This window comes from Saccoglossus kowalevskii, chromosome 9 (genome assembly GCF_978046115.1).
Source record: "Saccoglossus kowalevskii chromosome 9, keSacKowa6.1, whole genome shotgun sequence".
In the NCBI taxonomy this organism is placed as follows: Eukaryota; Metazoa; Hemichordata; class Enteropneusta; family Harrimaniidae; genus Saccoglossus; species Saccoglossus kowalevskii.
The window spans coordinates 17,312,602-17,373,631 of record NC_140649.1 but is presented as its reverse complement, the minus strand read 5'-3'; the positions used below and the strand labels follow the sequence as shown (position 1 = coordinate 17,373,631).

Here is a 61,030-nt window from a genome sequence, read left to right as displayed (position 1 = left end):
TCAAAATAAACAGAGGTTACTTTTTGACATTTTTAATTGTCCATGGGTTCTTTTTTGACATTTTCGGGAATCAAAGGTGTCGTATTTTTGCTGTGGTGATGTAATGTGTGATATGTAGTAATGATAGGAATGTTATTTTGTTGTAAATTCGTTTCATGGAATTGTTTTTTTTTTTTAGAAATGTGTAACAAAGGGTGGGTTTTTGAAGAATGTGTTATCCCGGTCTGTGATTTTCACCAAAAGTTGGTGCCTCGCATATCCGTATATAAATAATACAAGTGGCTCCCGGGTGGACATTGGCCTACAGTAAGAACGTAGCAAGCGATAGCTCACCTGTAGAAAAAATCAGTCATTTGGATGAATAATTATATGTTGATCTCAACTTGAAGTTCGCGCTACTGTTTAGATCTTGAACTTTTATTATATACTGTGAATATTTTACGTTTCACTTGATTAATATAAGTAATGACTACTCGCGTGGCTGCCAAGTTTAAATAAAATAAACAGACTGAATGACTGAGTCCTACACTACGAGGTACTACAACTAATAAATCACCAATTTCGAGAAACTTGCTCATTTACAACCGAGTACTAATATATAATGTGGTCCGGGTATATAATAATAAAGATCATCCCAACTGAAGTCTACAGCTCCCTTTATGCATTGCTTATGTAAGTGAAATGAACCACGGGAATACCTGCGTTAGTAACATAATGTCCTGGCATAATGTAAGAGCGATGGATTGAGTTCTACATACAATTAATAGTACAGGTGTTCATGGAGACAAATTCACATTAATTATTTTCATAGAAGATTTGTTTAAAACCATCTCATATTATATTTTTAATGAACGCTCATAATTCACACTGAATAAAAATTGGTGTTACGTTAGATACAACCTTCATGTGTTCAAATGTCTGCTAAGTAAATCCTTTTTTGAAGATTTCAATGAATACTGTGAAAATATTAAAAGAGTGTCGCATTTTCTTTTTCAAAAATGTAGAGCATACATGGCGAATATGAAGGTCACAGCGATTTTGCATAACTTTTATTTTCTTTTAAATGTCTAGATTTTTTCAATTTCACCAGAATATGTTGTTCGTTTTTACATTCAAACCTTGTAAATTGAACTGACGAGGTATTTAGGCAATGTATGAAAATGTGAAGAAATATGACAAGCTCTCTCCGGGTATTACTCACCTGATCGATTATTTTGATGTCAGAATTGTATATATACATACATACATACATACATACATACATACATACATACAAAATATACCGGTACACAATTTGCATTGATTTTTGTAAATGGTCATCTTCTGTGTCCAATGTTTTGATGTCCATTGAAATTTCAATCAAATGATCGGTAAGCATATAAAAATGTTTATTTAATGCTTGACTGTGTGATTTATTGTTTAAAATACATTGAAATATGCAAACTTATTCAACATAACAATGCCGGTTGTTATATTAATTTTGACCATTGTTTTAAGCAACTATATTCAGTGTATGATAGGACGTTAGCATTTTCTTAGAATAATTAAATATAGAACTATATTAAGTACGAAGCGTTTTTGACTAGTATGTGCCAAAAAACCTTAAATTTCTTAAAATTGTTCATTCAATCATATGTCGTTGGTTTATGCAATGAGATACCAGTAGTTGGGGGTAATAATTGTTTCCTACCGGGTTGGATGGGGGAACACGAGACTTAAGAACTAAGTATATTTTACACGCGTTGTGTACGTCGTTATAAGTCCCATATTGAACACTGAGGACGACCACCGCCCATCAACTACCCACTAATTCAACTTTTTTGAATGTTATTATGTGTTTTTCTTTATTATTACCCTTATTTTGTTTTTTATGGGGGCAATCTATTCACACGTGTGGGGGGGGGGGGCTAATGTATGATGGGGGCTAATGCTTACCCGCTGATAGGGAATATTTATAAAGCAATCTAATTACCTTCCCTCTGAACTCTCCGAAGACAGTGTTGTATTTAGTAGATAATTATCCGCTCTTAGACTAACAACAATAGAGGACCTAACATGGGAGGTAAAATATTTAATGATGACGTCAATAACGGCCTGACTATTTAAAGTTCGGGGTACACGTGTTGCCTCATTGTTTAAATATAGAATTGATAATTTCTGGTCTTGCACTGAGCATTCTTCTAAATTGTCATAGCAAATACTTTAATTTCAAGTATTTGCTATGACAATTTAAATGAATGTATTCCTTAGCTGCATCGTAAACTCAGTGTTGTGTTGTCTAAGTCGTGTTTATAAAATATATTTCTGTATTTTTTTGTCTTGACCGCTAAAGCACGATCACACAATTGAAGATTTGGGATTAATGAAATAAATTTTAAAAAAATAAATGAATACAAATGCAACTGTTATTTTAGTATTCAAATGGTATTAATTTATAACCCGTATTCATTATAACACGTGTGGCGGGACTTTTAGTTTGGTCTTAGTACACAAAGACTATGGTTTATCTCCATTGTTAAACACCGTAAAGTTAATAATTCAGGATACTAGTATTATACAATGAATTCATTCGGTTTTCTAGGTACGCGCTGGTACACAGGAACCGTGTATCGGTACCAAGAAGAGTCAGACACCACATGCAGTCCACAACGTAACACTTGATAAGAAGTTTAAACACCATGACTATTTATAGTGGAAGGCGACAAATGTGTAATTATGCCGAAATAAAAAAAAAAATAGTCACGTGACTTTTACAGTGATCTGAAATAACGGAAGGTGTTTTTCAAAATCGAAATATTAGCCGTCATATAAAAATAAAAATATTCATATAAAAATAAAAACCACAATACTACTGTACAATACCACTTTACCAAATCAACCTATCAAAGAAATTAGTAATGTGATAACCACAATCAACTGAATATAAGACTCTTCCTAAATAAGTTTTAATATTTATTTTGCCGACGATGGCGCTGTTGACGACGGAGAGTTTACAATTATTGTTTTCATTCGCCAGACATAAGTACACTTACCCATTTGTTCTGTATTGCGAAAAATATTTGTTGTTCGAATATTTTTTTTTTTTCAATTAATGGGCGACGGCATAGCTTGATACATGTCAGGCTTTCCGTTGTTTTAATACAAACGAATATTCTTTTAACTGCATCATTCGTACACAACTCTTGACATGGGCAGGAGTTAAACAGGTACCGGTGCACACGTTCTAAGCTATAATCATGGAGGTATAAACAGTCCCTCTATGTGGTAATACAGTGACCCAGGTATGAATGTCACTGGCGGATACAGGAACTCGGTAAGGAGGGGGCTCATATTAACGTGGTCTTTGTGGGCTGTCAATTGATTTGTCTTTTTTTTGCGGCTAACCGTCATTATTTGTTAAATTATTTTCCTACAAATTTAATTCGAATATAATTTCCAAATAAAATATAAGTCAAACCTGCCAAGTTTCAGTTTATTTATACGATGTCCGTATACGATTGAAACGCGCTCGGTTTAGCTAGAAATCTAGCACGGAACTAATATACTAATAGTTGGGTTACTCAAATAGTAAGCCAGCGACAGAAATATAAAACAATCAACCGAACAATAATATCTCGCACGAGCATTCGCGTGTTCGCTTTATAAGACAGAGGTCACGATTAGTGGAAAACAATATAGGGCATTGACACGCGCAGTGGCAGATCGAATACTATACTGTGTGACTCATTCCCGTTCTCGTGTATTGCGAGACAACAACCAGTCGTCCCCGGAATGTGCCGTTATTGGCACACGGTGAATCGTTTGCTGCAGTCAGCGTTCTCGTAGACACTCCCAACGCGGTTGAATAACAACGTAATTACGCATTGGTGACTGGTACATGCAGCAGGGGCTCTCAGTGTTTGGCACAATTCGAGTTTATCCAGTTATTTATTTGTGAATACGTCTTTTGTGTCGCGTCTCGTCATCGAGTCTGAAGAGAAGCGAGATGTGAATCTTGCGTTCAGCGAGTATCCATGGTCACGTTGTGAGTAGCTGAGTGCATCGTAGACGTATAATCCATTCATGAAAGGTCAAGCAGAGTTAACGAATGTATATTATAAAAGCATAAACTCAAATGAGTGACAGTGCATTTCATTGGGTCGATGACAGACTCTGAATTCTTTTGATTTGGATTCTTATCCAAACCTCAAGTAGACTGTTGTAAACAACATGGCGGAATATTCTGTTACCGTGATTGGAGAAAACGCCCTAGCATGTTTTGCTATAATTGTCTACATATTCGTGATGCTTGCCCATTTGATATCAATAATATTCTGGTAAGTAAATCTTCTCTGTTAGCGACATTACTATAAAATAAAACAGCTTATAATATTTAGAGAGGTTCGGTTGTATCATCACTGTCTCATCATACATGGAGAACTGACCTTGGTGTACAATAGTGGTTTCACACATATTGAATTTTGGCATTGGGATACCATTTACACATTTGTGCGTGTTACAGTCGGGGAAGGGTTATCAGTACATTAGGATAGTATACAATGTTTGATTTTTAACTTGTGCAATACACACTTGGTAAGTCCAATAGGACACAAAAATACAGTAACTTTAACAATAACAAATAAAAATAAATCTAAGATTTAGAAAATAAAATTTGACAATATGCTGTTAATAAATTATCATCACTAAAGGAATATCTATGCATATTAAAGGGAGATGGGGGATGGAGGCAGGCAGGGTCAGGGTGAATTATTGTTAGAATAATACCAGCAACTATTGAAAACAGTGGCGTAGATACTAGTCTACATTGGTGATGGGTATTGGTTGGTATCTCGCACAATTATGCATCACCACAGTGTGTGTGGTCTTCAGTTTACATAGATATATATAAACCACTTTATACTTGCTTTTAAACCAAAGGAGCCATAATTTATAAATGTGTGTAACCAGAGGTGAACAAATACCTCTATGGTTTATCATACAATACAACGATGTGGATTAGTGCTGTATTTTGATTGGTGCATATTGTTCTATTTTTAGTTTTTACCCCTCATTCTCTTGGATATCACAGTGGCTGCTACACATGTATATTAATCAAATGAGTGATTCATATCTCGGTTTCAAAGCACAGAGTACATGTAAAACTGTATGAGATCAACCATGGTTTGTAAAACCTACTCAAAGCAGTCTGTCCCAGTACAGTCCTAAGACTCGTAATGCTGTGAGCATGCTTGCAATAATTGAATTGTTGCTTGAATACATTAACATTTCATAATTGTATTGTCATGGTAGTTGATTGTAATATGCCTGACCTGATTGCTGCCAATTGGCCAATCTAAATAACACAGTCACACTATTTACACAGTAATACCCAATTGCTTGTGGGCTGGGTGAAAGAATTTGTTTTTTTACTAGTATTTTATTCACATGTACATGTACATGTACCTGACAACACATTTTTTTTGTATGCAGTCATCTTGCATTTATTTATTTTTCTGTCAACATACAATTTTTTTCCCACAAAATCTTCCATCCCACACCTCAATAACAGGGAACCATTTACCTGTATGTAAATCAAATCTGTTTTATGCGCTAGTCGTTACAAACCCTGACCCTCCCCACCTTTAGGTATGTGAGAACAAGAAAAATCACCAGACTTGCTAGATATATTATGTCCCACCCCCTTGGGTAATACAAAAAATGTCTTATCGCCCTAAGCTATCCCTTCACTATTGTCCCCAGGTTGTTATCCCAAAGTCTGATATTTCATGAGAAAATGCCCAACCCTTTCAAGCTTCGCTGAACATCGCTATCCCAAGACAAGCCCCAAAGCAGGGTCACATACTCAGAGATGATAGGTGTTTGGGTTTCATTGACTTCATTGCATTACAAGCTTGTGATTTTTTTTCAACATGAAAAACTGTTATAGATTGTTAAGTGTACCTACAAGTTCACAATGCTCTTGGTCACCATCATTTACATAATTCAAAAACTATAGTCAATAGCTGCTCTACATGTACACAAGTCTGCATCTGGTTAACAAGATATTAACTCATTGAATGCTGACACTGCCAAAATGCCTGTATATATAGATTCAGGGAAAGGTACAATAAAAATATATGTTGTCGTATTCGTCCCAGATGTAAATTGTTTTCTAGTGGTTTACAATAACTCATGAATTGTTTTGAATTGTCTTCCAATTATTATCAAACATTTGATTGGGGTATGTCACACATGTATATTTCAGGTGTTAGATCAAAGGTCATGTTGGCCGTGATTTACAATTTTTTTTTATCACATTGATCAGTGTTTCCCCTCAAAATCACATGTACCGGTATTTATTCAAGTCACATTTTTCAGGTCAGACATTTTCTTTTTGAATAATCAAATAAAAATAAAATAGGGTAACCATTCATCTCAATTCTCTATCGTCCATGAGTATGTCTTCAAAAGCACATCATAATATGTAGATTTATCTGAATATAAATGCAACTACTCAAATTTATCTTTCTGTGTTATTTGTATGCAGTTTAAACTATATTACATAACTTTATAATGGGTGGACAAATTTGATTTTTTGCAAATATTTTATTCAAATACTGTAAAAGGATTAATTGTTCACTGGGTTTTAATTTTGCTTATTTCACTGACTGGAAAATGCGCTAAATTAAAACCCAGTGAATATGTAAAATTTAGCATAGAACACATTATCTAAATGATAAAACCGTGAATTTAAAACTCACTGAATATGCCTGAAATGGTAAATTAGCGAAATTTAAACCTAGTGAAAATTAATAGTCATTTCACAGTATATGGTGACTTTCATGAAGACATGAGCATTTTTTATAGGAATTTTCAAAACATTTACCCTGGAAATCCAAATAATTCACTTTAATTTGCTATACCAAGATAACATCAGCATCATTCTTTTTGACATTATTGTTAGTTTTATTGTATTAATTATGCGTGCATCTGGATAACGTAGTAATAATTCATGATAATCAGAATTACACATCTTATAATAACATACTATTTTTTCCCTATGCATTTATGCCACAGAACTACATGTATATTTTCAGATCTTTTCTCTGTCGGAACTAGGATTACACTAGAAGTTGTTACCATATGTTTTGATGTCGGTTTTGTGAACAACATCATATAATAAAACCATATTGTAAAAAATCATAGAAATCTGAATATCCGTTCTAATACCCGCGAATGACCTTAAATGCATAGAAATGTAAATGTAGATCATTGTGAATAAATTATTTCATGTGTTAAACACTCTTTCAAACACAGAGACTATGACATTCATGTCTTGTTTGCGCATCTTCATGTATTCGATAAAAACTTTTACTCAGTAAATTATCAAGAATTGTAGTGCTTTTCAATTCTCATTGGTCATTCAATGGTTTCCCAGTTCGCCATTTCCATCTATTGTCCTTTGCACAACATGTGGGTGTGAATAGTGGCATTATATATACATTAAATACAGTAGATCTATTTCTGATCAACATTTTGGCATATATTTTTCCCATCATATTATAATGTTGTTTGAAGACTTTTATCTAGTTCATTATATTAACTATTTTCATTGTTTTGTTTTTTAAGACCTATTACGAAACCTGTAGTTGAACTTATGAAATTATGGTATCATGATCTGTACTTACAGACAAGTGACAACCAATTCGGAGTTTAAAAAAGTCATTTTACAGTGTATATTTTTAGCTAACAGTCCTGAGTCTCGTCTTTATGCTGTTTAGATGCCTCAAAGCTCTTTGATTGTATGAATCAATGGACGTACATGTAGTTATGCAAATTACTCTCAAGAGGTGTGCCTAAATTTATTGTGTGTTGTTATACACACCAACAGTTTAATGTCAGATGGGCTTATTTTCTGTCTGAAAGCTTTCATGCACTAAACTTTGCGAGTCAGAGTGGTATTTTGTCACCCCGTCTTTTTACAGTGTATGTTCATGACCTTAGAAACCGGGGTCATACATGTATGTCTGGAAGATTTCTGGATCATTTGATGTTCGCTGACGACTTGGTGTAGTATTAGCTGTGTTCCTATGTATATTTAGACAAGATTAAAGTTTAATTTCTCAATGAAAAATTATATTTAAGATTATTAATTAATGGTTTACATAGCTGGTAATGGTAATTCCAATATTAGACGTCGTATGAAATCATTTTATGCTAAGCTTAAGATACTAAGATTTTTGGATTGCTATTCTATGAATTGTTCACACATGTGGTGTATTTTCAAAGAAACACATGAGTGATGTACATGCAGATAAAATAATGCATTCTGTATTCTGGTCTTGGTCATAACATAAGCATATTCCAAACCCTTGTGTTGAATGACTTTTTCTTTCAGCAACCTTGTCTGTTGATTTAACCTTTTCACCACCAGACTTTCTTGCCCAAATTTTTCTGTACTTATCTCATATTCTTCAATATTTCTAGACATGAACCAACACAAAATTTGAGTCAATTTTTTCTCAAAAAAATTTTGCTATTTTTGTCCCAATCTTCTGAAGGATTGTTCAGACTATAAACAGGACTATTTTGTGAATTTGTAGTGAAAAGTGGGAACTGGTTGTGAAAAGGATAATGAGAATTAGCCAGTACAGGCAATTTTGATTCATAAAATTGTTTAAACCTATAGAGTCTGACAATCAATGCAATTATTAATCACTTACATGTGTTTCTATTAGAGCAAATACTCTATCACAAAACACTACTGACATGCACATGGTATTTAAATTAAAAATAATGAAATACCAAAGAATGGAATCTTAGGTGTTGTTTCAGTGTATACAATTTACTGCAGAATACTTTATTTTTGCTTGGAATTTATTTTCGCTATTTTCGCTGAAGGGATGATTCCGTGAAAATAAAATCCAGCGAATATACATTTTTTCCTATATTTTACATTAATCTCATCAAAAATCAGTGACAATAAATTCCAAGCAAAACGCCCAAAAAGCCTTTTCAGCGAAAATAAATTCCAGCAAAAATAAAGTATTCCACAGTATCACATTCTTATACACCAGGACGGAAAACATGGTAAAACCTTTTTCAAGTAAATATTAAATGAAATACTCGAACAGAATTCATTAGTTCAACAATCCATGTGTATACAGTGTATACAAGTACTGCACAAAAATATGTGTCAGTATCATGTGATCGATGGCCTCTCCCACCAATTGCTGACATCACATTCCACAAATAGTCCTGGTATTACAGAGTTAGTCATTGGAAAGACTTATGTATTAGAATTTACATTTTGTGATTTGTCATACTAGTAAATGTTATCCTTACATCCAAGACTGCAAACATACAAACTCTGTACCATATTTGTTTTATTTGAAGCATATGCATGACAGAGGTGTGTCTATATGGTCCAAAATAAGTCTATTTCAATGATCGAGAATTCGCTAAATATTTTTAACGTTTGATTTGTGTTTACTTTTTTTAAAGATAATCGTCTTATAAAGCAAATGCGGTTTATAGTTACTCAACAACCAACTTGTGCATCTAGACATGAATACATTTTGAAGGGCATCACTTTAAAAAAATTAAAAATTCTAGATGTGAACACCTATATGCAAGGGACAGAGACATGCATTTAAATTCCAGAAAAGGCCTTCTTGTCACCTTGAATCATTTAATAGCATTATCAAATGAAACAGAATCCGATACATAAAATTATAAACTGCCTGATATTATATTTCAAAACGTGATATGTTCAGGGACATTCAACAAGAGAATTTAAGGCAGAAACCAAGAAAAGCATGAAATCACTTGTGTGGCTTTCAAAACTATATTGGACAATGATATTAAACTAAAAGTCTCAAGACATTCGGGTGTAATTTATAAAAATATCAAAATAATATGTCTTGACTAAATGGTTTTATGGCTTGTATTTCTTGGACTGAATGTTGTGTTTCCATCATCATGATGGTGGGTTACAAATTATATGGAAACTTATGAATCTCCAAAAAGTCTTAAAACAAGACAAAATTACAAGTATTATTGTGACAGGCAATAAAGAACTTATCAGTGTTACAAAATTAATGAAAACGTCTTGAGACATTCCATTTGACTGATGAAGAAACTAGATATGACGAGTTTGAAGTGATGCAAAAGACAAATTGTAAATGAGTCTACTTGTTATACTTAATGATGTGCTGTACAGGGCTTAATAAGTTTTTTTATTCCTCTGATATCTGAATGCGCTGAATTAAATTCCAGTGAATTTTCACATTTAATCACAGAATGCAATTTTACCTTCACAAATCAGTGACTTTACAATCGTTTTCACTAAACATTGGACGATCAGATTGTGGTAAATGTTGATACATCAGAGCAAGTACCTAATGAAATTGCCACTGATTTTATCACTACTAATCAAAACATTATAACTGTAGCCTAAACATTTTTGATACAATGTATACCTGACTGAGTCTTCGAGGCGCCATTCTGTCTTTTTCTACTCAATTATAATGTTACGTTTGTGTGTGTGTCCCGGTAGTGTGTCCAGACACCCAGAGCATCTAACGCGGGAAAGTCGGGAGTACATGTAATTTGGTAACAAAATGCAGTCTCATAAACGAGGATTCGACACACAATTTAGTGTACGACAGAAAATTGTTGAACTTTACTTAAATGGGCTGTCATGTAGACAAATTGCACAACAAACTGGCGTGTCAAAAAGTACTGCGAATAATATATACACTAAACTTATTACTAGCGGTGATGTTTCAGCTGGGAAGCACGGACGAAAACATGGTAACAGAACATGCTTGACTGGCAATATTTTACAGCATATTGAATTTTATAAACGTCGACAGCCTAGTATTTATCTGCGTGAAATTCGGTCAAAGTTACGCCAAGATAATGTGTGCCTCGATGTCCCCAGTTCATCCACGGTTTACCGGGGACTTGTTCACCACCTAAACATGACGAGGAAAAAGTTAAAATCTGTTGCTGCAGAGTCAACGACTGACATTAACGAACAACGAATGCTTGATTTTATCGACACCATTTCTGATTTTAGACCAGAACAGCTGCACTGGTTTGACGAGGCGTCTGTCATTCGTACTACTGGAAACCGGCGTTACGGGCATGCAGAAATTGGTAAACCGGCGATAGAAATACAGCGGTTTGCGTCTAATGTTAATTACACAATAAACCTGCTTACAAGTATATTTGGTGTCGAATATTCTGATATCATTGTTGGACCTTCCAATGCTATGGAAATGATGAATTTTTTTTTTGAAGCAGTCAATGTAGAAGACCACGTTGGAAATCGTTGTTTGGCACCAGGAGATTGTGTAATCATGGATAATTGTGGTTTTCATCACGCCAGGATTGTCGAACCTAATTTGGAACATTTATTACAACAGCAAGGAGTGCGCCTAATTTTTCAACCACCATACAATCCCGAGTATAATATCTGTGAACAATGTTTTCGGTCTATAAAATTGTATTTGCGGGGAAACCAGGAATTTTCGTATAGATTTACTGAGTTTGCTATAGCAGACGCCATTGGTCACATCACCCCTGGGGCATGTCAAATTTTTGCTAGAGAAAGTGGTTACGTGTGATTTGCTTCCCGCCAAAAACTGGTCAATACGAACTGAAATGGAAGTCAACTTGTACCAGTATTAAGACAATATATATTCACTTGTTATTTTTTTATTTTGTTTTATAATCATCTTTATTAATAAATAAAATAAGATGACAATAAAAACTACAATAATGCTGAACAACATGTAGTATTTATTTTGAAAAGTTAACATTAACATGGGAAACTGAACGGCCGATAAAGCAGTTTTAACAATTTAAGTTTCGTTTACAAATATTTAAATATTTGACCTAAATTTGGAAAATCCTTTGCTTTGATTGTACTGAAGTATAGCTAGATTATAACCACTTCATGGTACATGGAAAACCATACAATGAAAACACTTTAAATTTGAGAAGTATCTTGTAATGTTCGTAATGTCATAACCATGTGGAAAATAAAATCAGTCATGGTACTATTATTCTGGTAAAAAACACAAACAACATTTTTACAAATCCGCAGATTTAGATGCGATATTCGCCAAATCTAGTAAAGTTAGGCAAGACTGGTTTGTTTCGCCGACAATCACACCCTCTGGGTTCTCCTTTTCCTTGGCTGTAGGTGCCAATTCTGGAAATTCCACTTGGTTTTCCATTTCAATTTTGGGTTGAGGCGTAGTCAATGCTGCTGCTGGTATGGGTAATGGTAAACTTGGACTTGTTTCCGCGGGTCTTGCCATTACTGTACTAACTGGTGTAACGGGAACTTGCGTTGTTGGCAGGCATTCACTAAATATAGGTGCTGGCATTGTCATCACATTGCTAGTAGGTGGTCGCATAAACGCCCAAGGGTTGATAAATGGAGTAGGATTTCCGTACCATGGCATCATATTTTGCGGAATAACCATTCCTGGGTTGGGCTGTGCTGGAACATACGGAGTATAAACTTGATTTGCCTGGTGTGGAATTGTAACTACGGCTGTCGGCGACGGAGATGAAATAGCATGTTTCAATGGCGAGGTTTCCTTGGATTGTTTTATTGTGCGTGTTGTTATTTCATGCTCGTCTTTCACGTCGTCGTCATCGGGTTTAAATTCAGAAACCTTTCGTTTTCCCATTTCCAATAATTTAGGTAGATCAACTGCATCTTGAAGATTTCCTGGTGGCAATTTACCATCCAAGGCGACTTTAAGGAGACGAACATCTTTTAATAACTTGCTGCGTCCCTCTAACCCAACGTACTTTTGTGGGAAGAGTCGTTGCAAGCGTGGTTTTAGAACACTGGCAAACTGGGTTGTATTTTTAGCTATGAAAGACTTCACAGACTGTAATTCCCCTTCTAATGCTTTCATCTTGTCTTTCACGTTCTTTATTTCTTTGTCTTTCTGTGAAATTGAGAAGAAATAAAATAAGAAAATGGAGAAAATAAACTACTAAAATTTACTAACCCCATTTGAAGTGCGAACAAAAGAAATGTTTGCTACGAATTAAAATTATTTTGTGGTGGTGTTTTATTATTAGCCATCACCACTGTACATAAAGTAGGCGTGAAAAATACGAATTAAATCATTCGATAAATATTTCGTAGCTTACTTGACGTAATGCTTCTGAATGTTACCGGTGTTTATCTAATCGACCACAATACATATAACCAGCACATGGTTCATAACAACACTCGCGACGGTTTCTGTTCCCACTTTCCTTGTGTCTTTTATGGTGACATAAATTGCATGTAGCGTCAATAGCTTGGATTCCTGGTAGTGCAAGTGTGGCTAAAGGTGGTGGCGGAGTCTTCAAATCTGTCCACTCACGTTCAAGTACAAACTTGCTTTGTGATAATATTTCTAACTGGTCCTCCAATTCTTTTTGACTGTCAGACATAGTAGGAGCCTGTGACGGTTTTTGGCGTGGCGTTTCACTTTCAACATTGGTAGATGTTTCGTCTCTTTTGTAGTCCAATCGACGTCTCTTGCCAGTACTTGAATTAGAAGCCCCTAAATTACTGTGAGTCATGGCCGAAGATGACTTAACCGCCGGGGAAGTGCCGTCGACAACGTACAATTGTTCACGCATTGTACCACCTTTTAAGCGAATTGTGTCCACTATCACATCACGGTATCGTTCGGTTGGTGGTAAATCAACTCGCTGTCCATCTTCGTCCATGATTTGCAGACGAATAGCCTGCATTCGCCTTAAAAAAGCAATCTGTTCACATAGATAGTCAACAAAATTTTGATATGACATGCACATAAACTCGTCTTCTTTAACATAGATGGGAACAATTCTGTCCTCCATGTAATAAGTAAAATGTAGCTTGAAAAGATATTCAGCCATTGTCCAAAGAGCGTTGTAATAAATCAGCAATGCTGGTCAGGATTCACACTGTTCACTCTAAAAAAACGACTCGGAAATGTCTTGCGCAAACAATAAAAGACAGAATGGCGCCTCGGAGACTCAGACATGTATACATTGTATCAAAAATGTTTAGGCTACAGTTATAATGTTTTGATTAGTAGTGATAAAATCAGTGGCAATTTCATTAGGTACTTGCTCTGATGTATCAACATTTACCACAATCTGATCGTCCAATGTTTAGTGAAAACGATTGTAAAAACTGGTGAATACCCCTACATATATCAAATCTGCTAAAATTAAACCCAGTTAATATTTCCCATCTACAGTATCATAATGGTTTGCACTCCAACTTGTCATTGAAACTATGACACAAAATACAGTCAAGAACAATGTCAAAACTTATGTCTCGTTTATTAATATACAACTTGTTGAGTCCTACCCATTAAAACATGTGTACATGTACTAAGCAAGGGAAACGTTAGTAAACAGTGGTTGTCTTTAAAACACGAAATCCCAATTCATGCATAATAATGTTTAAACATGTTTAAGAAGCCACACCCCTTGTTCTTCAAATTCTTTATAAATGTTTTCTTGTTTCATTGGTGATTTGCAGTCCAGTCACATATCATTTGTGAGAAAAATGTGTATCTCATACAAAGTTTAATTAAACATATGACAAGTTGACAACTGACTAAATAATTATGAAATTATAAACATTTTTGAAACATTGCTGTTACTGCCCTTGCAGTGCTGTATATTTGTATCATGACTCTGTGTTGGAAGTATGAAATATTCTATCATGGTTTTAATAGTTTTAAAATGACAGTCTTGTTGTACAATAGTAAACAAAAAATGAAACCAGTCGGCCATTTTCAATCATGTCAATGGCCATGTGCCCCCTTACCCTGGGGAGCAGATCCTCTGGCAACCATAAAATTCTGATTGACCAGGGATCACATGTGGCCACAGTCTTCAACTATGACCTGTCTGATAGTAATTTTAACTTAGAATTATAAAAAACCGCTGAATTGCAAGGCTCCCTCTTGCAGTTTTTTTTGTTCGAAAAAACCTTATATCATACATATATGGTTCTGGAAAAACATTGTTAAAACAAAATGGTCACCGGTTGTTCATTTTGAATCAGATCTAAAAAACAAAATTACATACATCAAGGTTATATTATGTCCAATGTATGTACCAAGTTTAAAACAAAATCTGATTCATTTCCAGAATAGCAAAAACATTTGCTTTTGATAAACTTTTAGTGCTGAAATGGCTGTCATTCGACTAGACTTAAATCAGATTTCAAAATGCATGTACATTTAAATTCATACATATGTATTCAAACAGATATGGTGTATGTATGGAGTTTACATCATGGATTAGCCATGGACGGATTTTCTCTCTCTCTGGACGTAATAAACTCAATAAGCCTTCTTTATTGAGGATGCCAGGTGGCCAAGGTTGATTAGGTTTCGTACGCGAGTGTTTGTTCGAGTCACGTACACAGTACATGTTTACTTTGATTTACGCTTATGTAAATGACAGTGATGTGTCCAGGGTTATAAGAAGTCATACAAATGCAATTGCTGGTTTGCATGCACTCATCAGAAAAGGGCTTCTAATAGAGCAAATGTGATAATTTGTTTAATTATATTGTGTTCATTATATTAACAAGTTTTTTGTTTTTTTGTTTAGTCAAATACATTGCAATAAGAATCCGGACCCATTATCAAGAGAAAAAGCTCCTGGAATAAGTATATTAAAACCATTAGTTGGTATTGATCCAAATCTAGCAGATAATTTAGAATCATTTTTTAAAACAAACTATCCCAGGGTAAGTATATTATTAGTATTTGTGGGCTTCTGTGTCATTTAGTATTTTTTTGAAGTAAGTCATCACATCTGCCATTAATTTTCAACCTTGTTCATGGCCAGTATTGTATCACATCAAGATCACTAACATAAGAGTCTGCTCTGCTCATATATACAGATGCCCTGAATTTAAGCTTTGGCAATAAATTGTACTACCGGTATAAGGATATTGTCTTAAAAAGTTTGAGGGTCACTGGTCTATTTTTTTGTGAAAAAGCTGTTCACATGGCCATTGAGATTGGGGAATGGATGGGTAGATTGAGGTAGGCAGGTGTTGGGCATGGGGATTGAAATGAGATTGGGGAATGGATGGGTAGATTGAGGTAGACAGGTGTTAGGTATGGAGATTGAAATGAGATTGGAGAATGGATGGGTAGATTGAGGTAGACAGGTGTTAGGTATGGAGATTGAAATGAGATTGGGGAATGGATGGGTGAACTGAGGTAGACAGGTGTTAGGTATGGGGATTGAAATGAGATTGGGGAATGGATGGGTGAACTGAGGTAGACAGGTGTTAGGTATGGGGATTGAAATGAGTTTGGGGAATGGATGGGTGAACTGAGGTAGACAGGTGTTAGGTATGGGGATTGAAATGAGATTGGGGAATGGATGGGTGAACTGAGGTAGACAGGTGTTGGGCATGGGGACTGAAATGAAATTGGCAATTGTGGTTCTAATGATAAATTATTCAAATTATTCCTTCCAGTATGAATTATTAATATGTGTACATGATGAGTTAGATCCTGCAGTTAGCGTGGTTAGACCATTGATGGAAAAATATCCGAATGTAGATTGCCAGTTACTAATTGGTAAGTACCATCCTTATGTAAGTATGAACACTGTATTGTCTCACTTTATTGCAAACATATTCATAGTAGTATAAATGTCACCAGGAGTTCCATAGTAGTATCAATGTCTCCAGGAGTTCCATAGTTGGATCAATGTCACCAGGAGTTCCATAGTAGTATCAATGTCACCAGGAGTTCCATAGTAGTATCAATGTCACCAGGAGTTCCATAGTAGTATCAATGTCACCAAGAGTTCCATAGTAGTATCAATGTCACCAGGAGTTCCATAGTAGTATCAATGTCACCAGGAGTTCCATAGTTGGATCAATGTCACCAGGAGTTCCATAGTCTATCAATGTCACCAGGAGTTCCATAGTCTATCAATGTCTCCAGGAGTTTCATGGTAGATCAATGTCTCCAGGAGTTCCATGGTAGATCAATGTCACCAGAAGTTCCATAGTAGTATCAATGTCACCAGGAGTTCCATATTTGGATCAATGTCACCAGGAGTTCCATAGTAGTATCAATGTCACCAGGAGTTCCATAGTAGTATCAATGTCACCAGGAGTTCCATGGTAGATCAATGTCACCAGGAGTTCCATGGTAGATCAATGTCACCAGGAGTTCCATAGTAGTATCAATGTCACCAGGAGTTCCATAGTCTATCAATGTCATCAGGAGTTCCATTGTCTATCAATGTCACCAGGAGTTCCATTGTCTATCAATGTCACCAGGAGTTCCATAGTCTATCAATCTCACCAGGAGTTCCATAGTCTATCAATCTCACCAGGAGTTCCATAGTCTATCAGTGTCACCAGGAGTTCCATAGTAGTATCAATGTCACCAGGAGTTCCATAGTAGTATCAATGTCTCCAGGAGTTCCATAGTAGTATCAATGTCACCAGGAATTCCATAGAAAAATACCATTGAAAGAATTAAGTCAATTGTCTATCATTATTGGCATATTGGAATCTTATTTGTCCATATTGTATTTGCATATTACTGTGTATTTATAAATAAAGCCAACATTAAAAAGTTCATTCATCACGAAATCACTTTATAAACATGAGTTCTATTATCATTATTTAGCTGTACTATCATAATAGATATCAATTAATTCACAGTAGTACAAATTTGTGTTCAAGTGCATGAATTAAATGCATAGAAATGATAATTATTCTTTTCTTAGCAAATTAAAAGAATATTTTTAGACTAATTGAAAATAAGTAATATTTTTCTGTTGATTAAATATGTTTTATTGGGGGGGGGGGGAGGATTAAAATTGATAAAAAAAAAAACCTGTGAATTGATTGAGTTTTTATGTTTCCAACAATACATATTACCAGTGCCGACCAAGTATTGAATTTAAAAACTTAGTGACTCACAACCTGTCAACCAACAAAATACCCAGTGGTTCCAAGCAAAATCAACAGCGTCATATTCTAACTGCAAAAAGTGTGGAAGTGAAAGATTTAGTTATTCTCTTGTTGAAAATGTCATGAACACAGACAATGGAATTTTGATCACATTCCAAATTGAATTTGACTTTTCTGTTTTATTTTATGCACAAAAAACAGCAACACATCATTAGTGTTGAAATGAGGCACCTAGCAAGTTTCTGTGATACAATCTTTACGATTGGCTTTTCAGAAAATGACACATTTAATAGTCAAATACACCTTCACTATCATTGGTCAATTTGTGAAATTTACCTTGTATAATGAAATCAAACTACCGGGTATTATTAGGTTGATATGATCTATACATTTATATCTCTGTATCGCGTAACATCATACATTGTCTTTGTTTGTATGCCATTATGTTAAAAAATTAATACTTGGCTGGTGTTGGTAATATGTAGTTCCACACAAAGCATTTCGTCAGTCATGTTATGTAATCTGTTTTTTATAGTCCTCTTACAGGGAGTATGGTTAAAAAACTCCAAAATTTCGACCATTTCTAAATAATTATTTTTGAAAAACGATCGGGTTGTTAGAATACAAAATAACAATAAATTTTCGGCCAGTCAAATTTTTTAGAGTGGAAATACAACAAATATAAAAGTTGGGTTATAAACAGTTGCAGAAATAGAATAGTTATAGAAAGTCATGTCTTTAAACAAATTTGAGTAAAAATAAGTGAGCAACTACTGGTGAGGTAAAAATTTTGGAGGTCAACAAACCACCCAAATTTCCAGAGTAGGCGAAATTTTAGAGTTTTTACGGTATATATATAACAAAACATTTCCTGAATTTACTGAGATTTTGTGTTATGCGTGAACTCAAACATCAAAACAGGACAAACAAAAGTCATAGCGTTGTCATGATGTCAAAACATTGCATGAGATTCAACAAACGTGGAAGACATTTGATGATGAGGGTATCTGAGAGTCATTTTTCCATCTGAAAGATTGTTGTTTTGACGTTGAACTATAAAAAAAAAATAATGTTCAAAATCAAATCAAATCAGATGCAGATGTTTGTTCCATGCCTTTAACGCATAACGTAATATCCCATGGAAGTACTGTAAAATGTCCATTGCCACCATGACATTTTTTTCAATATAAGTATTCATAATCTGTCTAATAAGCGCTTTGCCTTCATTGTCAACTTTGACACTCATTACGCTTGTTTTCTTGCAATAAACACAATGGCAATTCTGCTCATTTGAATCAAAATGGACATAACAATTCAAAATAGGTATAATTGCTATAAATTGCTGGTAGTTCTCAGAATCGTATTTATGTCGTGCGTCATAGCTAGTGTTCATCACTCTAGAAAAGGTCACATTATACTTAAACTGGGGGAATAGTGAATTTTTTTTTTGTCCACTGGTATGAAATTCTGTGAAATTACATGTATATACCAGGCATTCGGGTTTGGCGACTTTTTAAATTCACCTGTCCTGCCAAAAATTGCCAGTTCTGCTTTCCAGGATAATTAGCTCCCACTTTTGATACAAGTGTCATTGAAAAAGAGATATTTATCCAATAATTTATTTTCTTAACTGCCTTATAAAAAACATATTCGGTTTTGTACTCAGTGTAACTTTCAACTGGGCCTATTATTCTGGTTCACAGAATTAAGAATTCCGTTCTTAGCCAATTTACAATTAGATTGAAGATGGACAGTGCGTTTACCGGTATTCACATTATGTTACATTTTCCATTTTGTTTAATTAAAGTATATTGATCATGCTCAAAGTTAGCTTCATTTTCGCCTATATACAATGTACATGTACCATCTTCATTTTTTTTTATTAATTGAGTCTCCAAATGAAAAATAGAATATCTGCTAATATCATATCATTTTTCATACAAACCATTGGAATGTTTGTATTTTCAAAACATTTTCGGAATTTTCATTTATTTTAGGAAGTTGGTATTTAGAACAGTTACCTGAGTATAGGACAGGTAAGTTTGAATCTGCCACAAGATACTGATCATAGGCAGGTGATAATTTTGAACTCTGAAATACATAATTACGAGTTTTATAATAAAAATATTATTGAAAATAAAGCAAGTTTGCAATCACATAAAACTAGTAACAAGATTGCTTGTCTGTAAAACAGAGACTACACTGTGAAATGGACACTGTGCTGCCAATGAAATGGAGGTTATGTGCTGTAAAGCAGACACTACACTGTGAAATGGACACTGTGTGCTGCGAAATGGACATTATGTGCTGTAAAACAGACACAATACTGTGAAATGGATGCTATAATGTTAACAAACCAATCGTGATTCTACCCAGAGGTGACTCTGTAGCATGTACCAAATCAGAGTTGATATAGCATTGGATGATAGGTGATAAACGAAGTTTGGCGCTGTGTTGCTGTCCTCGAAAAATCGCAGCTGCATATTTTATACAACTTTTCCATAGTTCATACCCTGGGATTATGTTTGATATGTGACCCATTACAGCAAAAAAAGAGGTGACACTTAAATACACATTTGCTAATTAGAATCTGCCGTGGAGGTGAGATAATGCCCAAATAAACAAACCTTGGCTGGCAAAGATGAGACGATATATGTGTAAAATGGATCAATATTCTGTAAAATGAATACCGTATGCTGTAAAACAGATAATATACTGTGAAATGGACGGTATATGCTGTGAAATGGAAAGATTTGCTTTGAAATGGATGCTATAAGCTGTGAAATGGACACTACATGTATATAAAACAGATACTGTTGTGTGAAAATATGCACTATATGATGTGAAGTGAAATGAATGAGAAATGATGTGAAGTCAATTACAAATTACAAACCTCTTATTCTTTTATTCAGCTGCTGTGTTATGTATATCTGCGAAACTCGCATTAAAATGCAAACATTGTATTCAAAATTGCAGCTAGCCTTCTGCATATTTGATTATCATAATGTTGGTACAATTTCAAAACCATTCACATTACAATGTTACTCTGTTGTGTTGGCTGGAAAGCATCAAGCCATTTTAGTGCGTTCCTGTTTTGATGCATACACACACACACCCCCCTCCCTTGGGGCTGTATTGGTTATTATTATACACACATAAAAGTACTAAAACAGGTTTACAACATTTCTACAAATTTCTTTTAATGAAAATCTATCCCAACAAATATTAACTTTTAGTCTTTAGCTCCGCTGTCGACTTTGTCGAGCAGGCTTATATGAGTGATTGCCCGTCACCTGTGTCAACTTTTTACTTTTCAACTTCTTCTTGAAAACTACAATTCTTATTTCTTTGATACTTGGTGTATTTGTACCTTGGGCAGACCTGTCTTAGATTTGTTCATTTCATGATGAGATCTTTAAATCGCTAATTTTTGTCATTTTTGTTAAAAATTTGAAATTCGCAAGTCTGATTGCTTTGATATTATACACATAGGTACTACAGGTGGACTTCTCTCAGATTTCTTCATTTTGTGATGATATCTTTAATTGAAATGTACATTTCTAACAGCGGAGCTATCTCAACCGAGAGGCTGCTTATTTTTATTTTGTATAAGTTTGTGGTTTTGGATTTTAGTGTGTTAATGATAGGTGTGAATAACATTATTAAATTTACAGGGTCTGAAAAACAACACTATTTTTACAGGTTTGTTCATCAACCTAGGATGCCAGACAGGGGGATATACCGTGATAAATGCCATATGTTGCAAAGATAGGACCGTAATCTATTTTCATATACATGTATATTATATTTCAGGTGGTAAGAAAGTTGGTATAAATCCAAAAGTTAATAATATGATGCCTGGCTACCTTGTCTCCAAGTACGACCTAATAATGGTCAGTGATGCTGGATGTCAAATTACAGATCACTCTCTACCAGACTTAGTTCATCACATGAAAGATGATGTTGGGTTGGTGCATCAAATGCCATACACTGTACATCGGAAGGGATTTGCTAGTACAGTAGAAATGGTAAGTCTGAATCAATAGTGATTACCTGGGTTGATTTTTTCCAGTTTGTCCATCTTGAGAGTACAATATTAAAAAAGCATTCTTGACACTTTCATAGAATTACATATTTTTTTTTTTTATGGGAATGACAACTATAAATTTTAATATTATATGGGGGAAGTATCAGATGATGTCATTTGAATGAAAATATTGATTCAGAATGGGAATAAGTGCTCAATCAAGTGATATGAATTTGTACATCTGAATATTGTGGAAATGAGATGCAATAAAAACCCGCTATTTAGAGTTATTTTCAAATGGTTGTTTTTTTAATCTTGTCTGTGACCATTTGTAATGAGCCCTTGACAATTGAAGATAAAATAATGGTGTTGTTAACTGTCACTGTTATTAAATATACACCTATGTGTTCCAGTTAATACAAATACTATTATCACACAGTTTCATATCAAATTGTAAACAAATGACGTTGCCTATACAGAGTTCAATTGGGGTGAGGGGGTGAAAGAAGTTTAGTATCAAACACCTTACATCAGTGTCTTGTAAACCAGTATGAATTTTCCATGATGCAACTAGTCATTGACTCAATAGAAAATCATACATTGAAAAAGTTACCTTAAAAAAATATCTTGCATTCAACAAAATAAGTTTGAAAATGGCAGTATCAGATGCCACGTTGTTGTCCTTACAAAATCAGTTCTGCTAGGGGGTACACTTCTCCATACTGTGTTCAAACTAATGAAATAGTTTGATTACTTGTAGGTTTATTTTGGTGGTGCACATGCCAGGATGTATTTATCAGCTAATGCCCTTGGTATTAACTGTGTAACTGGTATGTCCAGTATGATGAGGAAGTCAATTTTAGAAGATGCTGGTGGACTTGAAGAATTTGGCCAATACATAGCAGAAGATTACTTCATGGGTAAAGCTTGCACTGACAGGTAACTTGTATTCACTTGCTTCCTAATTAAGCATCAGTCCCATTAGGGTATTTGCACTATTAGAAGCAGAAGCGCACATAGATTTATAGCGAGAGGGTCGTCACCTGTGCACGCGCGGGAATTGAGTCCCAAGCGACGATACCAACACACGCTAAAGACGCAAAGGCTCATGGGTAGACGCTTGTTTGTAAATAATGACACGCTATGGCCATCTGACGTATGCGCAGGTGACGACTCCCCGCTTTAAAAAAATGCATTTATTTAAAAATTATATTACAGTGCATCATTCAAGTATAACTTAGTTTGACTATAAACACACTTCTTTGATTTACTTAAATATATGTTATACTAATTGTGCAAATATGGTAATCTAAGTAATGTAATCTATGAAAAAAGCTACGGTAAAATCTGTATTAAATGCATCTACACATATGAGAAATGGTGAATTTTTGGGTCTCAATTATTCAAAAAAAATGAATGCGGCTTCTATTAGGAATTTGGCTTCTAATACAGATTTTACTGTACTCAGCTTCAGTTTTTGCTGAATAGGGTCACTAAATTGAATAGGAGATTACTTTAGATGCGTCTATAAATTTATTATCAAAATACGACCTAAATTACACAACCACCATCAGTATGTGCCATAAAGGCACTTTTATTACATGAAAATAAATCAATTGGAATACATTCCATTATTAGATTAAGTACATTTATCATCTTGAAAACAGAAATAATGAAATGAATAATGTCCTAACTTACTGGAGTACACTTGTGTATTATCAACATTTTACTATGCACTGAATGGTTACCGTCCAATTTTAAAAAAGTTTTCATACAGATTATTTGCTTTACAACTAATATTATTCGCATACAATGTATAACATGATTTGATGTTGCATTGATACATCTGAGCTTTGCAAGCACTGGTGTCCAATAGTATTAAAAGCCAGCTAAATTCATTCTCTCATTCATATTTATTTCAGGGGTTTTAAAGTAGTAGTATCGTCATTGTGGGCATTACAAAATTCTGGAACATATTCTTTATCTCAGTTCAAACGTAGAATGGCCAGGTAGCTATCACCTTTTTTTTATTTTGTCTACATGCATGAAGGGGTTTTATGTGTAAGGGCAATAAAATGTCCTTAGTTAATACATCTCGGTACTTGTGAAATTGGTAATTGTTGCTGAGTGCTGAGCCTTGAGGCTATACCTTGTGTCCATATTCAAATGATTTGCATAGGCCCATAAAAACAGTTATGTTTCTGGTCATAGCTGTTGTCTGATTCACATCACCGTTCCTACGAACCCATGACTGATTGTTTCAAAAAGCTGTATTTTACCTCAGTTAAATTGAATGGTTTGATTGGGCGCGGGTGTGCAATGACTCAAATCCATTTCAAATTGAAATCAATAGATTTTGTCGTCATTGTTTAACTGAAAAAAACACCCAACTTCTACTTCTAAGGAAAACACAACACAACATAACACATGACATTGTGTTCTATTTACCATGGCAACACATCAAAGCATGCACCAATGTGTTTGCTTTCATCAACAGTGAATACAGATTCATAATTGGAATTCTGCCAAGGTACATGTACAATGGTTAGGCGCAGTTAGGTGCATGCCATTTTGTTGTTTTTTCATCACAATTTTATAAAAAACAGTACAATTTTCAATTAAAAATTGTGAAAATGCATAAATTTAGAAACCTAATGGACCAGAAAATTATTACATAATATAAGAATGTTTAATGCTTGTTAGATATTATTCCAGTAAAATTTTTTAAGCTTGCATTGAACTATGATGATTATTAATTACTATATGTAGTTTGTACACAGTTCCATAGCATGGACTAAAAGGTAAAAAAATGTAAAGTCCAAGCTGAATCTGTTTCAAAAACTTATTTCTTACCCTTGCTTGATAAAGTGTGTATGAAATGCTAGCGACATGCATGCATGTTTTCATCAGAAGAATTTGTTTTGTCCAGAAAGTGATGCAGACTACTGATTCACCTAGCTATAATGCAATAATATGCAATTTAAGCAAGTGGTAGAGATTGGGCCGCAAAAGCTGTATCCAGTCCATAAAGAATATTCAAATCATTCAATAGCCTAACATAAAAAGCAGTTATGTGGTTTTTGTTGTGATTTAGTTTTCAGCATTTTTTAGTTATTATTAAAGTTTGAATCACACACAGGATACTACTGTAAATGTATTAATTATTCACTGGGTTTTTAATTTCGCTATTTTCACTGATAAGTCAAATCTGCTAAATTAAATCTATGTGAACATGTAAATTAATAAATATAACTATACTGGCTAAAACTAAAACCCAGTGTTGTTTTTTTATATAGACATTAGTTCCTTTTTAAAATCATCGGACGACTATTTTACTCATCGGAGCATTTGCATCGGAGCAACTTTCAAACATTATGTACTTGCCAGGTTGTGTTTAGTGCACACTCAAAGTAGAATTTAAACACCAATGCATGACAGCAATTATTGCATTAAAATCAAATAATAACTTTTGAGCAGTATAACCCAGAAACATCATTTCAGATTTGTTTTGACCCTAATGCCCGAGTACATACCTCTACATATAAGTACATGCACTACTAATAGATCATATGGAGGATAATAAGCAGATATTATTATACTACCACATTGGTATACCACATCATTTTTGCGAAACATGTAACAATTTTTTTCTTATATTTTTTTTTCATTTTTTTTTCTCAGATGGTGCAAACTTCGTCTTTCAATGCTGCCATTGCTGATTGTCTTAGACCCATTGACTGAGTGTTTAGCTTTGGGTTTATTTACAGCTTGGGGTCTTTATCATCTTCTTCATCTCCATCCAGTAGTCTTCTTTCTATGTCATTTATTAGGTTGGTTTTTAATGGATTACATTCAATTATCAGGAGTACATGTAAGTAACATTTTGTATGTGGCTACCAATTTGTAATTCAAATCCTGTGTTTATGCTTGAAACATCAAATTGTTGATATTCAAATCCTGTGTTTAAGCTTGAGACATCAAATTGTTGACGTTCAAATCCAATGTTTAAGCTTGAACATTAAATTGTTGACATTCAAATCCTGTGTTTATGCTTGAAACATCAAATTGTTGATATTCAAATCCTGTGTTTATGCTTGAAACATCAAATTGTTGACATTCAAATTCAGTGTTTGAGCTTGAAACATCAAATTGATGACATTCAAATCCTGTGTTTATGCTTGAAACATCAAATTTGGTGACATTAAAATCCAGTGTATATGCTTGAAACATCAAATTGTTGATATTCAAATCCTGTATTTATGCTTGAAACATCAAATTGTTGACATTCAAATCCTGTGTTTATGCTTGAAACATCAAATTGTTGATATTCAAATCTGTGTTTAAGCTTGAACATTAAATTGTTGACTTTCAAATCCTGTGTTTATGCTTGAAACATCAAATTGTTGATATTCAAATCCTGTGTCTAAGCTTGAAACATCAAATTGTTGACATTCAAATCCTGTGTTTATGCTTGAAACATCAAATTGTTGACATTCAAATCCTGTGTTTATGCTTGAAACATCAAATTGTTGACATTCAAATTCAGTGTTTGAGCTTGAAACATCAAATTGATGACATTCAAATCCTGTGTTTATGCTTGAAACATCAAATTTGGTGACATTAAAATCCAGTGTATATGCTTGAAACATCAAATTGTTGATATTCAAATCCTGTGTTTATGCTTGAAACATCAAATTGTTGACATTCAAATCCTGTGTTTATGCTTGAAACATCAAATTGTTGACATTCAAATCCTGTGTTTAAGCTTGAAACATCAAATTGATGACATTCAAATCCTGTGTTTAAGCTTGAAACATCAAATTGTTGATTCAAATCCTGTGTTTAAGCTGGAAACCTCAAATTGTTGACATTCAAATTCAGTGTATATGCTTGAAACATCAAATTGTTGACATTCAAATTCAGTGTTTAAGCTTGGAACATCAAATTGTTGACATTCAAATCCTATGTTTATGCTTGAAACATCAAATTTGGTGACATTCAAATTCAGTGTTTAAACTTGAAACATCAAATTGATGACATTCAAATTCAGTGTATATGCTTGAAACATCAAATTGTTGACATTCAAATTCAGTGTTTAAGCTTGAAACATCAAATTGTTGACATTCAAATTCAGTGTATATGCTTGAAACATCAAATTGTTGACATTCAAATTCAGTGTTTAAGCTTGAAACATCAAATTGTTGACATTAAAATCCAGTGTATATGCTTGAAACATAAAATTGATGACATTCAAATTCAGTGTTTAAGCTTGAAACATCAAATTGTTGACATTCAAATTCAGTGTTTAAGCTTGAAACATCAAATTGTTGACATGCAAATTCAGTGTATATGCTTGAAACATCAAATTGATGACATTCAAATTCAGTGTTTAAGCTTGAAACATCAAATTGTTGACATTAAAATCCAGTGTATATGCTTGAAACATCAAATTGTTGACATTCAAATTCAGTGTTTAAGCTTGAAACATCAAATTGTTGACATTCAAATTCAGTGTATATGCTTGAAACATCAAATTGTTGACATTCAAATTCAGTGTTTAAGCTTGAAACATCAAATTGTTGACATTAAAATCCAGTGTATATGCTTGAAACATAAAATTGATGACATTCAAATTCAGTGTTTAAGCTTGAAACATCAAATTGTTGACATTCAAATTCAGTGTTTAAGCTTGAAACATCAAATTGTTGACATGCAAATTCAGTGTATATGCTTGAAACATCAAATTGATGACATTCAAATTCAGTGTTTAAGCTTGAAACATCAAATTGTTGACATTCAAAATCAGTGTTTAAGCTTGAAACATCAAATTGATGACATTCAAATCATGTGTTTAAGCTTGAAACATCAAATTGTTGCAGTCCAACGCCAAATATACAGGCCTGCAACTCCCTCCTGCTACAGGTAGCGAAATTGTTGTTGTGCTGTCTTGAGTTTTATACCTGACCCTGTTTTTAATTGAATTTATTTAGAATCAAGCTCTACCTTTTAATAAATCTGAGTTTGCTGTGGCGTGGATAACAAGAGAAGTCCTAACGATTTTTGCTTATGTGGAAGCTCTTCTGGATCCTAATATCCGCTGGAGAACAGGAACATTTAGAATGAAATGGGGTGGAAAAGCAGTGGAAGTGACCTCGGAAGAAGATGTCAAAGGCTGTCGTTGTTACCTTGTCTAGCAGTGTATTTCTAACTTTGCTATATGAACTGCCATTTTTGTATACATTTATTTTAATGTTTAAAAAACCTTTTTTTATGAATTATTTAGTTTATATAGAAGCTCATTATAGGCTGTCACACTAGTTAACGTTTTGCACATACGCAGTGACTGGTTGACAAGAACCGATCGCTTGCACCCAATGATTATATAGTAGTGTTGTTCACTCTGTTGTTATTATTAAATATACATATTCCTGTCCCAAACATGCGAGCAACATTTTTTATCAGACTCTTGCATGTTGGTTGGCAAAAAAGTATGACGTCATAGTGCCTACAGCCTATAGTGTTACATTAATATAGTAAAAAAACAGTAAATTGTTGACTTTTTATAAATTATATACAGTATACAATGCAGTGTGATGGTTGGAAACATAATTATGTTGTTTAACTTGTGTATCAGATATATAATCAGTCTTGCAATTATGTTATGTATATAATGTACTATTGCTGTGTTTTATAGTTGATTAATTAGGTAACTGCTGTATCGAGGACCAGTAAAGCTTCTCATATTACTGATTGTCTCGTATTACTGTTTTATGTTTATTAATTATCATCAATATCAACTTTATATTTCCGATTGAAAACTGTATGGCGTTTAAACAATCCTCTTGTTATACTATTATGCTCTTTCAGATGTGTTCATTTCATGTCAATAATTCTGATAATTATCACACCCCATGAGTATCTTAACAGGAATTTTCAACTACTTTTGGGCATAGGTCCGAGGATCAAAACGCCAAGGACTATTATTAAGATTATTGGATTAAGGATCCAAGAGTAATTCCTGTTAATGTGTGAGTAGGGGTATGATAACAAAGTTTAATATTCTTTGAATTTGATGATTGAATTTGTGTTTTTTCTGCAGCACCATCATGAGTTGTGTGGTATTTCACAGTGTGTTTATATGTTAGGTAACTCTTTTTGGATAGAAGAAGGAGGAAATTGTAGTATCGTAGCTGATACAACTATGTATGTACTTCACTCATTCAGTCAAGTGACCATGCATTCACATAGCTTATATCTAAAAATCATTGATTCAAACCCAGGGTATTGCTGCTGAAAAAATGTCCTATTTTTTTTTATTAATGAAGGCAAAGTTGTATACTTCACTTGGATCATGCGAGAACAAACTTGTTCAGAAACATAAACATAGACATAAACTTTTCATAGTAAACGGGCATTGTTTAGAACAAAGAAATTGGTAAGCGCGGACTATTTAGAACAAAGAAACTGGTAAGAGCAGACTATTCAGAACAAAGAAACTGGTAAACGCCGACTATTTAGAACAAAGAAACTGGTTAACGCAGACTGTTTAAAACAAATTAAAACAAACCAGTTTTAGTGAATAGTTTTGTAATCTTTAGTGAAATGCTATTTTAATGACCTTTTGAAAATAATAAACCCAATTGCTTTGATATTTTATATAATTTTTATAGCTTATGTAGAAGTTTATGTGCATGACAGTGGAACTAGATTGTATTTTATCATTTATATACATTGTTTAATAGAGTGATGGTTGGAAACATCATTCTGTTGATTTATTACCTGACTGTGTATTAGGTACATGTATATTATCAGTCTGGAAATTATGTTATGTATCTAGTGATGTATTTGGCCATGACCTTTGCAGTTCTGATAGCAGCTAATCAAGAAGTCACTGCACTTGCAGTGCTGTAATTGACTAACCAAGGTTTCTTAACCTTTGCAGTTCTAAGAGCAGCTTACCAGAGGTCCTTGCTTTTCTGCAAGCTAACCAAGGGGCTGCTTTCTTTGCTGAACTTTGAATCAGCTAATCAAATAAAAGTGTCCCACTTGTGCAGTATTACAAACTACCCAAGGGGCATAGACTGTCATAGCCAATCACAACTCACAGATTTAACATTTTGTGAATTAAAAAAAAAATGATAGTATAAGATTCACTGAATTTCATTTGCTAGAATTTTAAAAGACATTGTAGTATATATTTTGTTGGTAATGGTTTCATAATTGCTCGTAAGCTTTAAGAAAAACTAATCTGGTCATTGTATCCTGTACTAAAATGAACCAATGAAGACCTTGACGCAGTTTCCTCATCACAAGTAATAATTTTTACAGCTGTATTTTGTGAACACTGTCGTACTATGAAAGTCTAGTGTTACAATGTATGTGATGATGGTGATTGTATATGATTGGAATCAAATTGGTTCAGTATATGAAAATTGTCAAAGGGAATTCCAGTAATTAAACGACATGTAATTAATTTAACATGTATGTATTGGAACCAATGGCAATATGAGCAGTTATATATGGTGCTTGACAAGATTGGTAGTCTTTTTAAGCATCTTCCTCCATTGAGGTGATAGTGTTATAGTAGTTGAACATAATACCTATATGAATATAAGCGTTAGTTATTGCGCGTGGTTGAGTTTTTTGTATGAGAGAATTCGAAATAACTCATTTGAAGTGACAGTTAGTTGGTGGTTGTATGAACAAGATATTAACTCGCACGTACAAGTGAAATTGAGATGGTTAGGCATTTTGTATGAATGAAATTCTAACTCACTAGAGTTATTTGAAATTTAAACGCGTGTACAAGTGAAATTGAGGTGGTTAGGCATCTTGCATGAACAAGATATTAGATCACTTGAAGTGAGTTATTTCATAGTTGAACATGATGTATGGAACCTCAAGTGAAATGGTATTCATTTCAATTGGTAGTTGATCATCTTGTTTGTGTAAAAGATTTGGGTGACAGGTACTCGGTGGTTGGGTGTGTTACACGAGAAACAAATGCCCAAGTTTAGTTTAGTTGGTAGATTTGCACTTTTTTTAAAAATATTAGAATAAATATTAATTTATTCATTCTTCACTGTACTCTGTTTTTGTTATTTACACTACAGTGTTTACCGCCCCTGGGCCTTTCAAGGACTTCACCTTGTGGTGTTAAAAGTAGAATGGCAGAAAAAATGGATCATAATCAGTATTACAATATTAAACAGTTGCAACATCACTGTCAGTATTGCCATCTTTACCAATATCTACATTATTGGAACAATTGGATACAATGTCTTGGTCAGTGTTGCCATCTTTCAGTATTGCACAGGGGTGGATGGGTGTCCAGTCTGCAGGAATGACCTTTTTGATTAAAATGATTATTTTTTGATTGACAAAGATGAGTGAATGGCCAAAATTGATCACATGGCCAGCTTGAAATTGGTTACGAGTGCCTATAATTGCCAATAATGCAAGTCCACGAATAACAGCACCAATAATCGAGAGAAGTGTCACTGACCAGGAAAACAAAGTAATCTGATGCTGTTGAGATAGAGGGCCGACTTTATTGCAAAAGAAGATTATATCCATAAATATACTCATAATGATCACAATTTGATCAAATGACTGTTTAATAAATACTTCCATTAGAAGAAAAACATTCAAATTCACTTGCTTACTTTATCTTGTATGGCTAGTGAGATTCCTGTAACAACCAGGTTGGTGCTTTATATATTGCAATAGTTGTTTGAAGGATACAATAATACGTTGTCTTACCTTGAAGTGCATTTAGAAACACGCATACACAAATAATTAAAGCGGGATGGTCGTCACCTGCGCTTGCTTGGGAATTGAGTCCCAAGTGACTATAACAGCACATGCTAAAAAAATGCAAAGGCTCATGGGTAGACACTTGTTGGTAAACAATGACATGCTATGGCCATCTGATGCATCCGCAGATGACGACTCCCCCGCTTTAAAGTATCATATACTAGATCAATAAAATTTTGACCATAAACACCCTTTTGATGCTTATGTGCATATACTACATCTTAGAATAAATACGGTAATCACAAACAGTACGCCATACTATGCATAATTAACATTGTGGCTCAATTTCTATTTGTCTCTGGGTTGACTTTCTGATATGTTATTTTCACTTTCATACTACAAGCGTGTTATACGTTACGCCACAGAAAGATTACGTGAATACTGTCATCACCCCATAATTAAATACATTATTCAGACGTAAAATTGATCACATGACAATTACTAGATCAGCAGTAGTAAACAACAAAATGTATCGGCCCTTTTATGTTTATCAGTACAATTGACTGAAGAAATGTAATATTTAATTCTATTCTATTCTACTCTATTCTATTGTTCTATTCTACTCTGTTCTATTCTACTCTGTTCTATCCTATAGATGTGATGTGATGGGATGTAATGTAAGTATATATTAATACATGTATGTAAGTAACTGACAAGGTTTTGAGAAACAATAATTCTTACTAAAAACTCATCTTTGGAAAGTTTGCATGTAAAATGAGATTTAGGTAAAAGCTCGTGATCAGATTAAATAGTCAACCATTATACCTGTCAATGAAGTTATATTAAAGTAAAGTTATACATTCCCACAATGCAACATCCTAACAAACTAGATGAAAATATTGATTCACTTTCATCTGGCATTAATAGATGTGTACTAAACTTTTATCAAGTCTAAAATTATTTTATGTCAGAGTCGAGTTTTATATATATATCGATAGTACATGTACAAACTTGTTTGCCTGCACATGCATGCTCAGATGATCCACGTAAGCTTTATATGTGTGATATGAGCAAGGAATCTAGAAATTCAAGATCATTGTATAACCAGGTTTTACTCATAAACCGAGATATCACTGATATTAAGTGACATAATTAAAAAATTATACAGATTTACAGTTCATCTTTTAGTTGTGGTAAATCATATTTCTTAGTTGGAACTTCTTTACCGGCCACTGTTATTCGATGTAGAACTCGTAAGCCCACTTCACTCCGGGATGTTTGGCTAGATGGTGCAGCTTCATGCCCAACAGCAAGATTGTCTGATATAATAAAATCTCCAACATTCCACTGTAATATACAATATTTTAATATTGAGGTGATATTCCAGTTCAGAATCAGATATTTAGTATGTACAGATTATTATTCTCATACAAGCAACTACACAAATAGAACTATTACAAAACAGTGATTTCTGTTTCAGAACGTATTGTTTAACAAACTAAAAATTGGTTTATCTTTGTATCTATACATGTTCCAGAGATGTCTGATGGCAAAATGTGGCAAATTGACAATGAAAGATTGCTAAATACTAGAATGTGATCAAAGCTCATCTATTGGTCTGGCATTGTTCTGACCTGGGATTAGTCTGACTTGGAATTGGTCTGACCTGGCATTGGTGTGACCTGGCATTGGTGTGACCTGGCATTGGTCTGACTGGAATTGGTCTGACCTGGCATTAATGGTCTGACCTGGTATTAATGGTCTGACCTGGCATTGGTCTGACCTGGAATTGGTCTGACCTGGAATTGGTCTGACCTGGCATTGGTCTGACCTGGTATTGGTCTGACCTGGCATTGGTCTGACCTGGCATTGGTGTGACCTGGCATTGGTCTGACCTGGTATTGGTCTGACCTGGCATTGGTCTGACCTGGCATTGGTCTGACCTGGTATTGGTCTGACCTGGCATTGGTGTGACCTGGCATTGGTGTGACCTGGCATTGGTCTGACCTGGCATTGGTCTGACCTGGCATTGGTCTGACCTGGCATTGGTCAGACCTGACCAACAATCAACAAATTACCTTATGTGAATACTGGATAGCTTTATTGTCTTTTATAAATTCATGATTGATTTCTTTAAGAAGTTGATTTGTTTCTCGCCACTCAGTCATTCTTTCCTGCTTTGTTCCTTTATCCCAAATGAAAGCATCAGTCATGCCCATATGTACAATTAATACCTAAAAATAATAACAGAAAACATTCGTACATTTATGAAATTCACTGTAAGTAGCATGAGTGGAAGTTAAACATTTTTAAAAATCTGATAATTATTAAGCTATTTATTTCGAACTTGGCATATCATTAAGTTATGTACCAACAAATCCATTCATGCATCCCTGGATCCGATTCTGAAATGGTAAAAATGCTTGATTTTTTGTGAATTTTCAGCACCAGTCATCAATCTTGAATCGGTTGTAAAGTGAATGTTGCATACATTTATACACATGTCTAACTTTCTAATGTGGGCTGAAATGAATTATTTTCCGATTTTGCTCAAACAGGAAGTAAAAATTACCTTTTTACCACTCTCTGGATGTGAATATATCAACGGATGTACCACGCCAGCACGTCTATCACTGACCATCCACAACCTCTCCCATCGGTTTCTCTGCTCTTCTGATAATCCTGTTACAATGTCATTTAAAGGAGCAAAAACTGCACACAAAAAAACAAAAACAAAAAACAATGAACCACAGTGATATTATTGAAACCTTGCCATCATTATTACCGTACAGCATAAAATTAACATGAGAATTAATATATACTCAAATAGGAAGCAAAGCACAGAAAAAAGAATACACAGAATACCGGTATACAGGATATACAGAATACACAACATGAAAAGTACTATACACTAAAACCGTGTTATAACGAACTCTTGGGGAACATACAATTCTCGCGTTTCACAATACACTGCGCCACCTACCGGGCTGTAGAGAGAGGCATATGATACGCAAAGCATCATGGGAAATTGTCGACATCTTTATTCTGAAGTTTTACCGCGCGTATTTGATTTCGTCAATTTGTTTTTCATATAATAATTCAGTTTATTGCCATGGTCTTCCTTTGCGAATCCTCGGAATGCTATTCACATACATCGAAGCTTCGAAACCTTGACAAATATCCTTGGATGAAGGGTATTAGGTGGGTAAAATGGCCGCAAGAAAAAACCGCAATTGCAAGGTGGAAACATTTGATTAGACGTGGCGGAAAAAGTAAAGATGAAAACATAGTGGACATTCTGAATATTTCTAGACGGTCGAGACTTTGTTCCCGACATTTTGATGAAGATGAGATCGATATGTGGGGAAATGCGTCCGGTGACCCCAAATACTTTGCATGGAACAACTGGGGGAAACCTGTAAATCAAAGGCCGTTGAATAAACATCAAGCTGCTAGGCAACCACGGCCATCAATTTTACAGGTGTGTGAGAACGTCCCAAATGAATTGGTACCGACTGTTGGCAAAGAGTTGGAGGTTGCAATAAAGCAGAAACCTGGTATTGGACGTAAGTTGTATTTTTTTGTTGACTTTAAACGTACATGTCGTTCGATGCCCGTAAATCAAATTAGTTGATGTATAGTTAGTTTGGCTAATGTCGAGTATGTGTATATGATATGATACGTGGTCCCCAAACACTGAATCCCAGAGCGTTTTCGTTATATTCTAAAGGATTGCGTTTTTTACGATCAACTAATTTCACACAGAAATATGGTAGCTGCTTGTGATCAGGCAGTATTCGTATTTATAATTGTGCATCCAAACGTTTGTGACTGTACATTTGAAGTGAACAATTTACTGAATATCAAACTGTCTTCATTATTTTTATATAGGTTTGCAGCTTAATGTTTGTCCATTTGTTGAGACACCACAACCACTGGATCATGATTACCTCCATACTGCATCTCCTATTTTGGTTAACATAAGTACACAAACCACAATGACCATGGATGACATAAATGTTCTAGAAAGTACAGCTAAACCACCATCTTCAAAAAAACCAGGACAAGGTGTAGTCAACTGTGCAACTGAGACTGATGAGAGAGTAAATTTCTATACAGGATTGCACTCAAAGTCTATTCTTCAGGGTGAGACATTCACAATATCAAATTCATTCATATTAAAACATTTTGTAAACATTTTTTTTTCAAAATTGTTATTGTTGTAATTTTGTATATGTGTTATTGCTTGTGTTGCTATACTACTGGTTTATTATTTTTGTACAGTTTTAATATATAGTTTCTGTGGTGACAATACATAGTTTAAGGTAATGTTTTCAGTACTGCATTGTTTATTTTGTTCATATGCTATATTTTTATTTGTTTTTATTTTTGTTGTAGGTGTTTATGACTCAATTAGTGGGGGTGTTGATCAACTAAAGTACTGGAGAGGTGCAGAGAGTACTGCTCATCATCATAACAGTGGGCGACAAAGACCAGGAAGGCAACATCAGTTGCCGCATTATTACCAATTTCTTATGTGCTTAATTAGACTACGTCTAAATTTACCACTTCTCCTCCTAGCGGATTTGTTCGATGTAAGCTGCTCAACTGTATCAAGAATAACAATCACATGGATCTCCTACATGTACCAGACTTTAGTGCCAGCATTACTTGTCTGGCCATCACAAGCAAATATTCAAGGATGGATGCCACTGGACTTTAAAAAGTCGTTCCCCAATACCCGTGTTGTAATTGACTGTTCTGAATTTTTTATTGATCGGCCAAAGAACAAAGATGAACAATATAAAACTTACTCACAATATAAAAGTCACAATACATACAAAGTTTTGTTTGGGGTTTCACCTTTTGGTGCATTCACATTTGTAAGTGACCTGTGGTCAGGAAATGTTTCTGACAAGTATCTTACAGAACAAAGTGGACTGATAGAAAAGCTGGATGATGGAGATGCTGTGATGGCTGATAGAGGCTTCCATATAGAAGATTTACTTTTAAAAAAAAATGCTGCTCTCATTGCTCCTCCATTCACCAGAAAATGGCTTAATGGGAAGGGTAAAAGACTTAATGTTAATGAAATTAGACGAACAAGAAAAATAGCACGCCTAAGGATTCATGTCGAAAGAGCAATCCAACGTGTTAAATGTTGGAGGATCTTGAAACACCAAATTCCATCTTCTTTACAGGATTGTGCATCAATGATTGTTAAACTTGTTGCATCATTCTGCAATCTCAAAGGACCCTTATTTTATTCTAAAAACGAACAAGCATTGAAAATGTCTAAAGTTGTACCCAAAAAGGCAGTTAAGCGTAAATACAGTTGCTGATGCTTGAATGCAAATGTATATCTTTACAACACGTATGCAAATGTACCATTACAGAAAAAAAAAGTCTTCTTCACTTGTACTAAATATGTATTTCAGTAATGATTTTCTAGTCCAGTTTTTATTATTATCTGGATTTCTGATTAGTTTTTTGTTCTTTCATATTGTTTGACTGAATTCAGACTTATCAATTTTTTTTTCTGCCATGGTCCAATCTGATTAAAATTGCATGTTTTTCCTGTGTGGGAGTCATTGTATTGTCACACATATTGATCCTAGATTGTGATTGGTTAGCAATCACGTAATTCAGATGATGTGAATATGTTCACACGATTTATGACCATGGATGATGCACCGTTAACAAATTAGTTGTTACTGTTACCATACTTTTAAATGCCAATTTTTAGATTAAATTATCATACTAAATAGGTAAACGACACTAGTTTTTATAGTTGGTAAATGTGTACATAATTTTAGCAGCAGGCAAGCTAAATGTTGAAATAAGTTTTCTTTTTTTTATAATTTGAATGCCAAACTTACAACGTAGGATTTCATACCATTGGCTGTACGTGTTGTATCATTCTGGAGTATGTGACCAGCCAGTCAAGGTAGCAGGTACATGGGTAGCACACCAAGAGATACATACTAAATCCTATAAAATATATTTTTTTTAAAAGAAACGTACAGATTTTCATTGTGATTTTTTTGTAACAATTTATTCATGTCAGTAAACATACATTATTCATCTGTCATCTTACTTGCATTGAATAAAAACATAAAAATAAATATTGAGTGTTAAGTGTTTTTTAATGTATGGTATTGTTCATACCAAAGTATAGTGTAAGTGTGTGAAAATAAAGGTAATCATACAAGTTGGAGTAGGTTTACAACATGTATCAACTAAAAGTTTGACTAACAATATGGATAGGTAGGTAGATCCACACACAAAATAGTTTTGTACTGTTTGCTCCTCCCACATGAAATCTTGATAATAATTTACAAACCTTTTGATCAAAAAGCAGTATCTGATACTATCTGTATAATTCATAATTATGGTGAAATGTACAGAAAATTTTGGAAAATGTGTAAAAATTTGCACTGAATTTTAAGCGGGAATAATATATGGCGGTCAAAGTGTTTTCATAGCAATGGCAGTACAGCAGTATTAAAAACAAGTTCTGCTTTACTCTGTAACAGTTCCCATCTGTCCACATCAAAGTATACAGGTATTTTTTGTATTCCTTTACGTGTGTACACAACTAAATCACAAGATGCTATACCTGTCACACCTAACTGGAATTGTATCTGGCTGTACCATGGGGAAGTCTGCTTTAAATGCAAAGTTTCATCAACTAGTTCTAAATGATATTTGGGATCGATGCAAGGTATTTTCTCAACAGCAATATTTTTGTGCTTAAAAGAACATTTAATTTCAATTAGTTTTGGTTCATGGCATGAACAATTAACAGTGCCATCAGGTGATGCTCCCATAAATGGTTTATTTTTCATTACTATTAGTCCACACTCATTAACTTCAAATTTGTTGTGTTTCTTAACCTCACTAATTGAGTATAATTGCCTTGCAACCGGCTCATTTTCTTTACCAAAAGTTACAGCACTGTTTTCAATAGGTTTTGCAGTTCCCAAAATCTTACTGACTAATGTTTCACACTTGTGAACATCTCTCACTGATCTCACCAAGTCAGCAATGCTTGCTGTTATACGTCCCTTTCTGGCTTCATACCATGCAGGATCACATTGAAGAAGGTTTTTTAGAATTTCTACATGCTGCTCTGTTGTATTTTGGGTTAAGTAATCTAAAAACATCATGTTACTTCCTGAAGATCTGTAAGTTGTATAAATCTCTTGCATCGTCGGCACATTAGTCACAGGCAATAGTTGTGGATCTTTCACTAACTTCAGAAATAATGCACCAGGATGAGATTCTTCACATACCTGGAAAAAATGTAGTCATATTTACTATCCATATTTGAGTGAATAAGGGGGAGGGGACTTGTTTTCTTTTCCCTTTTGTTTTATTGCCTAAAATAAAGTGGTGGGTAAAGAGTTGTCTAACAATATGACAGAAAAGGAAATTGTACTTATCTATATACAAACAAAGTTTCTTATGTTATGATGGGGCACTGGTAAATATATATTTTTGGCAATCTGTTTTCAGAGTATACAGCGGAGCTATATCAGCCGACAGGCTGTTAGTTTATAAAATATGTTGCCACCATGTTGGGAAGAAAGTAAAATTTACAATATGTACATCCAATTTCCTCAAGTGCCCCTCCCCATTTTTAAAATGGTTACCCCTTAAGAAAATCAGCACCTCACCCTTTTTAAATGCTCTTGAATCCTGAGAATGTCTGTATTGTTCACTGTTCTCAGTGGTCTGTAGTTCTTAGGTTGGGGACCAGGTTTCCTTGGTGTTGTTTTATCTCTGCGATAATCTAGGTCTTCCACCTTAACTGGTATGGATGTTTTGCGGGGCTTAGTCCACACACAAGTCTCATCGGTACTTACTGCAGTTCCCCTGTCAGTCTGCCTGTCTACGTATTCAGCTACTGCAAATAGTAGAGCAGCTGTGTGCTTGCAGGAACCATCATCACTAATAGAAAAATAAATATAAAGTATTTTAATGGAGGAAACCAATAAACAAATATTTCACCATATAACCATAATTTATTTTAGTTTGTATAGTTAAAAACTGGGGACTAGAGAAAATGGATGGCATGCACTATACTTGTTCTAAGATGTGGGAAGGAGTGATTAAAACTTTAAAGCATTCTTTAATACTAAAATATACTGTTATTTACAACTTTATATTTACATGCTAATTTTTGTAAACAATGTAGATCTTTTCAAATTAATTATGTTTGCCTCAGTACATTAATATTAACAAAACACTACATGTAGCTTCTTAAAGATATGAATGTTTGAACTACATAGTACATGTAAGATAATTATAACAATTACTGGTTTGGTAACACTTACGCTGCAACACAGCCACAACCGGCGGACATAACTTCAGCATCTGATGAAAGAAGTAGCCATGTTGCGTACCGCTGAGCAGTTTGGCGTTGTTCCGGTTTCACCTCAGCTTTGACATAGACGTGATCTATGTGCCCAGACACCTTTCCTAAAAGAACGTCCTCTACATGGTTATCCTTAAACATAAGATACCCATCGTCATGTTTATATTTTGTCAGTCGTTCCGGTGTCCACTCGCAGTTTCTTATTAAATACGCAAACACGTCACCAAGCGCAACTTTCGGGAGACAATGAAGTGTTCGTGTCCACACCACTTGTTTACCATTCAGGTCAACAGCAACAGTCCCGTCAGCATTTAACACCCGCCGGCGTTTCCTCTCTGATTCATCATGATCACAGTCTTCAATAACATCGTATATACCGCTTGCTTTTTGTGCCAATTCAACCAACTCATTTTTCTTCTTCCCAGCACATGGTATACGACGATCAGTTAAATATTTTTTTAAATCGGGGACTCGCAGACGACTAAAGTCACAGAAGACCGCCATGCAAATAAGCCTCTCAACGTTCAACGTTCTCCGCTGGTGGCGCCATTATTGCGATGTCGACACCGGAAGTGAGAAATGCGTCTTTCCAGGTTATCCGCCGAGGGCGCACTTTATTGTGAAACGCGAGAATTAGTTTGTTATAGTGAAGTGTTCACTATAATGAAGCATGTAATACTGTGGAATACTTTATTTTCGCTGGAATTAATTTTCGCTGAAAAGGCTTTTTGGGCGCTTTGTGTGGAATTTATTTTCACTGATTTTTGATGAGTTCAATATGAAATATAGGAAAAAAAATATATTCGCTGGATTTTATTTTCATGGAAACATCCCTTCAGCGAAAATAGCGAAAATAAATTCCAAGCGAAAATAAAGTATTCTACAGTACCTTATCTTTGCTTGTTATGACCAGGAGACGTGCAATGTGTTCATTACATCAAGAAATTTGTTATAAAGGTGTTCATTATATCAAGGTTACAATGTACTAAATGAATATACTAAACATGTACTATCAACACAACAAACCCATTCTCTTTAATTTTATAAATATTTATAAATTTCATAATTCTAACTAAACTATACTTTCATTGATTGGTTGTTGGGTTCAACTACCATTGAAATTAATAAATATTCATAAAAATGAAAGGAATTGATTTGTTGTGTCTATATTAATGCATGTTGTGATTCAAGTCGATGTCTGTATGCACTAACATATCGCCGATACCAACATCATCCACCAGGCATCATCAAAAATTGATTCTTAATAACCAAACAAATTCCATAATCTGAAAAATTTCAACCTATGATGGAACTCAAGCAGAATGGGGTGGTCATACCATATTACTGTCAAAGTTGAATGACCATATTCACACAATAGGGATAAATCCTTAATATTGTAGACGAGATTGAGTATAACTTCAACAGCGCCCCCATAGGCCACATTGTAACCGCGATTAGCACCTTCTCACAGACACACAAATTGTATACAACAATACTCTTTGTGGAAGCTATCTGAACGCAATATCTAAATGCCGAATCGAATCGGTGTCCCACCAAACGTAATATACGTCCATATACCAAACATCACAAGATTTACTTTCAGGATTCAGATTCCCTAGTTTATATGAACTAAATTCGCTGACCCTTGACCTAACACACGTAATCACACACAGATACAAATCATTGCTAAACCGAGAACATGCTCTCGGCACAACAAAACCATTCATTTTATCTTAATACAGATATCAATTTCAGTTGAATCCAACCAGCCAGTTAATGGGTGCAGTAAGGAGGGCCAATTTAAACCACTCGTTTGGTCTATGAAATTTATAAATATTTATACAGATCACAGTCTTGAGGGTCGACTGTGTACAGATGAAGGGAACAGGTTTGTTGTGCCGGGAGAACTATCTATACCTCCGGACCGAAAAATGATTATTATATAAAAAAAATACTGGCCAACTATCTACTTACCAGTGTCTCCATTGGTGGGTACGTGAACCATGTGGTAAACCGAATAACTGTATGGTTTGGGAAAGAACGTTCCGTCAATATGCCACCCAGTACGACCAACATTGGTACATCCCTCGGACTCATCATTCGAAACACGAAATATATCTTGTGATGGTGACTTTGGATGTTTATAAAACGCCGACGATTCCAATTCTCCAAACCATCGGCTGATTTGCACGTGTCTCTCTGGTGAAATGTCATGTTGATCTTTGAAAACCAAAATCCGGTGTTCGGTAACGTCTTTTTTTATCTGCGCAATAACTTCATCTGAAACATGTTTTCCTAGATCGATGCCGCGGACCTCGCAGCCCAATTTTATAGGCGTTAGTTTATAATATCCGTGCGCCATCACTGCGGACGTAGTCCTGAAAACGCTGAAGCAACTGACGAAGGTCAGCTTTAGGGACAGTTGACGGAGAAAACCCGGAAGTCGAGCCATTTGAAAAACATGCTGACGCGCACGTAGACCTTAGATGACCTCTCTGCGCTTGTTCTAAATCAGGTGACAATGTGTGTTTGCAAATTAGGTCAATAGTCTCGCGGTCGATTATTCCCGCTCTATTAGTATTTTATAGTAAAAATTTACCTCGCAGCAAATCATCGACTTTCATGATATATATTTATTTGACGTTACAATGACAAGAATTTATGCAGCAGTATAGACACTAAAAACTACAGTTTCTATTTTCAAAATATAATTGTAGCCTTCACGATGTTGGATTTGCTGAGTCATGAAATAACTATCGTCAATGTGACGGAAGACAGCCATTAGGGGATGGGAGCAAAATATACGAACTGTTTAGCATTCATACTGATACAAATTATTTTAATATTGACCTTGAAACGTCTGTGGTAGTAAAAAGCTACAAATGTTAAACCCCTGTCACAAATACATTTATACTAGGTAGCATTTTACTGTTATTCAAAGTACTAAATAGTCACAGTTGATTATTGTGAAAATTACAACCAATTTCACCATCCGAAATTTGAAATAATCACCAACATGCTACTGCATCTTTTCTTAAACACGTTTGACAAAATACGAAGAATTGTTCATAACATTGCTGTGAGATAACAGATAAAGAGCTTGTTGATGGTTTTGATATGTAATTCGAAATAAGAAAAATGCCCAGGTAAATGACAAATAAAACAAAACATTAATTTAGTGGCATGTTTTTTTTTCTCTTTTTGATCTTGAAATAAATAAACTGAAACTTTACATTCCAAGAAAAGCAATTCAATTGATTAGGAGTTGAAACAAAAAATCGCTTTTGGTTTAGCAGTTTTCGGGGAAATTGCAAGTAACGTAACCGTCATAACGAATAGAGTACATACATTTCTTAAGATTCAAAGATACGTGCTTTTTTTGGACTGTGATAAAAACGAAACGAAACGAAACAAAACGAAACGGAGTGACACGCATAAATTAAACTGTAATCAGAGAAAATGGGTTTTATACGCAAATATTGGCCGAAAATAATAATGTTTTAATTAGTAAATGGCTCGTTTTGCAAAAATCTGTACAACACGCACAATATTCACAATTGTAGGACGAAACTTGATCAGTATATTTACCTTTCAGTCGTGTATATAACTACATAAAACATTTGCCGAAAACAATGGGATTCTAATTAGTAAACGGTTCTTTTCGCTAATTACAGATAATCAGAAAACTGTAAATATTGTGATTGACGTGACGAAGCATGTATTGTAAATTGCAAATGACCCCACTGTGATGATGCATTCGTTGTGGAATATGGAAAAAGGGCCCGGGGCATGCGCACTGCATGACGTAGACATATTCATGAATATTATTCAGGTGAAATTATTAATAGAGGGGGGGGCAAGGGTTATTTTCGTTCAACAAAATTGCAATATTTTTTTTGTTCGTACAACGTAAATTGAAAAAATAAATTCCGTAATTCTGTAATCACAGGCTAGACGTACAACGTAATCAATCAAATATTTGTTCGTACACTGTAAAAATGTGTCATTTTTCTCGGTACGTACAAGAATTTACATCCAAATAAAAAAAAAGTCGTAAAGAATAGTCCAGGGGAATTACATTTTCGAAACTGTAAAACGACTAGATGACACAATTCACTGCAAAAATCAATTTTCACTGTAAACTGTAAAAACGTCTTCTTTTCCTTGTAAATTGTAAAAAGCCCCTTTTTATTTCCCGTAAAACTGTATCAGCTACCCCCCTTGCTCCCTCTCTTAATAGAAAGCATTTAGTATGAAACGCCGGAATCACGTATATTCGATCTTCACCCCCACTCTGTATATTGTGGTTATTTGAAGACTGTAAACGCTTTCTATCATACTAAACTGGTCACCAAATTTAACAACTGCTTTTTCGTTTTACAATGAAATCTAAATGGCTCCGCCAAGCCGAAATAGGTCTCGAATACATACAGCGCCACCAGTGGCTGTTCCCGGCTTCATGCGTCAAGATGACAGACAGTGACCGCGTGGTGGCGCCATTTAATAAACAAATTGATGTACTAGCATCAAAAGCAATTATGCAATCAAATAACACCTGGTCATCAATGGTAGTATGGTTTTACAATACTAAGAAAAAAATGCATTTCACACTATTTGTGTATCAGGGTTTATATATATATATATTTATTCAGCTTCAAACAAAGTATGTACACACGAAACAGAGTGCCTTACTGATATTTTTCAAAAAAGTGCTTGATGATGCTGATTTTGGTGAACTCTACTGATATTAAATTTGCCAGTAATAGAGACAAGGTGTAAAATATTAAATTATGACCAACAAAGTAACATCTAAGTGTCTGTTAATAGAATCAGTCAAATTAGAGACTTTCTCGATGTAACAGAAAATATACTGATACAGATCAATATTGTAGGAATATGTATACAAGTCAATTTTACCAGGAAGATGTCTCCAAACACATGCGAGTCCAGATTTAAGTAATTTTATTCATTTTGCTGACACTGATTGACTACATGAATTCTGATGATAATTGGTCCACAGCGGCCATATTTGCCCACTCACATTAAAGCATCCTTTAATGCATACAGTTTAAAAATTGATGTATATTTTGAAATGGCTTTGAAATAATACATAATATTTATATTAAGAATTCAGAAATGAGGGTACGCAACTGGTGTGATATGAATATGAAAATATAAAGTCATGAGAATTGTTCAGAAAATCGCAAGCTTACATTTCTAGAAATATTATGTAGATGAGTAATGTGAATGTTTGTCTTGATCATTTTTTCTAGTGCCTTTGCATATTCGCAACGTATGTTTTACAAGCTTTTGGAATACGCTGATAATCTCATTCACTTCTGCTATCACAATCAAACCTTTCCATGTGTTCTCTATATTCTTCGATGCCATTGGTTGAAATAAGTTTGATTAATGCATGCAGGGAACTCGCGAGGTCATGTGATCTTTAATGCATACCACCGTACAAATGTATCAAATTTGCATATTCTTATCTCATACAATAATTTATTTTTCCAATATCAATACTAAGTCTACACATGTCAATACTGAGTCTATACACTGGCTGTATACATCCCCGCACGTTCAGACTGTTCTAACGCAGATAATATATTACTTTCAAACAGTTCACATCTGTAAAAAAAAAATAAGACAGTGCTTAAATTTCGAATTTAATTAAGTTTCCTGCATTATCATTATGACAACAGGTATTAAGAACTATTATTGTAGCAGTATGGCCACCAATATCTTAACAGCAGTGTTCAAAATATCAACTATGCAAAGAGTCTATATTTAAATTATGTCTATGGGTGTATAGAAGGTGGCAACCAGTTTCCAGTATGCAAATCACACTCCATGGTAGTGTATCTGGTTGAAGTGCTCCACGAAATGGCATGTTTGGTGATTAGAATGCATGGAAGTACTGTAAAATGACTAATTTTCACTGGGTTTAAATTTCGCTGATTTACCATTTCAGGCATATTTAGTGGGTTTGAAATTCACTGTTTTATCATTTAGATAATGTGTTTTATGCTAAATTTTACATATTCGCTGGGTTTTAATTTAGCACATTTTCCAGTCAGCGAAATAAGCAAAATTAAAACGCAGTGAATAATTAACCCTTTTACAGTACTTTATTTTATTTATGGCATACTACCATGAATACATACTTAGAATACAATTATAATTTTGGTTTACAGTTGAGCAAGATTTAAGCACATGGTTTCAAATCGACTTTTAATCACAGGTTTAATTCAAACCAAAATGTTGATCCAAATTTGACTAAACCCTAATATAACAATCGTATGCACAGTAAATGATGTGTGGGCCATTCAAATCACATTTCCCATGATGCACTGGTGCAATCCAAGGCAAATGCGTTTTCTCACCTAATTGGCATGTCCAATGAATAAAATGGATTCTTCAAAGCAAAATCAGAATAAATTTCATAAATCTTTTTTAGTAAACTTTCCACTCCGCCTTGTCTTGGATCTGTTAAAACTATAAATTTTATACCTAAAAAATAGGAATAAAAAAAACGTTGTGTAATAAGGAATTATTATTATTTTATTACGGCATATGGAAAGTGGCAAAATATTGGATATTTCACGTTAGTGAAGGTGAAAAACCCATCAACAATTAATTATGGGTGTGCTCCCATAGTTAATATATACAGCTATGCGCCGCTGTTTTGACCACACTTTTCTACCGATCTTTTTGAACCCCAATTTTAAGATTTTTGGCTATTTGAGAAAAATTTAGTTCATTTTTTGTCAAGAAACGCTAATTTTTGGTGCCATATGTTTCAACCTGCTGAGGTAGCATGGGCAATCATCATCAACCAAGCCGTAAAATGGAACATGAAGCCTGGCTACTCATCTGGTCAAGTTTAGCAAATCAGTTTCACAACACCCGTGATTTGTGTGCCAAACTCACTGGGAAAAGATTGAGTTTAAGCGCCATAAAATTAAAGCTATACAAGGATGGTCATCTTTGAGGCTGTGTTCTCAAGAAGAAACCAAAACTACAACCTTGACACATCGCAGCGCAGTTGCAATTTACAAGTCAACCCATCGAGTGAACTCTGGCGCATTGGGCTCAAGTTATCTGGTCGGACGAATCAAAGTTTATGGTGTTTCGTACCTATGAAAATTTGTTCGTACGTCAGGGAAAAAGGTGAAGAGTATGAGTTGGAGTGTGTTAAATCAACAATAAAATTCGGTGGTGGAAGCGTCATGGTGTGCGGGTGTTTTTTGGATACTGGCTTAGGATCGATATTTGGATATCCTACAAAACAAAATGATACCGTCGGCCCAAAGAATCATTGGACTAGATTTCTATTTCCAACAGTGTAATACCCCAGTTCATACAGCATTGGCAGTGAATAAATAAATTCACAAGACTGTGGATATCTTTTCGGCAACTTCAACGCTTTTGAATTGACCTGCACAGTCTCCAGATTTGAACCCTATTGAGAACCTTCGGGAGTTGATCGATTTAGAGGTGCATTCTCGACCAGTCGCTAACATCAAGGATTTATATGCGGTATAAAAGAAGGTTGGAGACTATTCCAGGTGAACATGTGTCGGAAACTCATCAACATGTATTATGAAAATTTCATATGAAAAACGTTCCCAAATAGCAGTACGGCCATATGTGCACAGCACCATCTTCTTAACAATAATTGCAAGATTAATTAAAATAAAAAAATATGACATAATATGTAATTACTGTAATCGCTGTATTAGTAGCGTATTTTAATGGAAGTGAACAATTTGAATTTATTTTACGCTGGGTCGTTAAAGATGCAATATGGATGAATAGTATTTTTGTTTGACACTGCTTATTGATAAATACATTGGACTTTGATGTATGATGAAATTAAAAGGTTTTTCTTTTATCACACATCTATATATTCACGAAGCAATGAAATTCTCAAATTTGCATATGCACTGGTTGTGTTGGTACATACAATAACAATCACCGAATATGAATTATTAGCGGTTTTGATTTTTATTCTTACGAATACTGTTGTGTATAATGCAACATTTTGAGTTGACGATAAATCATAATCCGATATGGTCTTTAGTATGGAGTATCGTACAACAATATTACAAAAATGTATGATTTCATCCATCTAGCATCAATAAAATATGAATTAATTTGACCATTGGCACACCTCTGTCATTTACGTAATGGCACATGCACTATTAATAGAGCAAATACAGTATACATATCCATGCTATTGCTATTTTCAATGGTACCAAAATATTGATTTTATTTGGCATAATAGAAAACATGGCTTACCAGTGAGTGTTTGAAAACAATGTAATTTAAATGTATCTACTTCCAACACTTCAATACCTGAAGACCTGACATCCGGTGATAGCTGGCAGCTAATTACAAATAATCTATAAATAAAAGAATATATGGTGATATAAAAATGAAAATCAGTGCCTTATTCTCAAAATATTAATTTTTTAAATCTAATTTGAACAGATATGTTACCCAAAAAGCTAAAAATCCACATACCCTAGTGGTGTTTCCACTCATTAACATTCTTGTTGAATTATTCACTTACAAAAAAGCTCTCCAATATTATAGGACAAATGAGACCAATTTTTCCAACAAACATAAGCCAAAATTTTACTGGCCTGTGATCATACATTGATTAATGATATACCCAACTTTGAAAAAGATTACTTGAGTTATTACGGTCACAAGAAATTGTTAACAACGACAACAACGACAGACATGGTTACCTCTACATCTCGGTTCCATCATTACAGGCAAGGTAATAAAAATGAGAGACAATACTATATATATTATTATATATGATGTATGGAGCTGAGGGGTTAATCATTGAAATCATGGTGGGGGCGGAAGAGAGTTATCAGAGCAATTTTCTGTACATTTTGATTGTTCTTGAATGTGCCATCATTCTCCTCTCAACACCTCTCTGTATCTAGCTTGCAAATTTACAAATCTTCTAACCTCCTCTAAGTTTTAAATGAATGACCCCCTAGGGTAGATACAATGTAAGTGAAATCTATGACTTACGAATGAAACATACTGGCCAACATGATTCGCTCATTTGAGGATAATTTAGGTCTTCCAAACTTGATGGCAATTGGATAATTTTCTGAATCAGCGATGACATCTAATACGTCACGGCCATCTTCTAATCCTCTACCAGTCACTGTCTCACCATTGATTGCCAGTAGTGTATGACCAACTAAAACACAAAATATATCATCAATATGCATGCTTTTATTACTAATGTTGGATCAAGAAATTGTTTTCCCCGTCTCACACATGGAAATTGAAGCTACATTGATGTGTAGAAAACCTGTCACTGACCTCTTTTACATTATGCAGACATTTATTTTCCATGTATCCACGAGTCAAAATCCGACCTCCACCCCTCACCCTCCGTCTTTTAAATGACCCACCCCATAAATCGGGTACACACATCAAATCTGTAAATGACATTTCGGGACGTCTATCGATCAGCTACGGGACATGCATTATGACTGTCAATCACGAATTTTGTTAGCTCCATGATTCGACTAACGCGGTGGTTAATGTTCCCAGTTCATTTAAATAATGGAGAAGCTCGTGACATGATTTATTTTCCGGGTATCCACAAAATGTTACATATTACCTTTGATGCCGTCACGTTGTCCAAAGGATACAACCACTCTTTCATCTACGATCTTAAGAACAAGTTCCAGAGGATAGCTGAAGGTTTTTTCTACTTCTGTTTTAGCTGATGTGTGGTCCATTTGATAAATTAATCCACCAGCTCTATTCACAACATAAACAGCGAAGATCGCCATTTTGAAAAAACGTTCAACAACTGATGGCGCTGTTCATGAAAATGAACAACATTATGCTTGACCATTATGCGTAGGTTCGCTTTTGGGGTCACTTTAGGTTCGCTGAACCATGGAGCTAAAATAAGTTTAGCTCCATGGCTGAACTGTGCGTCAGATCACGTGACCCTTGCGCGTAGAGGCGGGGACCAGCCAACACTTTAGATGGATTCGGCGACTGCTGACATATGAGAAAAAACGTACACATATATTGTCCCCGTGCATTTTATGTCGATTGACGGAGACGGGATATTAGTGATGAGACCAATTTGGCGAATTTTTGTTCACAAAATTATGTTTTTTTTTCTTTGAAACAGATTAAAGCGGGAGGGTCTTCACCTGCGCACGCCCGGGATTGGAGTCCCAAGCGACGATAACATCACACGCTAAGAACACAAAGGCTCATGGGCAGACACTTGTTTGTAAACAATGACACGCTATGGCCATTTGACGCATGCGCAGGTGACGACTCCCCCGCTTTAAAGGTTGAAATCAAGGGAGTTTACACATAAATTGACTTCTTGTTTGCACTTTCTTTAATATACCATAAACTATGTTGTAAAGAACTCAATGACTTTCAAATATAAATATTAGCAGCCGACTCGTCTGGGCATTTTCATTTAATTCTGATATATGTTTCACCGGACCCATATCTGATCCTGTGTGCAAAACGATATTTCAACATGTAAGCTTTTCCTTGGTGAATATGTCCCACCATTTAGCTACCAACACGAAGAATACACATGTGAATGTGTGTATATTTTACTGTGAAAATATGATAGCCATCAATTTGGGATTTTAAGCATTCTTGCGACCCCAAAAGTACAGATAAACCCATTTGTGGTTTTCTGTGCTTGTTTTTTATCTGTTTTTGCTGTCACTATTTTGTTGTTGTTGTTGTTGTTGTTTTTTGTGTAAAATAAATAAATGTATTATAATGTTTGTTCGCCATCCGTTAATAAAAGCTACGCACTGGGACAGCCAGAAATAGAATAACAGAATTGACACAGGGGTAATTTATTCAATATACTAGAGTATATTCAAAAACGGATGTCAATGTCTTGTTCTGACAAACCCGTTCAATGGGTCAAACCAAGGACATCTCGCCATTAGGCTGGCACGGTAGAAGAAGTGTTTCCTTCATTTAGTTGTAAATTAAATTACATGTGAGGGCGATGTTCCTGCACACATTTCGTTTATCTATCAACTGTAACTGTTGATTGCCTGCCTGCCAAATTGGATAAATGTTGCATGGGGAATTATAAATATTCTATATACTAGTATTCGCTCAAATATTAACGTGCAATTTACTATTAATTAATTAATTCATAAACGGTGGTCAATGTCTTGCTCTGACATTTAACGGGTCAAACCAAGGACATCGCGCCATTAGGCACTTTATTTTAATTTACTATTACTAATTCTTTCCATCTCCTCACTTAGTAAAGCGTAAAGACTCCATATTTACAGTTTCACAAGATGCACGAATGACGTTGATTTCTTGATGACTTAAACTCAAATTGCTATTGAATCATATATTTTGCAGGGTTATCCATGGACGTACTAACATGGGCACGTCCATGGGTTATTCCCGTTGATGCTGCAGCAATGCACGACTTTTACCCCAGCACCAAGCATTAATAACTGTAAAGTAGCCACTGACTAACACCAACTCTAATCGTATTTCCATGGTACTAACGCATCGCCAGTACATCCAGGCAATAATAAAATTATTATCATCGGTAAATTTCATTTTTTATCTCAATTTATGCTCTATACTAACAATATTTGTTCGCGCCATTACCAGAGCCATTACCAGTTAAAGTGCTTAAACGAGATCGTAACATTCTAGAACGATTGGTAAGCTAACCCCAAGAAACACAAATGTTGATATAATGTTTTTAAGTCTTGTCTGTCATATAATATCGTATTACATGTACTTGAAATAGTTTGTGGATGTATGGCCTGGTATCCAATGCAATATATAGTTATTAATAACAACTACCGTGCTTATCAAGGTACCCGGGCACTCACCTATTACAGGGCTGGTATAGGGAGTGGCATACCTAGACATCAGTCGTATGCATAGCACGTGTACAAAACAGGTGAATTGGTCATTGTTCAGGTAGCATGGCAGGGGAAACAATTCAACAATGGTTCTCGGATATCGACATCAACTACGACTCTATCCCGTTTATTGTATACTCCGTACTCATAATATCGGTAATATCACTGGTAGCCATATGGTGGTTGCTCCGTATCACCGATCTACCACCTGGACCACAAAATGGTCCAATCACGTGGATTAAGCTTACGTTTAGTAAGAAATACGCCAATAATCGATTTAATGATTGGTGTAAAGAGTACGGCGATCTATTCAGAGTACGCATGGGAACCAAACACGTGGTCGTACTAAACAGCGTCGATGTAATCAAGGAATGCTACATAAAACACCAAGATGCGTTTTCAGATAGACCCAAATGGTGGCCAGCTACACGCCTCAATCAAGGACTAGGTAAGAATAACCCGTCATATATAACATACTTAAATCTAATAGATATACGCAATAAATAGTATAATCAAAGATATACGAGACGAGATAAGTCAATTAAGTATTACAATCTTATGGTAATAGGATATTTTTCTAATTTCACATAGAAAAAATAAAAAAATAAAACAATTGTCAAACTACAAATAATTCCATTAATAAAAGAATAATTTTGTTTTATAGAATATATTTAAGTTTAACAAATTTTTAAATATAGTTGAAAGCGACATCGCGTTTTAACGGATGCATGGCATAAATCGGCAAACGACCGGAAGAAAGCTGCAAAGACTCATGGGTGATGGGTACTAGTATTACCAATCGGGAAGGTCTTCCAGGATACATGTTAATAAATAAATGTGCATGAAAACATTCATGTCTTTATGAAATTCACAGTAAATTTTTAATAATGCAAATAAATCAGTTTAGATATGACTTATTATTTCTTTGTACATATAGGCAATTAGTTTTGTCAATACCGTGTAATTACTTGTGTCGACTAGCTTCATAAACATTGTAGTTTTTACGATAGATAATACAACCATTTAAGACAAGATGTATTCTCTTTATCTTGATTCTGTATACAGTTCAAATTATGCGATAATAGGAACCTTGTTTTCTATATTATTACATTCTGTACATTTATATTTTATTTATATTCGTATCTAACTTTCAGCTCTAGGAACCAGGCCTTATGGAAAGGCATGGATGCGACAACGTGCTTTCACCTCGAATGTTTATCGAAACTCTGGACAAAGTAGAAACGTCACATTGGAAGAATCCATTCAACAAGAGGTAGTCAATTTCATTGGTGCTTTGAAGAAAATGAGAGGGGAAGCTTTTCATCCAAATCAACTTTTTTGGAAGCCGTCTGTTAACGTCATTAGTAATATTATGTTCAACAATCAGTTTGATTACCGAAATTATTTTTTTGAGAAAATCATACAAAGATTGAATGAATTTGACGTAGAACTGAAACGCAGTGAACCAATCTTTACCTATATCCCGTGCATGTGGTACTTCATGCGAAGCAGAAAAAACGCGTTAAAAGTATCTTATAATAATCTGACCGACTCCTTTTCCAAGATCATTGAACAACAAAGAAGTACATATCACAATGACGTCATCCGACATGGTTTTGATATGTTCTACCGTGAAGTTAAAAAGAAAGAGAACAGAGAAAGAAGTGTGTTCGAATCAGACAGACGATACAACGACAGCTTTCTCCATTCATTTGTCGAGCAATTCTACACCGGCGCTACACCGATGGCGAAGGCAATGGAGAATATTTTTATGCAAGTGGCACAGCGACCGGAATTACAAGAAAAGATTGCCAAGGAAGTAAAAGAAGCCGTGGGTCAAGATAAAACACCAACTGTGGACGATCTGGACAATTTACCGTTGACCAATGCAACTGTACTGGAAATCTTAAGATGCTATCCCGTAGAAAGTTACTGCTGGCCAAGACATGCAAATCAGTCAATACCTATGAATGAATGCACCATTCCCAAGGGTGACGTCATTTTAGCTAATTTGAATGGTATCCTTAGAGATCCGAGATACTGGAAGAACCCGGATGAGTTCGACCCCAACAGACACATTGATAAGACTTCCGGTAAACTGGACGTCAACCAAGCATTATTGCCGTGGTCTATAGGTAAGTTATTGTTGTAGTCTGTGATAGTTCAATTTGACATTGGTACATTTTATGCTATGATCATGCGCAAAATGTCGGATAATATTTTCAGATTTACCTTCATTCGCCATTGTTCAGAATAACTTTGAAACAGAGGCGATTATTTGTGAATCTTACTGTCAGAACAGTACCACGATAAAATAGAAATCACTAAAAATTGAACTTTTAGCTCATGCTAGTATTTCCCTACCCCAGACCATTCGTCCCGGTGTTATCGCTATCGCCACACGAGACTCCAGCTTGTCTCCTATACAATTTGACTGCGCACATCCAGAAAGTAGATGTAGCTGTGATTGGTGGAATACTAATGAGTTGAGTGTCAATCAAACGCCCACGCTATCTTTAGTAAACAAAGTCACGTGACACGCGCCATTTTAGTTTTGATTAGTTCATCGGATCGGAGTGGTCGGGCAGGCGATTTCAAGGCAGCACGCTTAACCCTTTCGTTCACAGGTTGGGAGATATTAGAATGACTGACAATTTCACGCCACTGTTTTACATTATTGGCGGATTTTTCTGCGCTATCAATCTTTCTCTTACAAACTAGACATAGATGAGACGACAGAGTCGCTCCTTTCACAACGTCGCACTGGATCAAATTGGAAAGACGATTTCCATAAGTTATCCCTCCTGCTTTTCCTGGCTTGAATAAATTCACACACGACTTTAACTGTCCACAAACTCGAAGACTACACGAACACAGTCTACAATAGTCGTCCGCAACAATATGTATGTATTTCTTCGGTGTACTGATGCACGAATGCACCGTGACACGGTGTTTCTCGGGTGTCGCCATCGCTGAGAATGCCGCCGGCGCAATTTTTCACCCAACTCGCGATTCTGTTTTGCAACATTTTATCAATATTCCCTTTGACAAAATCGCCGACAAAAGCACCGCTTTGCTGATCTTTTGTTCTATAATTCTTAATGCAAACACCGACCCTAGTAGTAATTAGTAACGTCGCCTAGTACATATGAACGGTCGTCATTGCAAATCGAACATCCTTTTGAAATTTGGACGTCGGGCAGGCGATTTCACTTAAATATTAGCAACATATTTTTCTGAGCGGTTGTTTATTCTCTTTCAAACGAGACATAAATGTGACGACATAGTCGATCCCTTATCCACCGCTAAGAATGCCGCAATGTTTCGTTCGTTTTGCAACATGCCACAAATCGTCGAAAAAAACACCACTTCGACGGAAGCTTGCGTAATAAGGGGGTTAAAACAAGAAAACAAATGCCATGTTTAATACATATCGACCTGTTTTACTTGCGAAAGATAACGGAACATGAACTCGTTTCGTGCGACTTCGGAACCCGAAGGAACACACCAACAACGTTGAATTTACCCGCTATCTTCCAAATATGGTATATTAATTTATTCAGTTGTTTATTTAGAGTGACGTCCGCGGTCGAATGCGATTGGCTATCGATGTCAGTGCAAAGGTCATATGAATATTAAAATTAAGTGGGCGGAAGGAAAATTGTATAGGAGACAAGCTGGAGTCTCGTGTGGCGATAGCGATAACACCGGGACGAATGGTCTGGGGTAGTATTTCCCGCAATTTGCTTGGCTTCAGAATATAAATTATTTCACACAATGCTCACAATGCTCCCAAATAAAGATGTTAATGAGGTTAAAGTTCAACTTTAGCACTTATATATTTACATTTCATTACTAAAACATTTTCTGCATTTCCGATAACTTCTATATTTCGCCTAAAAGCCAATCGGGCGTGTAGCTTAACGGTGCAGATAAAACTGCGACCAATAATACTTTACAATGTTGTTAAACAAAAAATAATTAATTATAAATAGTTCACAGATCAAATGTTTCATATATTTTGATCACAACATTACGAAAAGGCGGAAAAGTTTATGAAACTTGAAACGGACAACAATTATTTGATTTTTTTTTTCACCACTTTAAAGATTGTTTATACGCAATACTCACATTTTGTCAACAGGACCACGTAAATGTGTTGGCGAGATAGTTGCCAGGACAACGATGGTAATTATGTTGGCGGCTGTAATTCAGAAGTTTGAGATCCGACCACCGAAAGAAGGTTGCTTCCGATATGTAATGAACGGTTTCAAATCAGCAGTCCTTCGCTGTAAAAGAAAAGTCACTAAAATATGCGCCCTCGCGAGGGTGATTGAGGAGAATGGTAAACAAATAGATAAAGAACCAAGTGATGCAAGTGTCATTGTAAAGAATTCTGATGAGGAACTTGAGAAGATAAAACAGTTACAAGATGCTGCTAGCGAGAGTCAGAAATTGAATACTGAGGGGGCAGACAATGCGAAAGATGGCGCGGAGTCACGTGACAACGAAACGTTGGATGTGAAGAAAGTTGAAAAGTTGGCAAACGGAGAAGATGAAAATATACCAGGGGAATCAGATAGCGCAGAGTTAACTGAAAATCAGACTGCAGAGAACGAAACAACTACAGAACCAATCCAAAAATGTGAAGAGACGACCGATGAATACATTGAACGAAAAGGATGGAGATGTGACGTGATGTGAATGGCGTGACGTCATGATGTGAGACACGGCATGACGTAATGTGTCATGGCGTGGCATAGTGAGACGTGACGTGCATGTCGTCATGTCGTGTGATGTGATGTATTTGTTTTAAATTATCGTTTAGGTATAGTGGTATTGTATTTATCCCATATATCATAAAAACGTGGGATAAAACAATGTAAATAATTGTCGATATCGCCATAATTTGCAATGCAAATCCTAGTAACTTGATTGGTCCATGACATCTTACTAACAATCTTCAAAATACATACAATATCTTAATTTGTTGATTGTTTTACACTAGATTTCCTGATTTATTTTCACGAATTATAGATATTGGAATATTTCTGGTAGTTACAGATGTCAGTTAAAATGTGTCTTATAAATCCTCATATACACAAATCACTATTTACAACTCCACGAACTTGAACTTGTCTTGCACTGCAAGTTTATTTCACCAATGTCTAGCTTCCAAGGACTGTTTGAAGGCCATTAATCAAATTTACTCAAAAATTAGTAATAATATGAGGTTATTACATCATGGGAATGCCGAAATCCATTTTTTTTGTATATGGTAGGCTGAAAATAACCCGTAAAATACCGCAAAATTACGGCACGCTGTGACAGAGTTATAATAATTAGTAAATATCCCCGAAAGCGTAAATTAAATTTAAACATATTTGACCGCGTGAAGATAAACTGAATAGGTATTCACCGACAAGCGATCATTTACGCAAATGCGACAGGACTCTCTACGAAGTCGATGTGAAACGGATATTCAAATTCATGACCCCAAAATATTAAATTCATTGAATTATTCATTTATTTATTATGTTTAGTTAGTATGATTCGGGAGGTAATAATGTAGTCTTTGTTGTATGGAATTTTATATTGTAGTTGATTTACATTGCGACGTTACACTGACTGAGTTAAGATATGGTGTAATTGATGTCTTTTTCAACTTTGTTTAAAGGGCGGTGGTCTTCGCGCTGCGTCGTGCTAGATATGGAACACATAGCCACAACTCGTGTAATGTACACTGTTTATACGAAATTCGTACGCACACTACGCGACGACAATCGTCACCATTTACGTTTATCACCATTTACATTATCTATGTTAAAGCGGGAGGGCCGTCACATGCGCACGCGCGGGAATTGAGTCCCATGCGATGATAACAACACACGCTAAAACGCAAAGGCTCATGGGTAGACGCTTGTTTGTAAACAATGATACGCCATCTGACGCATGCGCATGTGACGACTCCCCCGCTTTGAAAAAGTATTTTATCAAACAGTAGTATTTATCAAAATTTTCTAATAACTCGTAACAAGTGCCCATTTTATAACTATATATATGATACTGTAGGTAACCAAACGAAATATTGAGATATAATGTAAAAAGTTTTTCAAAAGAAACACAAAAGTTTGAGGACAGCATATTTCAATTTTTCGAATGCTGTGCACGGGGATACTAATTATTTATGATTAAGTTTGAGGTATACTATGGTAGAATTTTATTTGTTAATTATGGTTGATATGCGCCATGAATATCGTGTTTTTACAGTCGTGGTGGAAGATTATATTAATGTAAATACTTAAACGTATATCGTAATTGTGGCATTTGGTGTACGCTGTTTTGTAACTGTTGTTTGTGTCAATTGTGGTTTAGGTATATTATATTAAGGTAATTATATTCTGTGTCAATTATGGTTGGAAATGGAATGTATTGAAATGTAACTATCGTATTCGAATTAAAGTACCTTGATATGATACGAAATATATACTGATATGTAAATATTGTAAGTTATATACATAGTCACGCGTTCAATGAGAAATGCTGGTATAATGACATGACAAGTTGTGACAGGTCACTGGATAGTCTGTATATAGAGCAATCTATATTTGGCACAATAATTACATCCGGGTATTACATCCACCGACATTGCGTGTAGTCGCGTTTTATTTATATGCTACCATTTACATTACACTTACACTCACCATTAAAGAGAACTTTTATTCATTACGTTATTAAATGTTCAAGTTGAAAGCCCCACGCCTTATATAGTTGTATTATTTCTATTTTCGTGCAAGTATGCTTCACCAAATTAATGTTTTTCCTCATAATTTAAAGAGTCGTCAGTGTTGGTTGGTAGTGCGATAGTTCAGTATGTACTAGTTTATCGTCGCTGCCAATGATACGTAACATCAGGCCAAGGTCTGACAATTAGTGTCTTATGGAAATAAAATAATAAATTGGGAATTAAAAACACTGGCAGAGAAGTGTAATTCCTGTTAAGTAGTAATTATCATATTTCACCAAGAGTGGGCGCTGTACCCACACAGTAGTTGTAATGAAAAGTTTGGTTCATATCCCATCCAATGAACGCACGTCCAAATAATATTATACAAACCATAAATGGGAGCGTCACGCTACATCACTGAATGCGTAGTGGTAAACATTTCTGCATTACAATCCCGCGTCCTCTGTTGAATTTGACAGTTTCTGTCTTTAGATGGGATATGTCGTCTGACCAAATTATTTATTATTTTTTTTAATATACTACCTCTGAAGAAAACCTGCTCTCTATTGTTTAAATATGGACAATAATCCAGAGTGTTTTTATTCACCGCAGAGTAATATAGCACTGTTCAACAGAAATGTTTTCTGTTTTATAAGCTAATACAAACTTCACTCTAACGTCAGTTTATTGGAAATATTTTATTAGTTACGTTTCGGGTCAATTTATCAAACCATTTATCAAATCACTGACTGTAAGATAAATACAAAAACAATATAAGTTATATATATGTAAAACGGTAATACAACATGAAGGACTCACCATATTGAAATAAACATGCATAGTCAATGCAGATAGAGGCGAGACAGACCTAAGGTAAGAGCATCGGAGATCGTGGATCAGCATCGACTCAGCCAAAAACAGGATGATGAGACAAAGCAAATGTAAAAAAGGATCTCGAAAATCCCACATCACAATACAGGAAGATTTTATAATAATGGTTTTATCACCGTGTTACACAATCTGTGCAGTTTGTATTTCATATCACACCTTACCATTAGTGTATTATTTTACTCCTCTTGAGAATATTTATTGATCCGTCAACCAGTACTCACTGATGTCACAGTTCTAGGGGACCACTTTTTCCATATCACTATTCATACTGTTTTTATAAGACATTATCTTAACTTGGTCTGCGCATGTCACTGAATCGTGCTCCAGTAACATCATGTATCATTGCTCAGGGAAATCACACACAATACAACACTGATGACTAAGTGTTATCTATAGATTAGATTACTAATTTTTCCATAATTCAGACCTCTTAGAATGCCAGAGGAATGTGTAAAGACAACAATGAAGGAGTCCAGACATACACATGAATTGGAGGTAAATCAAATCAGACTTTATTCGGTCATAGAAAAACATAGTTTATGGTATCTACTGTGGTTACATAGTTTCTTAACTTGTGCAATAATACTATAATTTTGGGTATATAAAAAAGTTTTTTGGCAATTTTTAGGACAGGTAATTTTTTATCCTTTAGTATTCATTAATTGTTTGGCACTGTTCGGGAACCCTTTCTTAGTAACCTCATATGGTATCTCTGTACCTTTCATCAAGACATCGAAACTTTTGAAATTCCATGTGTTACAGGCTTGAGCTTAGTAATCGAAATTCGTTTGGGTGTTTCGCACTCGTCCGGCGTTTCGAAATTGTTCAGAGTTTCGTTAGTCAGTTTTGTTTTGTATAAATTGTCGCAAATTTGCACAAATTTGTTATGTATAGGTCACCGCTGAACAGACTGAATTGTCAACTTAATTCAGACATGCTATATTCAACAGATTGTATGTAGCATGTCTGTAGTTTGGTCGTTGCTAGAAAACAAAGACAGATAATTAAAAACTAATCGCGATCTTCTAGCCTACAGAATTGTAATAGTAAACAAGTCACAATATGAATTTTGCTTTCAGCAAATCCATTTGACAAAAGATGATTGGCATATGCACTAGCCTTTTCACCTACTGTAAACAACTTCATTTTAGCTGGAATTGTTTTGTATGGAATTTAATTTCACTGATTCTTGATAACTTGAATGTAAAATACAGAAAAGAAGGTATATTCACTGGATTTGATTTGTACTGAATCGCCTCTTTAAATTTTATCTAACCAGATTGTTTAAGTAACATTTAAAGATTTCTCCCCTGTTGCTTTCCTAAATGAATTCTAATGACTTTGG

General features: G+C 35.0%; 6 protein-coding genes across 6 annotated transcripts; 3 read left to right on the top strand and 3 right to left on the bottom strand.

Moving 5' to 3' along the window:
* The first annotated feature begins 3,766 nt into the window (after positions 1–3,766).
* LOC100373334 (ceramide glucosyltransferase-like) lies at positions 3,767–31,079 on the top strand. Its single transcript, XM_002740133.4, has 8 exons — positions 3,767–4,316; positions 15,625–15,763; positions 16,508–16,610; positions 21,779–21,993; positions 22,753–22,931; positions 23,915–24,001; positions 25,674–25,863; positions 27,983–31,079. The coding sequence occupies exons 1-8, from the start codon at positions 4,210–4,212 to the stop codon at positions 28,184–28,186; spliced, it is 1,224 nt and encodes a 407-aa protein (XP_002740179.1). The 5' UTR covers positions 3,767–4,209; the 3' UTR covers positions 28,187–31,079.
* A 444-nt stretch (positions 31,080–31,523) lies between these two features.
* LOC100373488 (uncharacterized) lies at positions 31,524–42,642 on the bottom strand. The gene is made up of 4 exons (XM_002740134.4): positions 42,103–42,642; positions 34,321–34,460; positions 33,827–33,982; positions 31,524–33,095 (listed from the first exon to the last, which is right to left on the bottom strand). Exons 1-4 carry the CDS (start codon positions 42,578–42,580, stop codon positions 32,919–32,921), a joined length of 951 nt encoding a protein of 316 aa, XP_002740180.2. The 5' UTR covers positions 42,581–42,642; the 3' UTR covers positions 31,524–32,918.
* On the top strand, positions 34,724–37,873 carry LOC146738922 (uncharacterized). The gene is made up of 3 exons (XM_085503232.1): positions 34,724–35,305; positions 35,640–35,894; positions 36,147–37,873. Exons 1-3 carry the CDS (start codon positions 34,861–34,863, stop codon positions 37,088–37,090), a joined length of 1,644 nt encoding a protein of 547 aa, XP_085359358.1. The 5' UTR covers positions 34,724–34,860; the 3' UTR covers positions 37,091–37,873.
* On the bottom strand, positions 37,863–40,750 carry LOC146738921 (uncharacterized). Its single transcript, XM_085503231.1, has 3 exons — positions 40,088–40,750; positions 39,428–39,701; positions 37,863–39,043 (listed from the first exon to the last, which is right to left on the bottom strand). Exons 1-3 carry the CDS (start codon positions 40,630–40,632, stop codon positions 38,228–38,230), a joined length of 1,635 nt encoding a protein of 544 aa, XP_085359357.1. The 5' UTR covers positions 40,633–40,750; the 3' UTR covers positions 37,863–38,227.
* A 2,971-nt stretch (positions 42,643–45,613) lies between the features above and the next one.
* Positions 45,614–49,977, bottom strand: LOC100371227 (trafficking protein particle complex subunit 4-like). Its single transcript, XM_002740120.3, has 5 exons — positions 49,790–49,977; positions 49,186–49,360; positions 48,433–48,536; positions 46,515–46,641; positions 45,614–45,759 (listed from the first exon to the last, which is right to left on the bottom strand). Exons 1-5 carry the CDS (start codon positions 49,962–49,964, stop codon positions 45,681–45,683), a joined length of 660 nt encoding a protein of 219 aa, XP_002740166.1. The 5' UTR covers positions 49,965–49,977; the 3' UTR covers positions 45,614–45,680.
* A 2,094-nt stretch (positions 49,978–52,071) lies between these two features.
* On the top strand, positions 52,072–56,912 carry LOC102809548 (cytochrome P450 2C30-like). The gene is made up of 3 exons (XM_006823326.3): positions 52,072–52,515; positions 53,222–54,202; positions 56,212–56,912. The coding sequence occupies exons 1-3, from the start codon at positions 52,131–52,133 to the stop codon at positions 56,769–56,771; spliced, it is 1,926 nt and encodes a 641-aa protein (XP_006823389.1). The 5' UTR covers positions 52,072–52,130; the 3' UTR covers positions 56,772–56,912.
* Positions 56,913–61,030: the final 4,118 nt, after the last annotated feature.

Excerpts from the sequence above, each read along its gene's own strand:
- LOC100373488 (XM_002740134.4), bottom strand. The coding sequence starts at position 42,580 with ATGGCTCGACTTCCGGGTTTTCTCCGTCAACTGTCCCTAAAGCTGACC. Across the intron at positions 33,983-34,320 it reads ATCCAGAGAGTGGTAAAAAG|GTATTAATTGTACATATGGG; the intron begins GTAATTTTTACT and ends TATTATTTTTAG. Across the intron at positions 33,096-33,826 it reads CTATCCAGTATTCACATAAG|TGGAATGTTGGAGATTTTAT; the intron begins GTAATTTGTTGA and ends TGTATATTACAG.
- LOC100371227 (XM_002740120.3), bottom strand. The coding sequence starts at position 49,964 with ATGGCGATCTTCGCTGTTTATGTTGTGAATAGAGCTGGTGGATTAATT. Across the intron at positions 49,361-49,789 it reads ACAACGTGACGGCATCAAAG|TTGGTCATACACTACTGGCA; the intron begins GTAATATGTAAC and ends TTTGTGTTTTAG. Across the intron at positions 46,642-48,432 it reads TTGTTTTCAAACACTCACTG|GTATAAAATTTATAGTTTTA; the intron begins GTAAGCCATGTT and ends CCTATTTTTTAG.
- LOC146738921 (XM_085503231.1), bottom strand. The coding sequence starts at position 40,632 with ATGGCGGTCTTCTGTGACTTTAGTCGTCTGCGAGTCCCCGATTTAAAA. Across the intron at positions 39,702-40,087 it reads GGTTGTGGCTGTGTTGCAGC|TGATGATGGTTCCTGCAAGC; the intron begins GTAAGTGTTACC and ends TTTTTCTATTAG. Across the intron at positions 39,044-39,427 it reads TTCAAGAGCATTTAAAAAGG|GTATGTGAAGAATCTCATCC; the intron begins GTGAGGTGCTGA and ends CATTTTTTCCAG.
- LOC100373334 (XM_002740133.4), top strand. The coding sequence starts at position 4,210 with ATGGCGGAATATTCTGTTACCGTGATTGGAGAAAACGCCCTAGCATGT. Across the intron at positions 4,317-15,624 it reads TTGATATCAATAATATTCTG|TCAAATACATTGCAATAAGA; the intron begins GTAAGTAAATCT and ends TTTTTTGTTTAG. Across the intron at positions 15,764-16,507 it reads TTAAAACAAACTATCCCAGG|TATGAATTATTAATATGTGT; the intron begins GTAAGTATATTA and ends TATTCCTTCCAG.
- LOC146738922 (XM_085503232.1), top strand. The coding sequence starts at position 34,861 with ATGGTCTTCCTTTGCGAATCCTCGGAATGCTATTCACATACATCGAAG. Across the intron at positions 35,306-35,639 it reads TGCAATAAAGCAGAAACCTG|GTTTGCAGCTTAATGTTTGT; the intron begins GTATTGGACGTA and ends ATTTTTATATAG. Across the intron at positions 35,895-36,146 it reads CTCAAAGTCTATTCTTCAGG|GTGTTTATGACTCAATTAGT; the intron begins GTGAGACATTCA and ends TTTTTGTTGTAG.
- LOC102809548 (XM_006823326.3), top strand. The coding sequence starts at position 52,131 with ATGGCAGGGGAAACAATTCAACAATGGTTCTCGGATATCGACATCAAC. Across the intron at positions 52,516-53,221 it reads ACGCCTCAATCAAGGACTAG|CTCTAGGAACCAGGCCTTAT; the intron begins GTAAGAATAACC and ends TCTAACTTTCAG. Across the intron at positions 54,203-56,211 it reads ATTATTGCCGTGGTCTATAG|GACCACGTAAATGTGTTGGC; the intron begins GTAAGTTATTGT and ends TTTTGTCAACAG.